At 44.4% G+C, this 68,163-nt stretch overlaps 1 pseudogene; it reads left to right on the top strand.

Moving 5' to 3' along the window:
* Positions 1–28,934: 28,934 nt before the first annotated feature.
* On the top strand, positions 28,935–31,737 carry LOC119299457 (annotated as a pseudogene).
* Positions 31,738–68,163: the final 36,426 nt, after the last annotated feature.

Here is a 68,163-nt window from a genome sequence, read left to right as displayed (position 1 = left end):
CTTAGGCGAGTACTGGACTGCAGCTAAGCCCCCGAGTGGGAGGATTGCTCTCCACTCGGTAGGATTTTTTTCAAACTTAGGCGAGTGCCGGACTGCAGCTAAGTCTCTAAGTGAGAGAACTTAGGCGAGTACTGGACTGCAGCTAAGCCTCCGAGTGGGAGGATTTCTCTCCACTCGGTAGGATTTTTTCAAACTTAGGCGAGTGCCGGACTGCAGCTAAGTCTCTAAGTGAGAGAACTTAGGCGAGTGCTGGACTGCAGTTAAGCCCCCGAGTGGGAGGATTGCTCTCCACTCGGTAGGATTTTTTCAAACTTAGGAGAAACGGTTCGCAGCAAAGCCCCCGAGTGGGAGGCTGGCTCGCCGCTTAGGCGAAACGGATTCGCAGCTAAGCCCCCGAGTGGGAGGCTAGCTCGCCACCCGATAGGAAACTGTTTTTACAAACTTAGGCGAAGCGGATTCGCAGCTAAGCCACCCACTGGGGGATTTCTTACGCAAACAAAAAACAATAATAATCACTGGGAAAATTATAACGCTCTTGTCTTTGATAAATAAACTACAGGAGTTTTTCTTATTACATCTCATCCGAGTGAGAATTTAAGTATAAAAGGGGCGGAGTAGCTCCGCATTCCAGGCTCGTGTCTCATCAATCTGGCGATCGACATTGTAGAGGTGGTATGCTCCATTGTGGACGACTCTGGTGACTATGAAGGGGCCTTCCCAAGTAGGAGCGAGCTTGTGTGGTTTCTGCTGATCCACTCTGAGGACTAAGTCTCCTTCTTGGAAGGCTCGGCTCTTCACGTTTCTGGCATGGAATCGACGCAAGTCTTGCTGATAGATGGTCGATCGAATCAAGGCCATTTCTCTTTCTTCTTCTAGGAGGTCGACTGCGTCCTGCCGGGCTTGTTCTGCTTCATCTTCTGAGTAGAGCTCGACACTGGGAGCGTTGTGAAGCAGGTCACTCGGTAAGACCGCCTCGGCTCCATAGACCAGAAAGAATGGGGTTCTTCCGGTCGATCGATTCGGGGTTGTCCTCAATCCCCAAAGGACTGATGGAAGCTCATCGACCCATGCACCTGCTGCGTGCTTGAGATCGCGCATCAATCGGGGTTTCAGTCCTTTGAGAATTAGGCTGTTTGCCCTTTATGCTTGCCCATTCGACTAAGGGTGAGCGACCGAAGCATAGTCGACCCGAGTGCCCTGAGAGGCGCAAAAGGCTCTGAATTTGTCAGAATCGAAGTTTGACCCGTTGTCGGTGATGATGCTATGCGGAACTCCATATCTGAATATCAACTCTCTGACGAAACTGATAGCGGTGCAAGCATCAAGATTCTTGATAGGCTTGGCCTCAATCCATTTGGTGAACTTGTCGACTGCTACCAGCACATGAGTGAAGCCGCTCCTACCTGTTCTCAGTGGTCCAACCATGTCCAACCCCCAAACAGCGAAGGGCCAAACGAGTGGAATGGTTTTTAGGGCCAACGTGGGCTTGTGTGGCATGTTGGAGTAATACTGACATCCTTCACATTTGTTGACTATCTCTTTGGCCATCTCATTGGCTCTTGGCCAGTAGAACCCCGCTCGGTATGCTTTAGCCACAATGGTCCGAGAGGACGCATGATGGCCACAGGTCCCCAAGTGGATATCGTTAAGGATCATCTGACCTTCTTCTGGTGTAATACACTTCTGGCCGACCCCAGTCACGCTTTCTCTATATAACTGTCCCTTTATGACTGTAAAGGCCTTGGATCGACGGACGATTTGTCGAGCTTCTTCTTCATCTTCTTGGAGTTCTTTCCTTAGGATGTACGCGATGTACGGTTCTGTCCAGACGGGAGTGATAACCAGGACTTCCATGATCAAGTCGACCACAGCTGGCACTTCGACTTCAGTCGGGTCCGTGGCACTTTTTGGCTGCGGGGCCTCTTCAGTGAAGGGATCCTCCTGGACTGATGGTGTGTGGATGTGTTCCAGAAACACATTGCTGGGAATGGCTTCTCTTTTGGAACCTATTTTTGCCAGATCATCAGCTGCTTGATTTTTCAGTCGGGGTATGTGATGAAGCTCTAACCCCTCGAATTTCTTCTCCAGTTTTCTCACTGCATTGCAATAACCAGTCATGGCTGGACTTCTGACATCCCATTCCTTCATCACTTGATTGATCACCAAATCTGAGTCGCCATAGACCATGAGGCGATGGACGCCGAGTGAAATGGCCATGCGCAACCCATATAAAAGTGCTTTGTATTCTGCCTCATTGTTAGAGGAATCAAAGTGGATTTGAAGAACATATCTGAGTTTATCTCCTCTGGGAGAGACCAACACCACTCCGGCTCCGAAACCATTTATCATCTTGGAACCGTCAAAGAACATGGTCCAATGCTCCGAGTGGAACTGAGTCGGCAGTTGCTGTTCAATCCACTCAGCGACGAAATCCGCGATTGCCTGGGACTTGATAGCTTTCTTTGCCTCAAACTTGATATCTAGAGGAAGGAGTTCAATCGCCCATTTTGCCACTCGACCAGTTGCGTCCCTGTTATGCAAGATCTCTGACAACGGAGCATCGCTGACGACTGTAATGGAATGATCAGAGAAGTAGTGGGAAACTTTCTTTGTGGTCATATAGATCCCATATACGAGCTTCTAATAATGAGGATATCTTTGCTTCGATGGGGTCAAGACTTCAGAAATATAATACACTGGGCGCTGAATTTTGAAGGTTTTCCCTTCTTCTTCCCGCTCGACCGTGAGTACCATACTGACGACTTGTCCTGTGGCTGCAATGTAAAGCAGCAAAGGCTCCTTGCTGATTGGGGCAGCAAGCACCGGCTGGGTGGAGAGCAGAGCTTTGAGTTCTGCGAATGTTGCGTCAGCTTCAGGAGTCCACTCGAACTTGTCAGACTTCTTCATCAATCGGTAAAGAGGTAATGCCTTTTCACCGAGACGAGATATGAATCGACTTAGGGCGGCCAAGCAACCAGTAAGCTTCTGAACATCGTGCACTCGCAAAGGACTTTTCATTCGGAGTATAGTACCAACTTTTTCTGGATTGGCATCGATTCCCTGTTCGGAAACGAGAAAACCGAGTAACTTTCCGCCAGGAACCCCGAATGTGCATTTTGATGGATTAAGCTTGATATCAAACCTTCTGAGGTTGGCAAAGGTTTCAGCAAGGTCAGTCAGCAGGTCGGAACCCTTCCGTGACTTGACCACAATATCATCCATGTACGCCTCCACATTCCGACTGATTTGGGTGAGCAAACACTTCTGAATCATCCTCATGAATGTGGCTCCGGCATTCTTGAGGCCGAATGGCATGGTAACATAACAGAAACACCCGAATGGAGTGATGAAAGCTGTTTTGATATCGTCAGGTCCATACAGACGGATCTGATGGTACCCGGAATAGGCGTCTAAAAAAGACAGTCGCTCACATCCCGCAGTCGAGTCAACTATCTGGTCGATGCGGGGGAGAGGAAAATGGTCTTTCGGGCAGGCCCGATTGATATGTTTAAAGTCAATGCACATGCGAAGTGACTTGTCCTTCTTGGGAACCATGACAACATTGGCGAGCCACTCGGAGTGGTAGATTTCTCGGATGAACTCTGCCGCTAAGAGCCGAGCTACCTCTTCGACAATGGCCTTTCTCTTCTGGACGATGGACCGTCGGAGATGTTCCTTGACAGGTTTTATTTTTGATTCGACTCTCAGGCGATGCTCAGCCAGCTCCCTGGGAACACCTGGCATGTCAAAAGGCTTCCATGCGAAAATGTCCCAGTTCTCACGGAGGAACTGGATGAGCGCTTCTTCCTATTTGGGGTCGAGTGTTGTCGAGATATGAGTCGGAGCAGCGCCAGGATCGGTCGGGTGGATGTGAGCTGTCTTCATATCGCCAGTCGACTGAAAAGCCGATTCTGTGGCGGGCTTCTTGGCTCGCAACAAATCACTCGAGTCTGCAGTCTTCTGGTATTCCTGCAACTCCACCACTGCCATCTGAGCATCAGCGATCTTCGAACCTTTCTGAAAACATTCTTCCGCTTTTTTCAGATTGCCTGTAATGGTGATCACACCTTTGGGGCCAGGCATCTTCAATTTGAGATACACATAACATGGCCGGGCCATGAAGCGTGCATAAGCCGGCCTGCCCAAAATAGCGTGGTAGGCACTCTGGAAGTCTACAACTTCAAATGTCAACTTTTCTTTGTGGTAATTCTTGGAATCACCGAAAACCACATCAAGAGCAATATGGTCGAGTGATTCAGCCTTCTTCCCAGGAATGACTCCACGGAAACTCATGTTGCTGGCACTGAGTCTGGACATCGGAATGCCCATCCCTTTCAACGTCTCAGCATATAATATGTTCAAACCACTGCCACCATCCATCAAGACTTTGGTCAGTCGAGTGCCTTCAACCACTGGGTCGACCACCAGAGCTTGCCTCCTAGGGGTGGCAATATGCGTTGGGTGATCGGACTGGTCGAACGTGATGGCAGTCTGAGACCATTTCAAATAACTTGGTGTTGCCGGAGCAACCATATTCACCTCTCGGTTGATGACTTTCAGTCGACTTTTGCTCTCAACATCAGCAAAAATCATCAGGGTGGAATTGACTTGGGGGTATCCATCGTCGCTATCTTCTTTGTCCTCAATTTTGTTTGACTCCTTTTCTTTATCTTTGGGCTGCTTGCCCTGGAACTGCTGGATCGAGAGTCGACACTGTCGAGTGGTATGTTTCGGGTAAATGAAATTACCCTCTTCATCTTTCTTTGTGTGGACGAGGCATGGCAGGTCCAACACATCATTTCTGTCCTGGTATTTAACCTTTTTAGGGTTCCAAAGCCCTTTAGGTTTCCCTTTAAACTTTCCTTGGGTTAAAGCCAAGGCTTCCCCGGGGGCCGCTGGCTCGGCTTTCCGCTTCTGTTTCCGATTGGAATTGCCCCCGGGTTCTTGGGCGACTGACTTGAGTTTGCCACTCCTGAGCCGATCTTCATCTTCGCCATTAGCGTACTTGGTGGTAATCTCCATCATCCGATTCAAGGACATATCCCCAGTTCGACCAAATTTCAAATTCAGTCCTCTGTACTTGACGCCTTCCTTGAAGGCACAAACTGCTTGGTGGTCAGGCTGTTGGGTTTCGCAGTAATTTCAAAAAATTTCCTACGCGCACACAGGATCATGTGATGCATAGCAACGAGAGGAGAGTGTTGTCTACGTACCCAACGCAGACCGACTGCGGAAGCGATGACACGACGTAGAGAAAGTAGTCGTACGTCTTCACGATCCAACAGATCAAGCACCGAAACTACGGCACCTCCGAGTTCGAGCACACGTTCAGCTCGATGACGATCCCCGGACTCCGATCCAGCAAAGTGTCGGGGAAGAGTTTCGTCAGCACGACGGCGTGGTGACGATCTTGATGAATTACAGCAGCAGGGCTTCGCCTAAACTCCGCTACAGTATTATCGAGGAATATGGTGGCAGGGGGCACCGCACACGGCTAAGGAATCGATCACGTGGATCAACTTGTGTCAACTTGTGTGTTTAGAGGTGCCCCTGCCTCCGTATATAAAGGAGCCAAGGGGGGAGGGTGCGCCGGCCAAGAGGGAGAGGCGCAGGAGGAGTCCTACTCCTACCGGGAGTAGGACTCCCCCCCCCCAATCCTATTCCAACTAGGATTCCCAAGGGGGAAAGAGGGAGAAGGGTGGCCGGCCACCTCTCCTAGTCCTAATAGGACTAGGGGAAGGGGGGAGGCGCGCAGCCCTGGTGGGCAGCCCTTTCACCTTTCCACTAAGGCCCATGAAGGCCCATATGGTTCCCGGGGGGTTCCGGTAACCTCCCGGTAACCCGGTAAAATCCCGATTTCACCCGGAACACTTCCGATGTCCAAACATAGGCTTCCAATATATCAATCTTTACGTCTCGACCATTTCGAGACTCCTCGTCATGTCCGTGATCACATCCGGGACTCCGAACAACCTTCGGTACATCAAAATGCATAAACTCATAATATAATTGTCATCGTAACCTTAAGCGTGCGGACCCTACGGGTTCGAGAACAATGTAGACATGACCGAGACATGTCTCTGGTCAATAACCAATAGCGGGACCTGGATGCCCATATTGGCTCCTACATATTCTACGAAGATCTTTATCGGTCAGACCGCATAACAACATACGTTGTTCCCTTTGTCATCGGTATGTTACTTGCCCGAGATTCGATCGTCGGTATCCAATACCTAGTTCAATCTCGTTACCGGTAAGTCTCTTTACTCGTTCCGTAATACATCATCTCACAACTAACATATTAGTTGTAATGCTTGCAAGGCTTATGTGATGTGTATTACCGAGAGGGCCCAGAGATACCTCTCCGACAATCGGAGTGACAAATCCTAATCTCGAAATACGCCAACCCAACATCGACCATTGGAGACACTTGTAGTACTCCTTTATAATCACCCATTTACGTTGTGACGTTTGGTAGTACCCAAAGTGTTCCTCCGGTAAACGGGAGTTGCATAATCTCATAGTCATAGGAACATGTATAAGTCATGAAGAAAGCAATAGCAACATACTAAACGATCAGGTGCTAAGCTAATGGAATGGGTCATGTCAATCAGATCATTCTACTAATGATGTGACCTCGTTAATCAAATAACAACTCATTGTTCATGGTTAGGAAACATAACCATCTTTGATTAACGAGCTAGTCAAGTAGAGGCATACTAGTGACACTCTGTTTGTCTATGTATTCACACATGTATTATGTTTCCGGAAAATACAATTCTAGCATGAATAATAAACATTTATCATGATTATAAGGAAATAAATAATAACTTTATTATTGCCTCTAGGGCATGTTTCCTTCAGTCTCCCACTTGCACTAGAGTCAATAATCTAGATTACACTGTAATGAATCTAACACCCATGGAGCTTTGGTGCTGATCATGTTTTGCTCGTGGAAGAGGCTTAGTCAACGGGTCTGCAACATTCAGATCCGTATGTATCTTGCAAATCTCTATGTCTCCCACCTGGACTAGATCCCGGATGGAGTTGAAGCGTCTATTGATGTGTTTGGTCCTTTTGTGAAATCTGGATTCTTTTGCCAAGGCAATTGCACCAGTATTGTCACAAAAGATTTTCATTGGACCCGATGCACTAGGTATGACACCTAGATCGGATATGAACTCCTTCATCCAGACTCCTTCATTTGCTGCTTCCGAAGCAGCTATGTATTCCGCTTCACATGTAGATCCCGCTACGACGCTTTGTTTAGAACTGCACCAACTGACAGCTCCACCGTTTAATGTAAACACGTATCCGGTTTGCGATTTTGAATCGTCCGGATCAGTGTCAAAGCTTGCATCAACGTAACCTTTTACGATGAGCTCTTTGTCACTTCCATATACGAGAAACATATCCTTAGTCCTTTTCAGGTATTTCAGGATGTTCTTGACCGCTGTCCAGTGATCCATTCCTGGATTACTTTGGTACCTCCCTGCTAAACTTATAGCAAGGCACACATCAGGTCTGGTACACAGCATTGCATACATGATAGAGCCTATAGCTGATGCATAGGGAACATCTTTCATATTCTCTCTATCTTCTGCAGTGGTCGGGCATTGAGTCTTACTCAATTTCACACCTTGTAACACAGGCAAGAACCCTTTCTTTGCTTGATCCATTTTGAATTTCTTCAAAATTTTGTCAAGGTATGTGCTTTGTGAAAGTCCAATTAAGCGTCTTGATCTGTCTCTATAGATCTTAATGCCTAATATGTAAGCAGCTTCACCGAGGTCTTTCATTGAAAAACTTTTATTCAAGTATCCCTTTATGCTATCCAGAAATTCTATATCATTTCCAATCAGTAATATGTCATCCACATATAATATCAGAAATGCTACAGAGCTCCCACTCACTTTCTTGTAAATACAGGCTTCTCCAAAAGTCTGTATAAAACCAAATGCTTTGATCACACTATCAAAACGTTTATTCCAACTCCAAGAGGCTTGCACCAGTCCATAAATGGATCGCTGGAGCTTGCACACTTTGTTAGCTCCCTTTGGATCGACAAAACCTTCTGGTTGCATCATATACAACTCTTCTTCCAGGAATCCATTCAGGAATGCAGTTTTGACATCCATTTGCCAAATTTCATAATCATAAAATGCGGCAATTGCTAACATGATTCGGACGGACTTAAGCATCGCTACGGGTGAGAAGGTCTCATCGTAGTCAATTCCTTGAACTTGCCGAAAACCTTTTGCGACAAGTCGAGCTTTGTAGACAGTAACATTACCATCAGCGTCAGTCTTCTTTTTAAAGATCCATTTATTCTCAATCGCTTGCCGATCATCGGGCAAGTCAACCAAAGTCCATACTTTGTTCTCATACATGGATCCCATCTCAGATTTCATGGCTTCTAGCCACTTTGCGGAATCTGGGCTCACCATCGCTTCTTCATAGTTCGTAGGTTCATCATGATCTAGTAGCATGACTTTCCAGAACAGGATTACCGTACCACTCTGGTGCGGATCTTACTCTGGTTGATCTACGAAGTTCAGTAGTATCTTGATCTGAAGTTTCATGATCATTATCATTGGCTTCCTCACTAACCGGTGTAGGTGTCACTGAAACAGTTTTCTGTGATGAACTACTCTCCAGTAAGGGAGCAGGTACAGTTACCTCGTCAAGTTCTACTTTCCCCCCACTCACTTCTTTCGAGAGAAACTCCTTCTCTAGAAATGATCCATTCTTAGCAACGAATGTTTTGCCTTCGGATCTGTGATAGAAGGTGTACCCAACAGTTTCCTTTGGGTATCCTATGAATACACATTTCTCCGATTTGGGTTCGAGCTTATCAGGTTGAAGCTTTTTCACATAAGCATCGCAGCCCCAAACTTTAAGAAACGACAACTTTGGTTTCTTGCCAAACCACAGTTCATAAGGCGTCGTCTCAACGGATTTTGATGGTGCCCTATTTAACGTGAATGCGGCCGTCTCTAAAGCATATCCCCAAAATGATAGCGGTAAATCAGTAAGAGACATCATAGATCGCACCATATCTAGTAAAGTACGATTACGACGTTCGGACACACCATTACGTTGTGGTGTTCCGGGTGGCGTGAGTTGCGAAACTATTCCACAATTTTTCAAATGTACACCAAACTCGTAACTCAAATATTCTCCTCCACGATCAGATCGTATAAACTTTATTTTCTTGTTACGATGATTTTCAACTTCACTCTGAAATTCTTTGAACTTTTCAAATGTTTCAGACTTATGCTTCATTAAGTAGATATATCCATATCTGCTCAAATCATCTGTGAAGGTGAGAAAATAACGATATCCGCCACGAGCCTCAATATTCATCGGGCCACATACATCGGTATGTATGATTTCCAACAAATCTGTTGCTCTCTCCATAGTACCGGAGAACGGTGTTTTAGTCATCTTGCCCATGAGGCACGGTTCGCAAGTACCAAGTGATTCATAATCAAGTGGTTCCAAAAGTCCATTAGTATGGAGTTTCTTCATGCGTTTTACACCGATATGACCTAAACGACAGTGCCACAAATAAGTTGCACTTTCATTATCAACTCTGCATCTTTTGGTTTCAACATTATGAATATGTGTATTACTACTATCGAGATTTAGTAAGAATAGACCACTCTTCAAGGGTGCATAACCATAAAAGATATTACTCATATAAATAGAACAACCATTATTCTCTGATTTAAATGAATAACCGTCTCGCATTAAACAAGATCCAGATATAATGTTCATGCTCAACGCTGGCACCAAATAACAATTATTTAGGTCTAATACTAATCCCGAAGGTAGATGTAGAGGTAGCGTGCCGACCGCGATCACATCAACTTTGGAACCGTTTCCCACGCGCATCGTCACCTCGTCCTTTGCCAGTGCCCGCTTATTCTGTAGTCCCTGTTTCGAGTTGCAAATATTAGCAACAGAACCAGTATCAAATACCCAGGTGCTACTGCGAGCATTGGTAAGGTACACATCAATAACATGTATATCACATATACCTTTGTTCACCTTGCCATCCTTCTTATCCGCCAAATACTTGGGGCAGTTCCGCTTCCAGTGACCAGTCTGCTTGCAGTAGAAGCACTCAGTTTCAGGCTTAGGTTTAGACTTGGGTTTCTTCTCTTGAGCAGCAACTTGCTTGCCGTTCTTTTTGAAGTTCCCCTTTTTCTTCCCTTTGCCCTTTTTCTTGAAACTAGTGGTCTTGTTAACCATCAACACTTGATGCTCCTTCTTGATTTCTACCTCCGCAGCTTTCAGCATTGCGAAGAGCTCGGGAATAGTCTTGTTCATCCCTTGCATATTATAGTTCATCACGAAGCTCTTGTAGCTTGGTGGCAGTGATTGGAGAATTCTGTCAATGACGCAATCATCCGGAAGATTAACTCCCAATTGAATCAAGTGATTATTATACCCAGACATTTTGAGTATATGCTCACTGACAGAACTGTTCTCTTCCATCTTGCAGCTATAGAACTTATTGAAGACTTCATATCTCTCAATCCGGGCATTTGCTTGAAATATTAACTTCAACTCCTGGAACATCTCATATGCTCCATGACGTTCAAAATGTCGTTGAAGTCCCGATTCTAAGCCGTAAAGCATGGTACACTGAACTATCGAGTAGTCATCAGCTTTGCTCTGCCAGACGTTCATAACATCTGGCGTTGCTCCAACAGCAGGCCTGGCACCCAGCGGTGCTTCCAGGACGTAATTCTTCTGTGCAGCAATGAGGATAATCCTCAAGTTACGGACCCAGTCCGTGTAATTGCTACCATCATCTTTCAACTTTGCTTTCTCAAGGAACGCATTAAAATTTAACGGAACAACAGCACGAGCCATCTATCTACAATCAACATAAACAAGCAAGATACTATCAGGGACTAAGTTCATGATAAATTTTAAGTTCAATTAATCATATTATTAAAGAACTCCCACTTAGATAGACATCCCTCTAATCCTCTAAGTGATCACGTGATCCAAATCAACTAAACCATATCCGATCATCACGTGAGATGGAGTAGTTTCATCGGTGAACATCATTATGTTGATCATATCTACTATATGATTCACGCTCGACCTTTCGGTCTCCGTGTTCCGAGGCCATATCTGCATATGCTAGGCTCGTCAAGTTTAACCTGAGTATTCTGCGTGTGCAACTGTTTTGCACCCGTTGTATTTGAACGTAGAGCCTATCACACCCGATCATCACGTGGTGTCTCAGCACGAAGAACTTTTGCAACGGTGCATACTCAGGGAGAACACTTCTTGATAATTTAGTGAGAGATCATCTTATAATGCTACCGTCAATCAAAGCAAGATAAGATGCATAAAAAGATAAACATCACATGCAATCAATATAAGTGATATGATATGGCCATCATCATCTTGTGCTTGTGATCTCCATCTCCGAAGCACCGTCATGATCACCATCGTCACCGGCGCGACACCTTGATCCCCATCGTAGCATCGTTGTCGTCTCGCCAATCTTATGCTTCCACGACTATCACTACCGTTTAGTAATAAAGTAAAGCATTACATCGCGATTGCATTGCATACAATAAAGCGACAACCATATGGCTCCTGCCAGTTGCCGATAACTTGGTTACAAAACATGATCATCTCATACAATAAAGTTCAGCATCATGCCTTGACCATATCACATCACAACATGCCCTGCAAAAACAAGTTAGACGTCCTCTACTTTGTTGTTGCATGTTTTACGTGGCTGCTACGGGCTTAAGTAAGAACCAATCTCACCTACGCATCAAAACCACAACGATAGTTTGTCAAATAGACTCCGTTTTAACCTTCGCAAGGACCGGGCGTAGCCATACTTGGTTCAACTAAAGTTGTAGAGGCAGTCGCCCGCAAGCCATCTCTGTGCAAAGCACGTCGAGGGAACCGGTCTCGCGTAAGCGTACGCGTAAGGTTGGTCCGGGTCGTCTCGTCCAACAATACCGCCGAACCAAAGTATGACATGCTGGTAGGCAGTATGACTTGTATCGTCCACAACTCACTTGTGTTCTACTCGTGCATATAACATCAACATAAATAACCTAGGCTCGGATGCCACTGTTGGGTTTCGCAGTAATTTCAAAAAATTTCCTACGCGCACACAGGATCATGTGATGCATAGCAACGAGAGGAGAGTGTTGTCTACGTACCCAACGCAGACCGACTGCGGAAGCGATGACACGACGTAGAGGAAGTAGTCGTACGTCTTCACGATCCAACCGATCAAGCACCGAAACTACGGCACCTCCGAGTTCGAGCACACGTTCAGCTCGATGACGATCCCCGGACTCCGATCCAGCAAAGTGTCGGGGAAGAGTTTCGTCAGCACGACGGCGTGGTGACGATCTTGATGAATTACAGCAGCAGGGCTTCGCCTAAACTCCGCTACAGTATTATCGAGGAATATGGTGGCAGGGGGCACCGCACACGGCTAAGGAATCGATCACGTGGATCAACTTGTGTCAACTTGTGTGTTTAGAGGTGCCCCTGCCTCCGTATATAAAGGAGCCAAGGGGGGAGGGTGCGCCGGCCAAGAGGGAGAGGCGCAGGAGGAGTCCTACTCCTACCGGGAGTAGGACTCCCCCCCCCCCCCAATCCTATTCCAACTAGGATTCCCAAGGGGGAAAGAGGGAGAAGGGTGGCCGGCCACCTCTCCTAGTCCTAATAGGACTAGGGGAAGGGGGGAGGCGCGCAGCCCTGGTGGGCAGCCCTTTCACCTTTCCACTAAGGCCCATGAAGGCCCATATGGTTCCCGGGGGGTTCCGGTAACCTCCCGGTAACCCGGTAAAATCCCGATTTCACCCGGAACACTTTCGATGTCCAAACATAGGCTTCCAATATATCAATCTTTACGTCTCGACCATTTCGAGACTCCTCGTCATGTCCGTGATCACATCCGGGACTCCGAACAACCTTCGGTACATCAAAATGCATAAACTCATAATATAACTGTCATCGTAACCTTAAGCGTGCGGACCCTACGGGTTCGAGAACAATGTAGACATGACCGAGACATGTCTCTGGTCAATAACCAATAGCGGGACCTGGATGCCCATATTGGCTCCTACATATTCTACGAAGATCTTTATCGGTCAGACCGCATAACAACATACGTTGTTCCCTTTGTCATCGGTATGTTACTTGCCCGAGATTCGATCGTCGGTATCCAATACCTAGTTCAATCTCGTTTAACGGCAAGTCTCTTTACTCGTTCCGTAATACATCATCTCACAACTAACATATTAGTTGTAATGCTTGCAAGGCTTATGTGATGTGTATTACCGAGAGGGCCCAGAGATACCTCTCCGACAATCGGAGTGACAAATCCTAATCTCGAAATACGCCAACCCAACATCGACCATTGGAGACACCTGTAGTACTCCTTTATAATCACCCATTTACATTGTGACGTTTGGTAGTACCCAAAGTGTTCCTCCGGTAAACGGGAGTTGCATAATCTCATAGTCATAGGAACATGTATAAGTCATGAAGAAAGCAATAGCAACATACTAAACGATCAGGTGCTAAGCTAATGGAATGGGTCATGTCAATCAGATCATTCTACTAATGATGTGACCTCGTTAATCAAATAACAACTCATTGTTCATGGTTAGGAAACATAACCATCTTTGATTAACGAGCTAGTCAAGTAGAGGCATACTAGTGACACTCTGTTTGTCTATGTATTCACACATGTATTATGTTTCCGGAAAATACAATTCTAGCATGAATAATAAACATTTATCATGATTATAAGGAAATAAATAATAACTTTATTATTGCCTCTAGGGCATATTTCCTTCACAGGCACATTCTCCACCGAGTGATGTAACGTGATCCACCTCTGGATGTAATCCCTCAAAGTTTCGTTTGGCTTCTGTACACAAGACCGCAGTTCCGTCAGTCCTGCCGGCCGCTTGCACGTACCTTCAAATGTGGTGACGAACACTCGGGAGAGATCCTCCCAAGTGTAAATGCTGCTAGGTGCTAACTGGTTCAGCCACGCTCTGGCCGAGCCCTCCAACATGAGAGGGAGGTGCTTCATGGCCACTTCATCATTCCCGCCGCCGATCTGGACGGCCACTCGGTAATCTTCAAGCCAAGTATCGGGCTTGGACTCGCCAGTGAACTTACTGACTCCAGTCGCCAACCTGAAGTTGGGAGGAATCACAGCGGCCCTGATGGCCCTATTAAAGCATTCTAGCCACGAAACATGCACTCTGCTGCTGGTAGGTGCATCTCTGTCATGACCTTCTCGGTGAGCCCTGTTCCTGTCGACCAAACCCTGGACGAGAATGGATCTCGCGTCAAAGCCAGGCCCTCTGGGGTCGACTGGAATCCTTCGCCCACCACTATGAGGGCACCTGTCATCCTGCTGGCGAGGCACATACGACCCGCTCCTCGGGGGAGGCGTGGGCACTCGACGTCGACCGTCACGATCGACTCGGTGATCATACTGCTCACAGTTCCCATACTGGTCACGCCGGTCTCCACGCCCCTCACGCCTCAGGGGCGATCTCGGGCTGTGAGCCGACTGGACTATGTCCGCGGCAACGGATCTGCTGTGAATCCTGTTCCGCGACTGAGAAACAGCGGAATTATGATCTCCTGCTGCCCGGAGTAACGCTCTGATCTGCAGCAAGCCTCTGCCAGCCTCTGACAGGGAAGGCTGAATCGACTCTGCTATGCGAGCTGCAGCTGCTAAATTCTGAATCGGAGTTCGATATACCTACGGGGGTGGGAAGAGCTGACGTCGACTGGATTTGGGAATCCGTTGTCGTGCATGCTCGTCGAGTGCTCGCTGGAGGTTCTCCAGTCGAGTGCGCTCGGCTAAGTTTGCCAGGCACGCGTCCTCCAAGGCGCGAGCCTTGGGGGTCTCTCCAATGATAGGAGTGTGCAGTGCATCCATGTTCCGGCGGCGAAGTTCTTCTCTCTGCAGCGATGTAAGAGGCTCGGGAAGATACTCCTCATGGAGACGCGACGGGTCACCTCCACCCGCGCCTCCGTCGGTACGAGGAAAACCGGGAGGACTGGGCGGTCCATCGACCATCAGAACCTCCGCTGTCGGATCGCTGCTGTCGCACTCGGGTGCGGTTTCTGCGAAGCCAGTCTACAGGTCGAATAGGCCGTAGAGGGATTCGTCGGGCTCGATCGCCGCGACCTGGGGGGTGGCCGACTGACGCGCCACCGCGTGCCTCACCCACCGCTGAAGTCTCGACCGACCGGAACGCTTGCGCCAGCGGGAAACGGGGAGTGAGGACAACACAGGAGCCGACCGATAGGGGGTCGACGGTTGCCGCAGGAGAACGCCGCGGACGCACGCGCTAAAGTGCGTTGCCCCGCGAGCAGGGAGTGCGTCCACGTCGAGCGGAGCCTCCTGGAGCCAAGCAGAGTTGTCGACGATGAACGTGAGCGCGCCGAGACGGATCTCGCGGCCCTCCACCGAAACTCCGCCGAAAACCATGATGATTTGGGTCGGAAAAAAGTCGCAACTTCTCCAACAAACATTAAAACACCTGCCCCACGGTGGGCGCCAACTGTCGTGGTTCTAAGTCTTACAGTAGTGTAGGGGGGTAAGTATGGAGAGGCAAGATCTTAGCTGTGGAGAAGTTGTAAGCACGCAAGGTTTACGAGTTCAGGCCCTTCTCGGAGGAAGTAATAGCCCCACGTCTCGGAGCCCGGAGGCGGTCGACTGGATTATATGAATATGGGTTACAGAGGTGTGAACCCTTGTCTCGGAGGAGGGGGGTGGCTTATATAGAGTGTGCCAGGACCCCGGCCAGCCCACGTTACAAAGGGTTCAATGTACATTAAGGCAGAGCGTTACTGGTAACGCTAGTAATAAAGTGCTATGATGACCATAAAGGCTACTTAATGACCGACCGTTAGCGTGTGGAGTGACTTCAGGTCTCCTGGCCGTCGAGTGGTTGGATCTTGGTCGAGTGATTGTTTCTTGGTCGAGCGTCTTCGAGTCTGTCGAGTGGAACACCTCCAAGTCTATTGAAAGGTGGTTTCTTCTAGAGATGTCCTTCGGTAGGGCAGTTAGGACAGGTCCATGACCCTACCCTAGGTACATAGCTTCATCAGGCGGCAATGAGGTCGGTGGAAGGTGGTGCAGCGGTGTGTTAGCGTTCGGCATCGGCGGGCCTCTTTGCATCTTTTGGACCCTGATTTTGTTGGCTCTCGTTGGTGACGACTCCTCAACACGCTCGTGGTTCATGAAACCAACGCAAGTAGTGACGCGGTGCCGGTGTGGCTTCTCTCTTGCGTGCTGGTCCTGCTCGGCCGATGATGGAGACTTCCCGTTGTCAATAATCCTTGCGCACAACCAAGGTTATCCTGGCTCCGAGAGGGAGCGGCGGCGGCGATGGCGCGCTCTCATCCCGTGCTGGTGTGGTTGTTGGATCGGTTCCCTATGGTTCTGTTTGTAATTCTCTACTTTTATGGGGGTGCGTTGTACCACTGCATAATTTCAACATGGTTTTGGGTCCTATTCGCAAGAAAAAAATAGACGAACATTACTCATTTAGGTATAGTGCATAATGCTCTACTGGTCATCACACCCATTCATTAGGGCCATTCCGGTCGTGGAGTATTAGTGGACGTGACTATTGGGAGATCATAAAGAAGGTGACTCGAGCATCGCTTCAATTCTGGGGTGAAAACACGTGCTCTGCCCCTTACTGGTCAAACTCAGCAGCGATGAATTTGCGTCGTTACCTTGATGAAGGTGATGTCTACTCGATGTTTTCAGCTTTCACTAGTTGGTCTGAACAATCAGGATGAAAGATCCTTGTCTTGGTCATCTTTGGCCGGACGTGGCGACAATGGGACAAGGGCATGTATCCCTTCTTGAAGACATTGTTGTGGAAGAAGTCGGACTTAGTCGTAGGTGTTAATTTCATATCTTGTAATGGCCCATTGTAGTTATCTAATTTATGTACTCTGTTTGTTGATGTGTTTGGCCTCATTGTATTGCATCAACTTTAAGAAAATTGTTTGTGTGCATCACAATGATGCAAAAAGGTCGGAGGTTTCAATCTCCTTTCTGAAAAAAATCATATATATATATACATGCATGTAGATAAGGATATAATAGATTATGTTAGTAGGAAACTTTTCATATCTCAAAATTCAGAATGTTTTATCTCTAAAACAAAAAGTGGGATTGCATGCATGTAATGAGGAGTATCAATTAATGTTATACATGTATTGCAATTTCGTTATATGGATTCATGATTGAATGTTCATACATCAATTTATCTATGTCATGTAATGTGATGAGATGTCATCTACAAAATGTTATCGTCACAGGAAAAAACACTGCCACGGCAACAAGTAATGCTAGAACAACAACAATTATTTTGGCATGGGCAAGGATACTAGTGCCGAGTAGGAATATATTTCCACCACTGGTAATATATACATGAATGGCTCGCAAGTGCATCGACTCACCACTCGCGTCCGCTACTTATAGTTGTTTTTCGTTCGCCACTAGTGGTGTGTTCTGCCTGTGGTGCACGACTCCATTTCATTGAAAGGAAACCAATTGGTCACATAATCATACATCCAAAAGGAACATCCCTTCAGGTACCGCTGGAAAAATAAAAGAACACTCAAAACAATTGTCTATATGTGGTACAAAACACAAAGTACAAACTAAAAGTCTACTCTACTAGTTGGGCAAAGTTTCAAGGCCCTAGTTCTGTCATATCAAGACATGGATTGAATCACCATCTATGGGGTGCTTCTCGAGATATTACAATGTGATCCTCCATTCATGAAGCGTACCTCCAACATTGGATTTTGATGAAAGCACATAGTTCACACTGTTCCACTTCTATAGTTTGGTTCCAATGGCAGGAACATCTTTAGGTTATAGAGTAGCAGGCCTATGAATTGCTCCACCAATTTTCCTCCCTCCAACTCAATGAGAAGGTACTTTATAGTTTCTCTAACATAATAACACCATGCTCCAGACATATTTCGTATTTAACCAACATTTCCTGTTAGAGACCAGGTCATTCTTAGAATTCCACAATCCACACAAACTTGTTGTAGAAACTAACTTAAATTGCTTAAAACATTCACTGCTTATCCGTTGAGATGCTATTTGGTACAGACTCCAAATTATGAACATTAGTGTAAAAAACTTCTCTAACATATGATCACATACTCAATATCAGTATAATGTGAGGCATTCAAGTGGGTTAGAAATCCATATTCTCCTTAAGTTATTTCTAGTCATAAGCTTGTTTTGAGGCAGCTACTACAAAAAAAACCTTAATCATAATGTCCAAAGTTAAAATGAACACAAACACCCAAATCTTGGGAGGCATCTTAAGGGACTATACTGCAGGAAAAAAAGGTGGAACACCTCTTAGACTTAACTATCTTTATCAACTGGGAGCAACTACCAGTGAAGGTCCTCCTAAAAGCGCAATTCAACTCGCTACTGTCCCACAACTCACCTAAAGTTTTAGATTGTTCATTCGCTATGAAGTAGATGTACCAACATCGAGTGGCTAAAGTCGAGTAGCCAAACCATGTATCTTCCTACATGTCATTTGAACCCCATCTTAACTGCATTAGATGCCAATTACGTCGCACCTTTCCAGAATTGGGAGGGGTGTACATCATGAAAACACGAGATGTTAGGGTTTCTGGTAATGTATTTATCCTCAATAGTTTATTTCCATAGTGGTCCCTCCCCACCAATGTACCATTTAACCCAAGATCCAATAGGGCAAAATTCAGGTTTTGCAAGTTTGGTACACATAAACCTTCCTATTCTTTCTTATGCACATATATGGCCAATTTGACAAGTGGATTTTGTGGTTTCTTCAACATCATTCCACATGCAGTTAGCCATGTGTACATAACCTAGTTGAATGGCCCATTGTGGAAATTTTAAAAAGGACAACATGTAAATGATAATGTTGGCCAAGTAGGATCTTATCAACATTAACTTCCCTTCATATGAATGGAGTTTTCCTCTCCACCTAGTAGTTCTAGCTAGCATCTTATCTACCATTGCCCGAAGATCTCTTTTCAGTTTGTCATGGTGCAACGGCAGTCCTAGATATGAAAGTGTCCTTCTGCTCCTGAGCTCAAATGAGCCCGGTGAACAATAAAATCAAAAACAAATCAGAAAAAATTGAATATTTTTTGTGACAAACATTGACAAAAGTTAAAGTGCTTGCAAAAATTCGCCATGGAATCACATTCCTAGAAGGCGTGAAAAAAAACTGGTTAGGTTTTTGATTTTTTTTTAAATTTACTGTTCATCCGAGCTCATTTGAGTCTGGGCTCGGAAATTCTGGGTCCTACTTGATAATATTATCTCTGTAACAAAATATAAGACTTTTTTGGTGTAGCTTAGAGAGGAAGTATCTAGAAAGCTAAACACTCATTAGCCTCCATATTTTCAGGCACCAAACTCACTTTTATGGTATGGAAGAAACCTGTTCAAAACAGGTGAGAATCCACCTAAAAGTGAGTGCAGTCCTTGGGCTTTAGGAATGCACGAAAAGAGGAAACGAACATTGCTTGAAGAAGAAAGGCTCAATCTATGCACGCAACAAATAATGTAGGGCCAATTCCAGTTCTGCCCCTAACTCGAACCCACTACTCAGTTTTGCCCCTAATTTTTAGGTATGCTCAGTTTTGCCCCTCCACCGTTAGTGTCACTTATAGAAATACCCTTTTACGCCGTTACCGTCCGGTCAAAGGACTTTGACCACCCAGAAAAAAATAGCAAAAAAAATCAAAAAAATCTGAAATTTTGTGGGATCGAAGATAGTCATGTCCGCAAGGCGCGTGCAAATTTGTGTGCCGTTCGGACACCCTGAGAGCTCGTGGCAAAGGAAATCATAAATTTTGTACGCATGTGAACAGTAAATTCGAAAAAATAGAAAAAAAATTCAAAAAAATATGAAATTTTGGGGAACTGAAGATACTTAGGTGCACAAGATATGTGCACATTTTTGTTGTGTTTGGACATCGTATGAGCCCGTACGAGCTCGTAGGAGCTAAACTTTATTTTTTTCTCCGAGAGCTCCTACGATGTCCAAACACAACAAAAATGTGCACACATCTTGTGCACCTAAGTATCTTCAGTTCTCCAAAATTTCATATTTTTTTGAATTTTTTTCTATTTTTTTGAATTTACTGTTCACATGCGTACAAAATTTATGATTTCCTTTGCCACGAGCTCTCAGGGTGTCCGAACGGCACAGAAATTTGCACACGCCTTGCGGACATGACTATCTTCGATCCCACAAAAATTCAGATTTTTTGATTTTTTTTGCTATTTTTTCTGGGTGGTCAAAGTTCTTTGACCAGACGGTAATGTCGCAAAAGGGCATTTCTATAAGTGACACTAACGGCGGAGGGGCAAAACTGAGCATACCTAAAAATTAGGGGCAAAACTGAGTAATGGGTTCGAGTTAAGGGCATAGATGTAAATGTCCCAATAATGTACCTCTGGTTATCCTGATCATCAATGATCAATCGGTAGCCGACCGGAGGAGGCGGGCGGCCTCGTCCGCGGCCAGGAAGCAGACGGAGATCCAGCCGTCGAGCAGCACCCACACGTTGCCCGCTATGCACACCACCATCTCCCAAGGCATTGCCATTGGCAAGGTCGGAGCTTCTACTCTCCCTCGCGCGCAGGCGCAGATAAACCAGCTCACGAACACACCAAGTGCATGTATGTATTCATTGCTTGCTCGCGGCTGCTAATTGAAGAAGGTGACGAGAAGGTAGGCAAGGAGAGTTGTCGTGGACAGATGGCTTGTGGAGGCGTACAATGATTCACACAACTAACTCATATGGTACCAGCTCAGGTCGGCGACCCACGAGCAAATAATTGACCTGTTTAGTTGGGAGGAAGAGATAATTTTGCGCATCAATGGCCGCAGCGGCTGCGGCAGGTCGGAACGATCTGTGAGGTGGAGGATCGATCTCGATTATGACAACGTGGGGTGGTGGTAACGTGGAATACATTCCATTTCTTGGGGATAAGTATTACGGATGCATGATAGGACGCCTGCTACAAATCAACCGACTTATTTCCTTCAGAAATAAGTCGGGTCCGTAGCCATCCGATTCATCCCTGTGTAGCCGTAGATGGGGTCAACGCATCAGCATGCTCCCGGCTTTCTCCTCCTGAGTCAGCAAACGCAATGTTCGCAGCGGACCTCTCCGTCGCCGCCGCTCCAGCGCTGCTGCAGAGTAGGAGAACCACCCCATGGCCGGCGACGACATGGCTTCATTGCAGCACCGATGGCCGGCGACGAGGCTTCATTGCAGCACTGGCAGCCGCCGACGAGGGCTTCATTGCAGCACCGGCGGTGACGACGAGAGCTTCATTGTAGCACTGGTGGCCGTGACAAGGCCTTCATTGCATCACCGGCGCCGGCGGCTTCATCGCAGCACCGGTGACCGGCGACGAGGGCTGCATCGCAGCACCGGTGACCTGACGACATCGCGCCCCATACAACATGCAGCACCGTCGAGTGGGTTGCAGGCTCGCAACACGGGTCGAAGTTGCAACGCGCCCCCCTCGACGGCGCCGGCGACGCTCTGCAGCACCGGCCGGCAGCGCCCCTGCTGCATTGAAGTGGCTGGTCCTTCACAGCCCCGACGGAGCTCCATTGCAGCCCTGGTGGCGTCAACGACCCCCGAACGGTGCTCCATTGCAGCCCCGCCAGCCTCCATCTTCTTCTGCAGCTCCGGCGGCCACCACTGCAGCCCCGGTGGCGTGTCTCTGCAGCTACGGTGGCCCGGCGTGTCTGGCTGTGTGCTTCACATCGCGGGATAAGGGAGGGAGCCAGCTAAGCGGCGCGTGGAGCCCACCTGACGCGTGTCGATCGCTCAAGACGGCTTACAAGCGCGATTCATCAACCGGATGATTTTAAACGTTTTCCTATGTCCTATCCCATGTGACACCAATTATTTTGCGGAGTATTTTAGTGTACATAACTAATCTTTCAACTATTTCTTTTTAACATAGTACAAACTCAGTCACTAATACATACGCACACACCCATCCAAAACATTAACGTGTGCATCATGGGCGCTCACTGGTTGCATCCACATCGGACTAGCTAAAGACAAAAAAGAAACAGTCGAAGGAAAAAAAGCGGAGGGTTCTCTCAGCCTCAGGCCCTCAGCCCCCGACCCTCATCCCTCGATTCATCTCCCTCTCCCTCGTCTGCAGCCGCCGCCGCCGCCACCAGCGTCCTCCCCCGCAGCTGGCGCCCCCCCCACCCCACCCCTTCTCTCCTTCCCTCACCCGCGCCCTCGTCCACCTGGGCCTCGTGGTCGGCCATGGAGGTCTGATCCGACCCATGGATGGATGGGGGCGAAACCCTAGACCCACACGCACCCATGGATGGATGGGGATGGGGATAGGGCGACGGCGGCGGCGGCCTTCTCTTGGTGCTTACTGATGTGGTGGTCCTCGACGCCGGCGATGGGTTGCAGCACGTAGACGCCAAAGGTACTTACGCCTTCCATCCTCCTCCACTCCCCTCACCTCATCTTCTTCTTGTTCTGGATTTGTCGATTTGATTTGTGCGTTTGGTTTGTGCAGGCTGCGGGTGTGACGGAGGAGCACCATGGCGGGCGTGCAGGCCATCTTTCCCTACCAAGTGAGCCCAATCCCTTTCTTTCTCTTGGACAGCTCTGAAAAATTGACATTTGTCAAGAACCTGCAACAGAACCAAAAGAATGATATAAGTATATAACTACTTTGGTGATTCCTTTTAAGATGGCAACGGGACATGAGAGAAAGATAACTTGTCATTTGAGATGCCCCTAATTCAATTTTATATCGTGTTGAACTTTCTCAAAGTATTATGTATATCATCTTAGTAATTGAGCTAAACAAACTGCCATGGTATTATTTGTTGGTTGCAAAATGAAAAAAGCAACACATGCATGAAGAATAGTAGTGAATATTACACATATTAGCTCTCATATTTGTTGATCTGACCCTTGGCACCACCCAACGGAGGATGAAGGAAGAGGCTAGCTGCAGCAAAACCATGCTCCACATTCCCTTGCAAAGGAAAAATTCAGAACTGAAGGTGTCCATGCCGGACTGTATGCAGCATGCGCCTGCGGCACGGTGAGCTCGCCTTTGTACTTAGCCGAAGATGTTTAAACTAATCTGTAGTAGAACAAAATTGAATTTCATCATCCTAGACAGAACTAAAATTAACAAGATATTGTTGTTTAAAATTTATTAAAAGATCTATTGTTAGGAACCATCCTTCGGAATCAGAATATTTAGACTAATAACACCAAGATGTAGAGAGCAACTTAGCAAAATTATTGTTAGCAAAGAATAATTTTATACAATGGAAACTCATGAGGGTCTAGATCCTCTTTTATCGGGCGACCATTAGAAAAGGTAGATCCTCTTTTAGTTGACAACTATTAACAAAGGTATTGTTAGGCCACAAACATGAGCAAATTGTTTAAACAATTAAGCTGATTTAATAATTGTATAACTCAGTCCGAACGCATGCCCCACCTGTAAAAGAAAGATACAGTTGCTGCAGCTAACTGTTGCAACTGCGTCTATAGAAATCAGAGAAAGCTTATTTAATCAGCCAATTGACAGGTTCAAATTATTGTCAGTGCTAGCCTACTAGGACCAAATTGTGACGCCTCGAGACTGTCGTGCCAGGTGTCTTCCAGTGATTCGCTGTTGTTGCCTTGTCTTTTGCTTGCGTGTCGCATCTTGTCATGTCATCATGTGCATTGCATCATCATGTTTTCAAAACGTGCATTCGCCTGGGTTCTCCCAGTTCCTTCCGTTGTCCGTTCTGAGCCCAGACACACTTGCACGCGCCCGTGGCATGTCCGAAATAATATTTTATAAGTGGCCGGAAAATGTTCTCGGAATGGGTTGAAAGTTGGCATGCGGTGTTGTTTTGTTGTCAGTAGGCCGCCTGCCAAGTTTCATCACGTTCGGAGTCCGTTTGATGCCCAACGGATAACTATAGCGGCAGTATAGCCGGTCTAACGTCGGACGTTTTCGGTCTCCGAAAACAGTCGCCGGGCCTCTCTCTCTTCTCTTCTCTCAGCTCGAGACCATCTATTCAGTCCACTACTCATCACCAGTCCCTACCTAACCTCTCTCGTTAGCCCGCGACCCTCCTCGCGCGCGCGCCCGAAAGCTGTCCCGGACCCGACTCGGGCTGTCGCTACCGTTGTGTCCGGATCATCCCCAAACATCTACAAAATGTCTCCGTTTTCTCATTTGGGCTTCCTAGCATATTTTTCTCGACCGCTCGATTTTATTTGGAGGGACGGATTAGCCCCTAAACTTCCCCTCTTTTCCTTATATAAAAACTCCCTAATCTAAATATGGACAAAACCCTAACTTCTAGGGAGATGTCCCATCGATCCCTCTCGGCCGCCGCCACCTTCCAATCCACCTCGAGCTCTTCACCCAACCAACCACCAAACCGATCCAAAATTCCATCCCCGCCAATCCTGCCTGAGCCCCGAGCCAACCCCCACAGCGCGCCGTCTCCCAGCGCTCGATCCGGATGGGATCGAGGCAGTCGCCGCCTTGCCTCCACTCCGGCAGCTCACACCATTGGAGACCAGAGCCACTTCATGTCGCGGCTTCCTCCTTTTCTCCTCGAGCCCGCAGCAACAGCAACCCCGAGCACCCCAGCGCCAGTAGCAGTCGACCCCGCGCCCAAGTCCCTCGTGCCCGGGCGTCTCCGTCGACCCTGCCGTCAGCCGGCGACCTCGTCAGCCGGAGCTCGCCTTCGCCGGCAGTAGCAGCAACAGGTCACCGCGCATGCTTCCCTTCCCTCTCTCTCTCGCTCTACATCTGATGCTCCTGAACCCGCCGTCTCTTGCCCTAGGAGATCGATCCCAGAGCCTGTCCTTGAGGCCGTCGCCCCAGCTGATGACCAGGTGCCTCCTTCCGAGCCTCTTCACGCCGCGCCGGTGACCCTCTCCTCCCCTGCCTGTCCTTTTTCTTTCCTTTTCCATTTCTTCTCTGAACCTCACCTCTCTCTGTCTCTTTCCTCCCGCTGACAGGAACCCCATGGTCGTCCCCGACCTCCTCTTCACCGGGCCCCCGCCCGAACCTGGCCTAGATCCATCACCGTGGTCATTTTCCCCACCATCTCCATCCCATCGCCGTCTTCCCGGAGCCCAAGTTCCCTCGCCGTCCCCTGCATCGCGCCAGACGCCGCCCTCAACTGCTGCAGAGCTGCCTCGTCCCGCCGCGCTGAACCGTTGTTGTCTGCCTCGTCAGATCGTGCGAGAGGAGCACGGTCCAGCCGCGCGTTGACTGCATTGGCCAGCTGCGTGGGCCGGCCTTCTCTCCCGCCGCGGCCCAGCATCGCTTCCAGCAATGCCCAGCTCTGTGAGGCCCAATGTGAGGAAGCCCATCTTCGGATTGCTCCTATAGAGCCCAGTTCGGGCCAGTTTCGGCCTGACTCATGTTTTTTTCCGCGGAGTGATTTATCTAATTATATCCAGGAGTTTGCAGATTTACAGAAAACCCCTTGCACAACATGCATATAATAACTCACAATTCGTGCATCGGATTAAAATGAATTATATATGAAATATGTTTAGTTTTTCATCTAGTTCATAATATGTCATTTTCACCCATGTTTAAAATGTTTAAAATGTTGTTTGTTTAAATTTGCTTAAATGCCATGCTAAAATGATTTGTTTCATAAATAATTAACCGTAGCTCGGTTTTAATTAATCTTTATATGTAAATGGGGTAGAAAAATGCCTAGTTTATCATGGTGGCATCTCTTTGCATGTTTAACAACTCTAAAATTGTGTTAGGGCAGAACAGTACCAAACCTAATAAATGGATATGAGGATTATCCGGAAGTGTTGTTCGTTGTTTCCGGCCTCATTTAAACTTGCCTAGATAGGTAGTTTTGTTGTGTTTCGCCCCTTGCCACGTTAACCAACATTTAATATTGTTGGGTACATAAACAAGATCGAACTAAATAAGTCACGTGGTGTTTCGTCAATATGCAACGGAGTTGCATATTGAGCTCCACTAATTTGTAGGGTTGCTTGTGCATTTTGCCATGCCATGCTCCATTAAACCGGACATGCATCATACTTGTTGTGCATCATGCCATGTTGTTGTAGTGGTTGTTTACTATGTTGTTTGCTTTCTTTCCGGTGCACTTCTTCTCGGTAATCCGGTAACGTCGTGTTGTGAGGATCCGTTCGACTACGTCCATTTGTCTTTTTCATGGACTCGTTCTTCTTCCTTGCGGGATCTCAGGCAAGATGATCATACCCTCGAAATCACTTCTATCTTTGCTTGCTAGATGCTCGCTCTATTGCTATGCCTATGCTGCGATACCTACCACTTGCTTATCATGCCTCCCATATTGTTGAAGCCAAGCTTCTAACCCACCTTGTCCTAGCAAACCGTTGTTTGGCTATGTTACCACTTTGCTCAACCCCTCTTATAGCGTTGTTAGTTGCAGGTGAAGATTGGAGTTTGGTTCCATGTTGGAACATGGATATTTTGTTGGGATATCACAATATCTCTTATTTAATTAATGCATCTATATACTTGGTAAAGGGTGGAAGGCTCGGCCTTATGCCTGGTGTTCTGTTCCACTCGTGCCGCCCTAGTTTCCGTCATATCGGTGTTATGTTCCCGGATTTTGCGTTCCTTACGCGGTTGGGTTATAATGGGAACCCCTTGACAGTTCGCCTTGAATAAAACTCCTACAGCAATGCCCAACATTGGTTTTACCATTTGCCACCTAGCCTTTTCTTTCCCTTGGGTTCTGCAGACTCGAGGGTCATCATTATTTCAACCCCCCCGGGCCAGTGCTCCTCTGAGTGTTGGTCCAACCTGTCAGCCGCTGGTGGCCACCAGGGGCAACTCTGGGCTGGCCTACCGGAAGTTTGGACAATCTGAGTGTGCCTTGAGAACGAGATATGTGCAGCTCCTATCGGGATTTGTCGGCACATTCGGGCGGTGTTGCTGGACTTGTTTTACCATTGTCGAGGATGTCTTGTAACCTGGATGCCGAGCCTGATCGGATTGTCTTGGGAGAAGGAATATCCTTCGCTGACCGTGAGAGCTTGTGATGGGCTAAGTTGGGACACCCCTGCAGGGATTTGAACTTTCGAAAGCCGTGCCCGCGGTTATGGGAAGATGGGAATTTGTTAATGTCCGGTTGTAGAAAACCTGAAGTTGATCTTAATTAAAATACATCAACTGCGTGTGTAACCGTGATGGTCTCTTCTTGGAGGAGTCCGGGAAGTGAACACGGTGTTGGAGTTATGCTTGACGTAGGTTGTTCTAGGATCACTTCTTGATCATAGTTGTTCGATGTGCTTTTGCCTTCTCTTCTCGCTCTCATTTGCGTATGTTAGCCACCATATATGCTAGTCGCTTGCTGCAGCTCCACCTCATACCTTTTACCCTACCTTTAAGCTTAAATAGTCTTGATCGCGAGGGTGTGAGATTGCTGAGTCCCCGTGACTCACAGATACTTCCAAAACCAGCTTGCAGGTACCAATGATACCGAGCAGGTGGCGCAACCAAGCTCAAGGAGGAGCTCGATGAAGATCGTGTCCTTTGTGTTGTTTTGTTCTAGTTGATCAGTAGTGGAGCCCAGTTGGGGTCGATTGGGGATCTGTGTCGCTTTTGGGGTAGTCTTCTTTTATTTTGGTTCCACAGTCGGACCTTGAGTGTATTTGGATGAATGTAATGCTTTATTCATGTATTGTGTGAAGTGGCGATTGTAAGCCAACTATGCAACTCTTTCCCTTATGTATTACATGGGTTGTGTGAAGATTACCTCACTTGCGATGTTGCTTTCAATGCGGTTATGCCTCTAAGTCGTGCTTCGACACGTGGGAGATATAGCCGCATCGAGGGTGTTACACAAATGCACGTGCCAATTCATGCCAATAGCTGTAAATCAAAAGAAATAAAAAATAGACTCATCGGCTGCAAATACTCCAGGAATAAAGGCGCAAGCATGGCACTGGGCATGATTTATGTAGTACAGTGATTCGGTGAGAGGGTTTAATTTTCATATTTCTTTCAGACAAACAGATGGAGATTACATGGTAATGTACATATATGACAAACCCTTATTTTCTGTAAAGTGGTAGTGCAGATGACCAATGTGGTGTGAATTCCACTTCTTCAGATATCTTGTTGATGGCACTATTTTCTGTCACTATAAAAACATGGATTATTGTCACACTGGTTCCTATCGGCGCAATAGCGCCTATTGCTCCGAAGTATGAAGTCGGACCTTTACATTTAAGTAACTCCTTAGTTTGCTTCTCCGACAAAATAATAGTAATCAGTATCATTATCGTACAATAATGGGACTGCTATCTTTAGGTCCTTCATGACATATGCCACACTGAACATCTTAAGGGCGATGTGTTGTTGTAATATTATGATTGCAAGAACAAATTGTTTTCGGGGTATTTGAATGGAACATTTGACATTTTGAAGGCACAAATAGAAACAATAACACCATATATGCTCTATAAGGTTTTCTCTGAGTTTTGTGAGTCTCTGAAGATAGGCTTTAAAAGTACTTCATGTGTCCCAACAAATTGTTTTTGATGATGTGCATGACACTTTTAGCAGAAAAGGTAAAGCAAAATATAGGCACAAATTGACTCTTCCCATTCGTGTACAGAGAAAATGTCTAATCTGAAGTAAGGCGTGGATGGGGAATTTGTTTGGCACAAAGTACACTGTGATATGTTTATGTCTCACTTGATCTATCGAGCATGGATGTATGCCAAGTTCACTTGTATGTTGCACCCTCTATTAGATCTAGAGTATGACTAGCTAGCTGAATCTTCTATTCATGTCCAGTACTGAAGCAGAAAATAGAAGGGTGCAGATGAGGAGGCAAGGGCTGACGGTAGCCACGGGAGGAGGTCGGGGTGGTTGAAGAATAAGGCATGGGCGACTCCTGCAAGATGTGTCTCGAGCAGATGTTGACGATGAGGCAATGAGAAGACCCTCCTTGTGAGCCCTATCCCTCTCATTTGGCCTCTCGATTTATGGTTCTCAGGCTCCATATTCCTCTGTTCTTTGTCTGTGGTGATCAGTCTGTTGAAAACACCCACTGCTAATGTTCTTTAGACGGTTATAAGAATGAATCCATACTTCCATAAGAAAAGCTTGCACTTACCAAATAGTTGTCTCAGACTTGAGAGTGCGAGGAAGATTTGATCACTTGCTGGATGTGGGTTGTTTTAGTATGAACTTAATTAGCACCTCCTAGAAACATGATGTATGTGATATATTTGAAGCAACACGTGGTGTGATTTATGAATGAAAAAATGCTGAGATATACCGCTTCACCTTATGAATGAAAAAAATACTGAGATATATATATGAACAATGCATAGGTAAATAGTGCTACCGCATCATCTTTTAATTGCATCATAAATTATTAAATTTAGTTGTTTTGATAAAATGATGTACAGTGATAACATTGTTGAGTAGGAACGGTTTCACAGAATGATAGAAATATGTCATAGTAGGTATCTCGATTCTCTTAGATGCCACTTTTGGTCATGTATGTTTCAACATGCATTTAGTGCCAGTAGAATTATATGATGCAAATAATATTAAGATGTTACTAGACAGTGCACTTTACTGCTGAAAAGAGTGAATATGCTAGGAAATGTTACTTATACCATCCTCATTTCTAGCATTACAGTTGTGTTGTTTACACTTTATAGGTGTTAATAACATTTAGTTAGTCTGCTTTATGATTTTTTTTCACCGCCAAATATAATAGTAGCTAAAGTGGCACTGAGAACTTTATGATGACATAAAGTTCCATTGAACCGATTTAATATTGTGAGCTTGCATATTTGGATATTTTAAATACACTTTCTAGCTTGTTTTGCTTTCCGTTCTAATTTTTTTTCTTTTGGGAACGCTTGTAGGTTGAAAGTCCCCTTGACAGTTTTCTGAAATCACTTGGACTTGAGAAGTATTCTATTACCTTCCAGTAAGAGGAGGTTTGACTATTTACCTAAATCTTTGCATTGTTTTTTCTTCTTTGGTTGACAATTGTTGTGTTACAGGTTGACATGGCGGCCCTACGTCACATGACTGAAAGTGATCTAAAGGCCTTGAGCATCCTGATGGTAAGTGCATTACATATCATGCTAGATCATGAATTTTGCAAGAATAGGCATTTCTTGGCTTCTCACATCCTTCATCCGAAGAGTAATTTCAGTATGGTCTGGCCGTACTTTGCATAAACTGTAGACTCAACTGTTAAACAAGTACACAGAAGTACTTAGAATGCATCATTTGCTGAGGAACTGGACTGAACCTACTTTACAGAAGGATTGCATGCACTTATATATTTTATCCAATGATATGGCATATATTAATGCCAAGTTCAGTGTAAGTAATTCTTTTGTAAGTCAGCATTCCTATTTGTGCATATGTATATTTTTATTCGAGGCGCAAAGGTCAATCTTACGGTGCATGTTCTTTTAGGGTACTGGGAAAAAGAGTACCTTTGCCTTGGAATCGAGAGCGTAGGGAAATGCCCATGGGGTACAATGTAGAAAAGTAGGGAGACGTGGTAGGTTTTTTGCTCATCTGAAGTTAGGCATATATTGTACAGTACATGTACAACAATGTGGGGTCTCTTTTATTGGCATGTTTCTATCTTGGTAAGCATCCATCAAACGGGTTTAGGTTGGTTAGAACAAGGTGTGGCGGTCAAGAGATGATGTAAGATTATTAGACTGTTGTTATTTATCTGGTCTGCATGCATTGACCAGCTGGTTAACTGATACGGCACTGTGTCGGTGAAACTGGGGCAATATTTTCATCGTTGTATACTATTGTTACACATGATTTCATAGTTTGCCAAGTATCACAGAATTTGTGGTTGAGTACTTATATCCAAAATCATCGTGTTAGTACTGAAGTTAATTTATGCATTGTTATTGAAGTTGCCTTAATGTTTCCCTTGCTATCAAGATCTACCTATGCTCTGTTTTTAACCATCTAAAATCATGAATAACCTGAGCCATTATCGTCTATCGAATCGCTTATGTAACCTCTAATACTGCAGCTTGTTGCATCACATGCGCCTGTTAATATCTACAATCTATGATGTCATTGCTTTTCTCTTAGAGCTGATCTGTTGTCTGAATGTGTTACATTTGTATTGCTTTGTCTTATAGTTCCAGTCAGGAACTTGCACATACACATATTCTTGTCCTTTCAGCTTGATTTATAAGAATGCACGGTATAATGTGACTGTTTTATCTAGATGTGTTGCATTTGACCATAGATACTGATGTGATAAATAACTATTAAAGATGTAACTTTTAGGTGTGTGGCTTCCTTGGCCAACAACAACTTGAGGTGGCACTTACGGGAATGGATCTTGTCATCATCCTTGGTGGACTCCCAATAAAACCAGGAATTACAAGGGATGATCTGTTCAACAAAAATGCTAGGATTGTTTGCTCAATCTGTGAAGGCGTTGCCAAGAGTGTCCTAATGCAATTGTGAGTTTGATCAGCAACCCTGTGAACTCAACCGCCCCCATAGTTGCGGAGGTTTTCAAGAGAGCTGGAACTTATTATCCCAAGTGTCTCCTTGGAGTGACAACATTTGATGTGGCGAGGCCTAACACCTTTGTGGTATGCAGCCTGAGGAAACTATCTTGAATATCTTATCTTAAAAAGCTTTTACATGCTCAAGCTCAACATCATGTGCTTAGATACTCTACTTGCAATGCTTATGGCTCTTTCTCATTTACTGTTCCTCTTGTTGCTTTTTTGCAGGCGGAAGTGCTTGGAGTTGATCCAAGAGAATTCAATATTCCAATTATTGGGACATGTAGGGCCCACTATATTACCCCACATGTCACATGTATCTTATGGTGTTGTCATCATATTGGGGATGTAATATTTCTTATTAAGAAAAAATCTCTAGCTTCTATGAATATCAACACTTGGAGGATGTAAATTTGCTTTAACTTTGCATTTCGGGAACTTGTACTAGACTTCTACATAACCAGTCAGCAAAGAAAGCCAACGTAGATAATTTTCAGGTATTTATTATTATTGTTACTTCAGCAAGATATTTTATAGATATTTTGGAACTTACATTCTGATAGTTATGTTGATATCTTGTGTATGTTCAGTTTTCTCGTAGAATTATTTGTTTGGCTTAACAAATCATGTGGCCTTAAAAAGGAAAGACACATTTGGTAGTCTTTTTTTCTGTTCGACAAAGAGAGATGTGCAACCCACAAGCCTTCAGTTATCTATGAACAGAAAAAAGGATTGTGGAACTACTAAACTATTTTACTTTCTGCCATTTTTCCTTTTTCTTTATAGTTTATACAATCAAGAATTAAGTATGACGGTGGTAATGTGGCACCCATGAAACCAGTTAGTGTATGTTCATATATTTATGCTATATTTGTTGTTCAAGAAAAGCTAAGAACTACTCATATTGTTATGATTGTCGATTCCATTCAACATAAATCCTTACTAGGGAATTCAAATCTCAGCGGATGTGTATTTTACTCCACATGCACTTATCTCCTTCCAAGTTTATATGAATTCGATTAGACCACCAGAAAATATTTTACTTGCAGTTCCCATTGTTGCAGATATTGGTTTTTCCTGGTTCTTTCTAAATTTATTCATTAGGTAGTCAATGCTTTTCTTATTACTACATTTTGGTCATAACCACATTCTTTAATAGCCACCATCGTAGTACTTCTTAAGTTATTTTTTCTATTTCAGGCAATAGGAGCATACCTTATCTGTTGATTGTTCAAACCAGAATTAGGCATGATTTTGGGTCATCGAGTTACCCCTTCTGCTTTATGAGTGAATACTCTCGTGCTGCATTCTATTACGTGTATTCTTTTTTAACTGACGCTCATTTGGACTGCATATGCACGTTAACAAATATACAAGCAGGATTAGTACGCACAGTTACTCAGATTGGGTGTTAATACAAAACATTCATTATTTACACAGCTATAAGTTTACATTATGCAAATGACAGTAACAAAAATAGTATGACACAAAAGTGATGACCAATCAAGGGAGGTTGTTGATGAGATCAATGACACCAGAGGGACGGACAGGCAGCTGCGAAGCATCTGACGGAGCAGCCGGTGAACAGGAGGAGCAAAGATAGCATCTCTTGCGTCACTGTAAACATCTACTGCTAGCAGAGCTTCAGCCGGTGAACAGGAGGAGCTTCAACTCTGTCGTCATAAACTTTCAACTGTTGGCCGAGCATCAACCTCATGCCCCTCAAGTGTACAATTGGTTCTATGACAGTTTGGTTTTACAATTTTTTGTTGTTATTCATAATATAGTGTTTAATCTGGTTGGGAATAATCCACCACCCAAAGGCATCAAGGCCTAAAATACTGTTGTTTGTTCAAAGGTTGTTTGATTTGTTATTAGTTGTAAATTCTATTGCAAATTTCTTGCTTATATGTGCATGTTCACCAGCAATTCGAGAAAAAAGGGGTGGAAAGGTCGCTTGTCAAGCTGGGACCGCACAAACTTCCTCCCAGGAGGCGCCACTGGGTGGCGCCCCAACCCCTAGTCTCTACGAATGTGTGCACGCACGCACATCTAACCCTTATGAGTATCTTCGAAAGACTGAATCGACACATCATCCTGAGATTGACGAAGGCAACACAGTTTCCTTCATAGTTGAAGGGAATGTCTCCTCCACGGAATGAGAAAACCTAAAATGAATTAAAAAAGTTGCGAGCACCAATGCCAAGTTTAGGACTTAAACCCTGATGGGCTGGTTCCACCACAAAAAATATAACCATCTGAGCTAGGCTCCACATATAACATGCATGAAAAATGACTCGTATCAACATACATCCATGTATAGGAAAATGCCCACTTTAACATGCATGGGAATTTTTATTCTATTATTGCTATTGGTATTTAAAAATATTTTACAACTATACAATAGTTAAACATAATAAATATTTGGTATTTGTATGAATGTATTTTTAGTTCTACTTATCATATTATACTCCAAATATTCACATTCATACAATCAAATATTATTGAAATATTTTACAAAATATTTGTGCAACAACATGCAGGGTATCACCTTGTCTTCATGGACAATGAGTACGCGCTACCCCGAAACTTTTATTGGTAGCCAGGTGATAGGGGCACAAATCTGGTGGAGGAGTTCACGTCTAAGGGTGGCTCGATCATCACATCGTAGGATCAAATTAGGGAGGGTAAGATCATCCAACTGTAGCCCCCCATATCTGTCCAAACGTCTGGGCGGCCTTCCCGGCCACTGCCCGGCACCCAATCAGACCTGGCAAACTCAGCCCAAGCATTGCTTAAAACTTCCGCCTCTTTTGTTTTTTTAAATCCACGAGCTCAAAATAATAGCATGTCAAATTATAGATGATTGAAAATATTCAAATGCGACAATAGTTCTAATTTAAATATTACAATCCAACTAAGTTTTTTTAATAGTTCAAACTTGAATTCAACTAGCACATATGTTCTAGTTGTCCCCTTTAACCGCTCATGGATACTCAATAAAATCTTTCTTGAGCTGCTAATGAGTTGCCTGATGCTGAATTTGTTGATGCATTTGAACAAACTTGTTAAACATGGCCGAATTTTGATCTGAAAGTTGGATATGATCACCCACGTTTTCAAATTCTAGACCCACGGCAACATCTTCACCCTCATCCTCCACTATCATGTTATGTATGATCACACAACATGTCAGCACCTCCCACAAGGTCTCTGGATCCCATTGTTTAGTAGGTCTACGAACAACTGCAATGGGACTCGAGCACTCTAAATGCCCTCTCCACATATTTTCTAGCTCATTCTTGTCTTTGGGTAAAGTGAAATATTTTCTGACCAACTAGCTCAGAGATGGTCTTGATGAAGGTAGCCCACAGAGAATAGATACCATCAAGAAGATAGTAGCCCATGTTGTATTGATGCTCATTGATAGTACAGTTGCAAAGAGGAGCTTGCCCTTAATTAAGTTAGCCTAGCAAACAATGGAGACCGGCACATTAATGTCATTGTGAGATCCGGGCATGCCAAATTCAGAGGTTCTCTGACGCAACTATTTTCAAGAATGATGGTGGGCTTGTTAACATGGTATTGCCCTTATAGAGCTTTTGGATAGTTCTTCCATATCTGATGCATCCAATCAAGAGATCTGAACAAACCTGACCACCTTCATGCTTTGGACATTGCCAAGAACCTCTCGGTGTCTGCAACATTTGGTTCTCTCAAGTACGGAGGGACAAACATCTCGACCAGCGCAGTAGCAAATCTAACCATGACGTCTCCGCATGTGCTCCCATACATCCGAAGGTACTCGTCCTATGAATCCGCGGCCATGTTATATGCAAGCATCCACAATGCAACCATGTACTTCTGGTAATAGAGAATGCAATCATTCCTGTGGCATCCTTCTTCAAGATGAAATAGACATCGTAGGATCAGTCACCATTGTATAGGTGATCGAATATATTTTTTTCGCATCCAAAAGCACCGACAAAAATTGTCCGCGAATAGGGCATCGAGGGAGAAGTAGTCATCCATCAATGTCAAATGCCCCGTGCACTGCTCCGATTCAACACTCGATGGCCCTTGATTTGATATATTGAATTTGAGAACAAGCTCTTCCGTATGCTCCGTGTCTACAAGGACCGCCTGCATCATCGCTGTTTCATCCGCCTAGTCCTCCTTGTCAGACGACTCAAGTGTTGGGGAACATAGCATGCAATTTCAAAAAAAAAAATCCTGTGATCACGCAAGATCTATCTAGGAGTTGCATAGCAACGAGAGGGGGAGAGTGTGTCCACGTACCCTCGTAGACCGAAAGCGGAAGCGTTAGCTTAATTCGGTTGATGTAGTCGAATGTCTTGGCGATCCAACCGATCAAGCACCGAACGTACGACACCATCGAGTTCTGCACACGTTCAGCTCGATGACGTCCCTCGAACTCTTGATCCAGCAAAGTGTCGAGGGAGAGTTTCTTCAGCACGACGGCGTGGTGACGGTGATGGTGATGTGATCCGCGCAGGGCTTCGCCTAAGCACTACGCCAATATGACCGGAGGAGTAAACTGTGGAGGGGGACACCGCACACGGCTAAGAAACAATTGATGTGCTTTGGGGTGCCCCCTGCCCCCGTATATAAAGGAGGAGAGGGAAGGAGGCCGGCCCTAGGGGCGCGCCAAGTGGGGGAGGGGGGAACCGACTAGGACGCCTAGTCCTAGTCAGCCCCCTTCCTTCTTTCGGAAGGGGAAAGGGGAAGGAAAGGGGGGCCGCGCCCCCTCCCCTTGTCCAATTCGGACTCCCATGGGGGGGGGGGTTCCACCCCTTGTGGGCTGCCCTATCTCTCCCCTATGGCCCATGTTGGCCCATTACTTTCCCCGGGGGGTTCCAGTTGAAGGAAATATGCCCTAGAGGCAATAATAAAGTTATTATTTATTTCCTTATATCATGATAAATGTTTATCATTCATGCTAGAATTGTATTAACCGGAAACATAATACATGTGTGAATACATAGACAAACAGAGTGTCACTAGTATGCCTCTACTTGACTAGCTCGTTAATCGAAGATGGTTATGTTTCCTAACCATAAACAAAAGAGTTGTTATTTGATTAACGGGATCACATCATTAGGTGAATGATCTGATTGACATGACCCATTCCATTAGCTTAGCACCCAATCGTTTAGTATGTTGCTATTGCTTTCTTCATGACTTATACATGTTCCTATGACTATGAGATTATGCAACTCCCGTTTGCCGGAGGAACACTTTGTGTGCTACCAAATGTCAGAACGTAACTGGGTGATTATAAAGGTGCTCTACAGGTGTCTCCAAAGGTACATGTTGGGTTGACGTATTTCGAGATTAGGATTTGTCACTCCGATTGTCGGAGAGGTATCTCTGGGCCCTCTCGGTAATGCACATCACATAAGCCTTGCAAGCATTGCAACTAATGAGTTAGTTGTGAGATGATGTATTACGGAACGAGTAAAGAGACTTGCCGGTAACGAGATTGAACTAGGTATTGAGATACCGACGATCGAATCTCGGGCAAGTAACATACCGATGACAAAGGGAACAACGTATGTTGTTATGCGGTCTGACCGATAAAGATCTTCGTAGAATATGTAGGAGCCAATATGGGCATCCAGGTCCCGCTATTGGTTACTGACCGGAGACGTGTCTCGTTCATGTCTACATTGTTCTCGAACCGTAGGGTCCGCACGCTTAAGGTTTCGATGATAGTTATATAATGAGTTTATGAGTTTTGATGTACCGAAGGAGTTCGGAGTCCCGGATGAGATCGGGGACATGACGAGGAGTCTCGAAATGGTCGGGACATAAAGATCGATATATTGGACGACTATATTCGGACATCGGAAAGGTTCCGAGTGGTTCGGGTATTTTTCGGAGTACCGGGGAGTTACGGGAATATGGGGGAGAAGTATTGGGCCTTATTGGGCCATACGGGAAAGAGAGAGGGGCTGCCTAGGGTAGGCCTTGCGCCCCCCCAAGGCCTAGTCCGAATTGGACTAGGGGGAGGGGCTGCGCCCCCTCCTTCCTTCCCTTCTCCCTTCCCCTTCCTTGTCTCCTACTCCTACTACATGGAAGGACTCCTAGTTGGACTAGGAAAGGGGGAATCCTACTCCCGGTGGGAGTAGGACTCCCCTAGGGCGCGCCATAGAGAGGGCCGGCCCTCCCCTCCTCCACTCCTTTATATACGGGGGTAGGGGCACCCCATAGACACACAAGTTGATCTTCGTGATCGTTCCTTAGCCGTGTGTGGTGCCCCCCTCCACGATATTACACCTCGGTCATATTGTAGCGGTGCTTAGGCGAAGCCCTGCGACGGTTGAACATCATGATCGTCACCACGCCGTCGTGCTGACGGAACTCTTCCCCGAAGCTTTGCTGGATCGGAGCCCGGAGAGCGTCATCGAGCTGAACGTGTGCCAAGAACTCGGAGGTGCCGGAGTAACGGTGCTTGGATCGGTTGAACCGGGAAGACGTACGACTACTTCCTCTATGTTGCGTCAACGCTTCCGCTTCGGTCTACGAGGGTACGTAGACAACACTCTCCCCTCTCATTGCTATGCATCACCATGATCTTGCATGTGCGTAGGAATTTTTTTGAAATTACTACGTTCCCCAACAGTGGCATCCGAGCCTAGGTTTTATATGTTTATGTTATATGCACGAGTAGAACACAAGTGAGTTGTGGGCGATATAAGTCATACTTCTTACCAGCATGTCATACTTTGGTTTGGCGGTATTGTTGGACGAAGCGGCCCGGACCGACATTACGCGTACGCTTACGCGAGACCGGTTCTCCCGACGTGCTTTGCACAAAGGTGGCTAGTGGGTGAGAGTTTCTCCAACTTTAGTTGAACCGAGTGTGGCTATGCCTGGTCCTTGCGAAGGTTAAAACAGCACCAACTTGACAAACTATCGTTGTGGTTTTGATGCGTAGGTAAGATTGGTTCTTGCTTAAGCCCGTAGCAGCCACGTAAAACTTGCAACAACAAAGTAGAGGACGTCTAACTTGTTTTTGCAGGGCATGTTGTGATGTGATATGGTCAAGACATGATGCTAAATTTTATTTTATGAGATGATCATGTTTTGTAACCAAGTTATCGGCAACTGGCAGGAGCCATATGGTTGTCGCTTTATTGTATGCAATGCAATCGCGCTGTAATGCTTTACTTTATCACTAAGCGGTAGCGATAGTCGTGGAAGCATAAGATTGGCGAGACGACAACGATGCTACGATGGAGATCAAGGTGTCGCGCCGGTAACGATGGTGATCACGATGGTGCTTCGGAGATGGAGATCACAAGCACAAGATGATGATGGCCATATCATATCACTTATATTGATTGCATGTGATGTTTATCTTTTATGCATCTTATCTTGCTTTGATTGACGGTAGCATTATAAGATGATCTCTCACTAATTATCAAGAAGTGTTCTCCCTGAGTATGCACCGTTGCGAAAGTTCTTCGTGCTGAGACACCACGTGATGATCGGGTGTGATAGGCTCTACGTTCAAATACAACGGGTGCAAAACAGTTGCACACGCGGAATACTCAGGTTATACTTGACGAGCCAAGCATATACAGATATGGCCTCGGAACACGAAGACCGAAAGGCCGAGCGTGAATCATATAGTAGATATGATCAACATAGTGATGTTCACCAATGAAACTACTCCATCTCACGTGATGATCGGACATGGTTTAGTTGATTTGGATCACGTAATCACTTAGAGGATTAGAGGGATGTCTATCTAAGCGGGAGTTCTTAAGTAATATGATTAATTGAACTTAAATTTATCATGAACTTAGTCCTGGTAGTATTTTGCAAATTATGTTGTAGATCAATAGCTCGCGTTGTTGCTTCCATGTGTTTATTTTGATATGTTCCTAGAGAAAATTGTGTTGAAAGATGTTAGTAGCAATGATGCGGATTGGATCCGTGATCTGAGGTTTATCCTCGTTGCTGCACAGAAGAATTATTTCCTTGATGCACCGCTAGGTGACGGACCTATTGCAGGAGCAGATGCAGACGTTTTGAACGTTTGGCTAGCTCAATATGATGACTACTTGATAGTTTAGTGCATCATGCTTAATGGCTTAGAATCGGGACTTCAAAGACGTTTTTGAATGTCATGGAGCATATGAGATGTTCCAGGAGTTGAAGTTAATATTTCAAGCAAATACCCGAGTTGAGAGATATGAAGTCTCCAACAAGTTCTATAGCTAAAAGATGGAGGAGAATCACTCAACTAGTGAGCATGTGCCCAGATTGTCTGAGTACTACAATCGCTTGAATCAAGTGGGAGTTAATCTTCCAGATAAGATAGTGATTGACAGAATTCTCTAGTCACCATCGCCAAGTTAGTAGAACTTCGTGATGAACTATGATATGCAAGGGATAACGGAAACGATTCCCAAGCTCTTCGTAATGCGGAAATTGACGAAGGTAGAAATCAAGAAAAACATCAAGTGTTGATGGTAGACAAGACCACTAGTTTCAAAAAAAGGGCAGAGGGAAGAAGGGGAACTTCAAGAAGAACAGCAAGCAAGTTGCTGCTCAAGTGAAGAAGCCCAAGTCTGGTCCTAAGCCTGAGACTAAGTGTTTCTACTGCAAAGGGACTGGTCACTGGAAGCGGAACTACCCCAAGTGATTGGCAGATAAGAAGGATGGCAATGTGAACATAAGTATATTTGATATACATGTTATTGATGTGTACTTTACTAGTGTTTATAGCAACCCCTCAGTATTTGATACTAGTTCAGTTGCTAAGATTAGTAACTCGAAACGGGAGTTGCAGAATAAACAGAGACTAGTTAAGGGTGAAGTGACGATGTGTGTTGGAAGTGGTTCCAAGATTGATATGATCATCATCGCACACTCCCTATACTTTCGGGATTAGTGTTGAACCTGAATAAGTGTTATTTGGTGTTTGCGTTAAGCATGAATATGATTTGATCATGTTTATTGTAATACGGTTATTCATTTAAGTAAGAGAATAAATTGTTGTTCTGTTTACATGAATAAAACCTTATATGGTTACACACCCAATGAAAATAGTTCGTTGGATCTCGATCGTAGTGATACACATAATCATAATATTGAAACCAAAAGATGCAAAGTTAATAATGATAGTGCAACTTATTTGTAGCACTGCCGTTTAGGTCATATTGGTGTAAAGCGCATGAAGAAACTCCATGCTGATGGGATTTTGGAATCACTTGATTATGAATCACTTGATGCTTGCAAACCATGCCTCATGGGCAAGATGACTAAGACTCCGTTCTCCGGAGCGAGCAACTGACTTATTGGAAATAATACATACTGATGTATGCGGTCCGATGAGTGTTAAGGCTCACGACAAGTATCGTTATTTTCTGAACTTCACAGATGATTTGAGCAGATATGGGTATATCTACTTGATGAAACATAAGTCTGAAACATTTGAAAAGTTCAAAGAATTTCAGAGTGAAGTGGAAAATCATCATGACAAGAAAATAAAGTTTCTACGATCTGATCGCGGAGACAAATATTTGAGTTACGAGTTTGGTCTTCAATTAAAACAATGTGGAATAGTTTCACAAACTCATGCCACATGGAACACCAGAGCATAATGGTGTGTCCGAACGTCATAACCGTACTTTATTGGATATAGTGCAATCTATGATGTCTCTTACCGATCTACCACTATCATTTTGGGGTTATGCATTAAAGACAGCTGCATTCACGTTAAAAGGGCACCATCTAAATCTGTTGAGACGACACCGTATGAACTGTGGTTTGGCAAGAAACCAAAGTTGTCGTTTCTTAAAGTTTGGGGTTGCAATGCTTATGTGAAAAAGTTCCATCCTGATAAACTCAAACCCAAATCAGAATAGTGTGTCTTCATAGGATACCCAAAAAGTTACTGTTGGGTACACCTTCTATCACAGATCCAAAGGCAAGACATTCGTTGCTAAGAATGGATCATTTCTAGAGAAGGAGGTTGTCTCGAAAGAAGTGAGTGGGAGGAAAGTAGAACTTGATAAGGTAATTGTACCTTCTTCCTTATTGGAAAGTAGTTCATCACAGAAATCTGTTCCTGTGACTACTACACCAATTAGTGAGGAAGCTAATGATGATGATCATGTAACTTCAGATCAAGTTACTACCGAATCTCGTAGGTAAACCAGAGTGAGATCCGCACCAGAGTGGTACGGTAATCCTATTCTGGAGGTCATGCTACTTGACCATGACGAACCTACGAACTATGAAGAAGTGATGGTGAGCCTAGATTCTGCAAAATGGCTTGAGGCCATGAAATCTGAGATGGGATCCATGTATGAGAACAAAGTATGGACTTTGGTTGACTTGCCCGATGATCGGCAAGCAATTGAGAATAAATGGATCTTCAAGAGGAAGACGGATGCTGATAGTAGTGTTACTATCTACAAAGCTAGAATTGTCACAAAAGGTTTTCGACAAGTTCAAGGTGTTGACTATGATGAGAGTTTCTCACTCGTATCTATGCTTAAATCTGTCCGAATCATGTTAGCAATTGCCGCACTTTATGAAATCTGGCAAATGGATAAACAAAACTGCATTCCTTAATAGATTTATTAAAGAAGAGTTGTATATGATACAACCAGAAGGTTTTCTCGATCCTAATGGTGCTAACAAAATATGCAAGCTCCAGCGATCCATCTATGGACTGGTGCAAGCATCTCGGAGTTGGAATATACGCTTTGATAAGTTGATCAAAGCATATAGTTATATACAGACTTGCGATGAAGCCTGTATTTACAAGAAAGTGAGTGGGAGCACTACAACATTTCTGATAAGTATATGTGAATGACATATTGTTGATCGGAAATAATGTAGAATTATTCTGCAAAGCATAAAGGAGTGTTTGAAAGGAATTTTCCAAAGAAAGACCTCGGTGAAGCTGCTGACATATTGAACATCAAGATCTATAGAGATAGATCAAGATGCTTGATAAGTTTTTTTCAATGAGTACATACCTTGACAAGATTTTGAAGTAGTTCAAAATAGAACAGTCAAAGAAAGAGTTCTTGTCTGTGTTACAAGGTGTGAAATTGAGTAAGACTCAAAACCCGACCACGACAGAAGATATAAAGAGAATGAAAGTCATTCCCTATGCCTCAGCCATAGGTTCTATAAAGTATGCCATGCTATGTACCAGATCTGTTGTATACCCTACACTGATTTTGGCAAGGTAGTACAATAGTGATCTAGGAGTAGATCACTTGACAGCGGTCAAAATTATCCTTAGTGGAATAAGGATATGTTTCTCGATTATGGAGGTGACAAAAGGTTCGTCGTAAAGGGTTACGTCGATGCAAGTTTTGACACTAATCCAGATGACTCTAAGTCTCAATCTGGATACATATTGAAAGTGGGAGCAATTAGCTAGAGTAGCTCTGTACAGAGCATTGTTGACATAGAAAATTGCAAAATACATACGGATCTGAATGTGGCAGACCCGTTGACTAAACTTCTCTCACAAGCAAAACATGATCACACCTTAGTACTCTTTGGGTGTTAATCACATAGCGATGTGAACTAGATTACTGAATCTAGTAAACCCTTTGGGTGTTGGTATCATGAAGATGTGAACTAATCACATAAAGATGTGAACTATTAGTGTTAAATCACATGATGATGTGAACTAGATTATTGACTCTAGTGCAAGTGGGAGACTGAAGGAAATATGCCCTTGAGGCAATAATAAAGTTATTATTTATTTCCTTATATCATGATAAATGTTTATTATTCATGCTAGAATTGTATTAACCGGAAACATAATACATGTGTGAATACATAGACAAACAGAGTGTCACTAGTATGCCTCTACTTGACTAGCTCGTTAATCGAAGATGGTTATGTTTCCTAACCATAAACAAAAGAGTTGTTATTTGATTAACGGGATCACATCATTAGGTGAATGATCTGATTGACATGACCCATTCCATTAGCTTAGCACCCGATCATCTAGTATGTTGCTATTGCTTTCTTCATGACTTATACATGTTCCTATGACTATGAGATTATGCAACTCCCGTTTGCCGGAGGAACACTTTGTGTGCTACCAAACGTCACAACGTAACTGGGTGATTATAAAGGTGCTCTACAGGTGTCTCCAAAGGTACATGTTGGGTTGGCGTATTTCGAGATTAGGATTTGTCACTCCAATTGTCGGAGAGGTATTTCTGGGCCCTCTCGGTAATGCACATCACATAAGCCTTGCAAGCATTGCAACTAATGAGTTAGTTGTGAGATGATGTATTACAGAACAAGTAAAGAGACTTGCCGGTAACGAGATTGAACTAGGTATTGAGATACCGACGATCGAATCTCGGGCAAGTAACATACCGATGAAAAAGGGAACAACATATGTTGTTATGCGGTCTGACCGATAAAGATCTTCGTAGAATATGTAGGAGCCAATATGGGCATCCAGGTCCCGCTATTGGTTATTGACCGGAGACGTGTCTCGGTCATGTCTACATTGTTCTCGAACCGTAGGGTCCGCACGCTTAAGGTTTCGATGACAGTTATATAATGAGTTTATGAGTTTTGATGTACCGAAGGAGTTCGGAGTCCCGGATGAGATCGGGGACATGACGAGGAGTCTCGAAATGGTCAAGACGTAAAGATCGATATATTGGACGACTATATTCGGACATTGGAAAGGTTCCGAGTGGTTCGGGTATTTTTCGGAGTACCGGGGAGTTACGGGAATACGGGGGGAAGTATTGGGCCTTATTGGGCCATACGGGAAAGAGAGAGGGGCTGCCTAGGGCAGGCCGTGCCCCCCCCCAAGGCCTAGTCCGAATTGGACTAGGGGGAGGGGCTACGCCCCCTCCTTCCTTCCCTTCTCCCTTCCCCTTCCTTGTCTCCTACTCCTACTACATGGAAGGACTCCTAGTTGGACTAGGAAAGGGGGAATCCTACTCCCGGTGGGAGTAGGACTCCCCTAGGGCGCGCCATAGAGAGGGACGGCCCTCCCCTCCTTCACTCCTTTATATACGGGGGCAGGGGGCACCCCATAGACACACAAGTTGATCTTGGCGATCGTTCCTTAGCCGTGTGTGGTGCCCCCCTCCACGATATGACACCTTGGTCATATTGTAGCGGTGCTTAGGCGAAGCCCTGCGACGGTTGAACATCAAGATCGTCACCACGCCGTCGTGTTGACAGAACTCTTCCCCGAAGCTTTGCTGGATCGGAGCCCGGGGAGCGTCATCGAGCTGAACGTGTGCCAAGAACTCAGAGGTGCCGGAGTAACGGTGCTTGGATCGGTTGAACCGGGAAGACATACGACTACTTCCTCTACGTTGCGTCAACGCTTCCGCTTCGGTCTACGAGGGTACATAGACAACACTCTCCCCTCTCGTTGCTATGCATCACCATGATCTTGCGTGTGCGTAGGAAATTTTTTGAAATTACTACGTTCCCCAACACCAGTAACCCCCCGGTACTCCGATAAATATCTGAAACACTCTGAAACCATTCCGGTGTCCGAATACCATCGTACAATATATCGATCTTTACCTCTCGACCATTTCGAGACTCCTTGTCATGTCCATGATCTTATCCGGGACTCTGAACAATCTTCGGTCATCAAAACACATAACTCACAATACAAATCGTCATCGAATGTTAAGCGTGTGGACCCTACGAGTTCGAGAACTATGTAGACATGACCGAGACACATCTCCGATCAATAACCAACAGTGGAACCTGGATGCTCATATTGGTTCCTACATATTCTACAAAGATCTTTATCGGTCAAACTGCAATGACAACATACAGCATTCTCTTTGTCATCGGTATGTTACTTGCCCGAGATTCGATCGTCGGTATCCTCATACCTAGTTCAATCTCGTTACCAGCAAGTCTCTTTACTCGTTCTGTAATGTATCATCCCATAACTAACTCATTAGTCACATTGCTTGCAAGGCTTATCATGATGTGCATTGATACGTCTTCAACGTATCTACTTTTCCAAACACTTTTTCCCTTGTTTTGGACTCTAACTTGCATGCTTTGAATGGAACTAACCCGGACTGACGCTGTTTTCAGCAGAACGGCTTGGTGTTATTTTTGTGCAGAAATAAAAGTTCTCAGAATGACCTAAAAATCCACGGAGACACGTTTTGGAATTAATGAAAAATACTGGTGAAAGAATCAGCATCATGGGGCCCACACCTTGTCCACGAGGGTGCAGGGCGCGCCCCCTGCCTCATGGGCCCCCTGGGACTCCACCAACCTCAACCCCAGCTCCATATATTCACTTTCGGGGAGAAAAAATCAGGGAGAAGGATTCATTGCGTTTCACGATACGGAGCCGCCGCCAAGCCCTAATCTTCCTCGGGAGGGCTGATCTGGAGTCCGTTAGGGGCCTGGAGAGGGGAATCCGTCGCCATCGTCATCATCAACCATCCTCCATCACCAATTTCACGATGCTCGCCGCCGTGCGTGAGTAATCTCATAGTAGGCTTGCTGGACGGTGATGGGTTGGATGATATTTACCATGTAATCGAGTTAGTTTTGTTAGGGTTTGATCCCTAGTATCCATTATGATCTAAGATTGATGTTGTTATGACTTTGCTATGCTTAATGCTTGTCACTAGGGACTGAGTGCCATGATTTCAGATCTGAACATATTATGTTTTCATGAATATATGTGAGTTCTTGATCCTATCTTGCAAGTCAATAGTCACCTACTATGTGTTATGATCCGGCAACCCCAAAGTGACAATAATCAGGACCACTTCCGGTGATGACCGTAGTTTGAGGAGTTCATGTATTCACTAAGTGTTAATGCTTTGGTCCGGTACTCTATTAAAAGGAGGCCTTAATATCCCTTAGTTTCCAATAGGACCCCGCTACCACGGGAGGGTAGGACAAAAGATGTCATGCAAGTTCTTTTCCATAAGCACGTATGACTATATTCGGAATACATGCCTACATTACATTGATGAACGGGAGCTAGTTATGTGTCACCCTATGTTATAATTGTTTCATGAGGAATCGCATCCGACATGATTATCCATCATTGATCCATTGCCTACGAGCTTTTCACATATTGATCTTTGCTTAGTCAGTTTTCCATTGCCACTGTTACAATTGCTACAAAAACTACTACTGTTACTTTTGCCACCGTTACCGATACTTCCATGCTACTTTTCTACTAAATACTTTGCTGCAGATATTAAGTCTTTCAGGTGTGGTTGAACTGACAACTCAACTGCTAATACTTGAGAATATTCTTTGGCTCCCCTTGTGTCGAATCGATAAATTTGGGTTGAATACTCTACCCTTGAAAATTGTTGCGATCCCCCATACTTGTGGGTTATCAAGACTATTTCCTGGTGCCGTTGTCGGGGAGCATAGCTCTATTCTTTGAGTCACTTGGGATTTATATATGTTGATCACTATGAGGAACTTGAAAGATGAAAGAACCAAGATTTTTCCCTCAACTACGAGGGGATGTAAGGAACTGCCATCTAGCTCTGCACTTGATTCACCTTCTGTTATGAGTAAATTTGCGACACCTACATCTGTTATTGATTGTGATATGTCGTGTGTTATTGATGATGCCACTTATGCTATGCATGATGCTTATGATGAAACTACTTTTATGCTTGATAATACTGTGTCGTTAGGTGAATTTCTTGATGAACAACTTGCTAGGGTTAGAGAGAATGAGATTATTGAAACAGATAATATTGAAAGTGATGATGAAGATTATGAATTGCCTGATGTGCCTGAGGGTTATGTTATGGATGAAGAAACTGCTAGAGACCTTTTTGCTTGCAAAGATAGATATGATCTTAAGAAACTGTTAGCTACGCTGAAAGAGAAGTCTTTGAATGCTATAATGAAATATGACCCTGCTTTTACTACTTCACCGATCTGTATTTCTGATAAGGATTATGATTTCTCTGTTGATCCTGAGTTAATTACTTTGGTTGAATCTGATCCTTTTTATGGCTATGAATCTGAAACTGTTGTGGCACACCTTACTAAATTGAATGATATAGACACCCAATTCACTCATGAGGAAAAAATTCGTTACTACTATATCCTTAAGTTATTTCCGTTCTCATTAAAGGGTGATGCTAAAACATGGTTTAATTCTCTTGATCATGGTTGTGTGCGTAGTCCCCAGGATATGATTTATTACTTCTCTACTAAATATTTCCCCGCTCATAAGAAACAAGCTGCATTAAGGGAAATATATAATTTTTTGCAAATTGAAGAAGAGAGTCTCCCACAAGCTTGGGGGAGGCTTCTCCGATTACTTAATGTTTTGCCTGATCATCCTCTCAAGAAAAATGAAATACTTGATATCTTTTATAATGGACTAAATGATGCTTCCAGAGACCACGTGGAGAGTTGTGCAGGTTATGTTTTCAGGGAAAGAATTGTTGAGCAAGTTGAATTGCTATTAAATAATATATTGAGTAATGATAATGATTGGACACTTCCTAAACCAACTCCTAAGCCAACTCCGAAAAAAAGGAGTATTCTATTTCTCAGTCCTGAAGATATGCAAGAGGCAAAGAAATCTATGAAAGAAAAGGGTATTAAAGATGAAGATGTTAAGAATTTCCCACCTATTGAAGAAATACATGGTCTTAATAACCCGACACAGGTAGTAAAGGTAAATTCTCTCTATAGATTTGATGAAGGTGATACTCCTCGTAATAAGTCTGCTAGCCAATGCTTGGATGAATTTGATAATTTTATTGTTAAACAAGAAAACTTCAATGCTTATGTTGGTAGACAATTGAAACATAATGCTTATATGGTTGAACACTTGAGTGATTATATGTCTAGAGTTAAAGGTGACCTTAAACTTATTAGTAAACATGCTTCTATGGTTACCACTCGGGTAGAACAAGTGCTTAAAGCACAAGATGATTTGCTTAATGAATTAAATAATAAGAAAAATGATAATGCAGTTAGAGTTATGACTAGAGGGGGTAAAATGACTCAGGAACCTTTGTATCCCGAGGGACACCCTAAGAGAGTTGAGCAAGATTCTCAGAGAACTAATATTGATACACCTAGCCCTTTTAAGAAGAAGAAAAAGAAAAATGATAGGACTTTGCATGCTTCTAGTGAACCTGTTGTTGACACACCTGAGAATCCCAATGATATTTATATTTCTGATGCTGAAACACAACCTGGTAATGAACATGAACCTAGTGATAATGATGATGTTAATGTTGATGCTCAACCTAGCAATAACAATGATGTAGAGATTGAACCTGCTGTTGATCTTGATAATCCACAATCAAAGAATCAACATTATGATAAGAGAGACTTCGTTGCTAGGAAGCACGGTAAAGAAAGAGAGCCATGGGTTCAGAAACCCACGCCTTTTCCTCCTAACCCATCCAAGAAAAAGGATGATGAATATTTTGAGCGCTTTGCTGAAATGATTAGACCTATCTTTCTGCGTATGCGTTTGATTGATATGCTTAAAATGAATCCTTATGCTAAGTATATGAAAGATATTGTTACAAATAAAAGAAAGATACCAGAAGCTGAAATTTCCACCATGCTTGCCAATTATACTTTTAAAGGTGGAATACCTAAGAAACTAGGAGATCCCAGAGTACCAACTATACCATGCTCAATTAAAAGAAACTATGTTAAAACTGCTTTATGTGATCTTGGAGCTGGTGTTAGTGTTATGCCTCTCTCTTTATATCGTAGACTTGATTTGAATAAGTTGACACCTATTGAAATATATTTGCAAATGGCCGATAAATCAACTGCTATACCTATCGGTATCTGTGAAGATGTGCCTGTTGTGATTGCAAACGTTACTATTTTAACGGACTTTGTTATTCTTGATATTCCTGAGGACGATAGTATGTCGATTATCCTTGGTAGACCCTTTTTGAATACTGCAGGGGCTGTTATTGATTGCAACAAAGGCAATGTCACTTTTCATGTTAATGGTAATGAGCATACAGTACACTTTCCGAGGAAACAACCTCAAGTCCACAGTATCAATTCTATTGGAAAATTTTCAACGATTACTATTGGAGGTTTTGAATTTCCTCTTCCTACTGTCAAGAAGAATATGATATTCTTATTGTTGGGGACATGCATATCCTCGTTGAGGTAACCTAGTGTTATTCGAAAATTCTCCGGTTTCATGCGATTCGAAAAGAGTTTGTTAACAAGACTTGATCAACCTTGTTAGTGGATTCCTTTTGATGAGCACGAGATGGATGAAGTTAGAAAGCACAACTCTTTGTACCCTCCTTTTACTTTATGTTATTTAGATTAAATAAAGCAAAAATAGTATTTTATGTCTATTTTCTGAATTATCCTTGCAATAAAAATACCCCTAAAATAAAACTTCTCAAAACGTCCTGAAAATGAAATATGATTTTTTTGTAGAATATTTAAAAAAATTTGGCACCGAGAACACGCCAGGGGGCCCCACCATTTGTCCACGAGGGCACAGGGTATGCCCCCTGCCTCGTGGGCCCCACGTGGACCCCCTCCACTTATTCCAGCACCCACTCACTTCGTCTTTCTCTAGAAAAAATCCTCCCATACCTCAAACCCGTGTTCTAGCTCATCTTGCTGCCATTTTCCATTTTTTTGCTCAAAGCTCCATTCACAAAACTGTTTGGAGAGATTGTTCTTCGGTATGTGACTCCTCCAATGGTCCAATTAGTTTTTGTCCTAGTGCTTTATTTATTGCAATTTTTTGCTGCTAAGGTGACCCTATTCTTGAGCTTGCATGTCAAATTTATATGGTCCAAAGTAGTTTTAATGCATGATATAGCCTCTAGGCACTTGTGGGAGTAGTTGCTATCAATCTTGTTGAGTTTGGTTCACTTTTATTTTGAGTCACTAAAATTTCAGAGAAAGAAAAATGCATAGGAAAATGTACCAAGGTGGTTCCTCAAGGAAGCAAGGACCAAGGCTCACGTAAGCCAGACGATGAACCACCGAGGGAAGCTCAAGTGCGGCCTTGTGAATAGCCGTCAGAGGAGTTTATGGTCCAGGCAGGCATCAAGGATGAATTTGACGCGTATGTGCGTAATGCTGATCTTGAGGACTTCATGTCAGATAAGTGCCTACTGTACCACTACCTAACTGATTCCTTTGTGAGGAGGTTTAAATTTACATCCTCGCACAATTCTCACACTGTTTTATTTGATCTTTATGATAAATCATATACCATGGACCTAAAAGATTTTAATACTGCTTGTAAACTCCCGGAGTGGGGCAATGTTAGTGAACCTCGCAAAGCTGAATTTAAAGACTTTCTTGCTAGTATCACTATGGGGGAATCTAGGGAAATCACACAAGCTACCATAGGGAGCATTTCATTTCCCTTCCATACATTATTTTGCTCTCTGTATAGGTAGATGCATTAACGGTAAAGATGAGGCTTGTCACATGTGCGTTCCAGATCTTAGTGTCCTCAAGAGTGCGGTATTAGGTGATAAACAATATAACTTAGGGGCCATTGTTGCACGAAGGTTGCATCTTAATGGTACAAGTGGAGATTTGTTTGGTGGAATTTATGCAACTCGTGTAGCTAATTATCTTGGTGTACCCATACATGGAAATGATATGGAGTTGCCTCCTGCTTATCTAGATTATAATGCCATGGTTCGCCATCAGTTTCTTGAGAGGAACGAACAGTTCCTCCAGTACCGACTAATCTTTGACAGACAACGCACTGTCCATGTTGCCCTCCCTACTCCTACTTTCTTTAACTTTCAGGAAAAAAGGATATATGTTATAACCAGGGAGGAGGCGAACGAGTATGAGAGGAGGACGGAGGTAGCTCGCCTCCAAGCTGCAGCTCTTCAGGCAGTAGCTGCTGCATCTCGGTACAAACTCAGGTACGACTTTGGATATCCGCCAGGCCAGTAGTGGCCATAGACCAACTTATGCCAAAAGCCTAAGCTTGGGGGAGTACGTATTTCTCACCAACATTACATTCATGTTCCCACACTCATGCCAGTTGTCGGTGCTCATACTTTTTCATCGTATATCCATGCTAGTTTATTTTCCTTTTTAAGCCTACTTCTTGTGTGTTTGAAAAACCTTAAGAAAAACAAAAAAATTAGTTGTAGCTTTTAGCTAGTTTACTTTCCATACTTGTAGTAGTAGTAATTAAAAGAAAACACAAAAAGATTTCTTGTTCTTCTTTTGCTTGTTGGGAGCTTTCTCGTGTAAATAGTTTTATTTCTTTTCTTATTCTTTGGGGGTCGAGAGGAGAAGACCATGATGAAAATGTTGAGTGGCTCTCATATGCATTATTGTTGATTTAACCAAGAGCCCATATTACCTTGTCTTCTCCCTTGTATTAAATGTTTGTAGATTCCAGCTTAGTCCAATGCACGTGCACTACTGCAGGATGGTCCAAACGTGACAGTCGAATCAGAGACCCTTCAACGAAACTATGTGCGATGCCATAATCGCAAACAGTGGTGTAAAAAACCCGTCAAAAAAGGTGCAAAGCGTTTGCGATGACAGATGCATCAAACACGGTTCAGAATTTAGTTTCGTGTGCGATGCAGGGCATACGGTTCAGCTCAATGAACTATTTGTGATGAGGAGGCACAAAAGAAACGGGCAGCCAGATGAAGGCGTGTGCGATATATAGCATACGGTTCACTGGGATGAACTGTGTGTGATTAGGCAACACAATGGAAATGATTCAACTAAACAAGATGTGTGTGATACGCGGTAAACAGGTCTGTAATCTGAAATGTGTGCGAAGACCAATAATAAAACAGACGATTGCTGCTAATAAGCCGTGTGAATTGCTATGTCTACAGTAGAATAACATGTGTGTGTGTGCGTGTATATATAACTGAAATAAACATCCAATTACATAAGTGACTATACAAATCATTCACACACACCTCAATAAACAATTGCATGCATTCTAAAGTAGGAGAAACGATCGTCTAGTCATCTACTTCTTGTGACGCTCCCGCCACTGCTATGTGGCTCGATCCCTCGTCTGGGTCAGGAAGAAGACAGTTCCTCATGTCAATGATCCATTTGTACATCTTGTAGCTTGTGTACGCGTGGCCGCGTACTTGACATGTTGTTCATCCAGTCTCTTATGCCACACACTGTGCCAGGCGTTCTTGTCTTTATTGCTCTCTTGCTTCATCTTCGCGTAGTAGGGGTCGATGATCGCCGAGGTGAGGTCAACCAGGGAGTTCAGTTAGCTTTTGTCGGTGCCCCAGACCTTATGGCGGTGCTGGATGTTGACTAGATTCGGGCATTTCAAGTCTGGAACCTTGAGCGCTTTTAGATCGTTGGTGGTGTCCACCGTAGCGAAACTGTAGTCGGAGCTCTTGATAAAACTGGAGAAACGCTCGCAAGGCCTTGTGGCAAGGTGGAAGTGGTAGACGAGGACGTCATGTCGCATGCACAACTGGGCGATGGCAACCTTCTGATCGTGCCCGGCACGACCGATGGTGTACTCGAGGTCGAAGCTGACCACTCGGTACTTGTCCTCGACAAGGAACTGCTTCATAGTTTGGATGGAGCTCTCCACCGAGACCGGATCGTTCATGTAAAGCACCGAGAGGGCCTTCCCTCTCACATGGGTGTCCACTACGTGATGCGTGGTGAACTGCCCGCCGTTGTCATCATCGGTCGCTGGGAGCGCCATTGGAGTCGTGGGGAGCGCCATTGGAACCGCTGGATGTCCTCTCTGTATGTGTCCTCGTGGGTGTGCTTATTGTGACGTGTGAGACGAGAGATGTAGGTAAATGGCCGCATGAATAAAAGGGGGCCGGGCGGCGTGGATTCTTGGCGTGTCCGCATGGCAGTTTTTGCAGCGGGTAACTGCATCATCGCGCCGCGCCCGGTGCACCCGCTTGCACACGAACATGCATGATCGTGCGTCAGCCCAAAACACTGGCAGGGCACGTGGAGGGACGAGGACAGAGCACCTAGAGGGATGCGAAAGCAGAGCGCGCGGCGGCGGGACATGAGCAGAGCGCACGGCGGCGGGACGCGAGTAGAGCGCGCCGCGGCCGCCTGAACCACAAGCAACCACACGCATGGAGCAGTTGAACACGCAACAAATGGTCGCCTACAAGCCAGTCGACAGTTGCGTCGCTGCGTAGAGAGCAGCCGTGTGGTACCACCTCCGTCTAGTCTATAGTATCCTTTATATTCCGTGCCATACTTTGCCCTCAAATTTAACCAACAAAATGATAATGCATGTTTTAAAAATTATATAATTGGAAACTATGTTCAAATACAAATACAACTATATAATCTTTGGCGACATGCATTCGTATTTTATTAGTTAAATCATACTTATAAACCAGGACAGTGGTATAGTAGGTAATTAAATTGCAAACGTTTTTTTATTAACCGTATGTGTACGTGTCCTTTCGTCCTCCTCCCGCACGTCTTGTCACCATGCTGCCGCAGACAACTTACGACGCAAGCTTGCGCAGCGCGCGGGGGCGTTCTTTTTGCCAAATGGTGGCGCCAATGAATCGTCGGTGAGCCCGTTCCCGCGCAACCTCGCAGGTTCCCGCGCAAGCTTCCCGCCCGACTCGGTGAAATCCCCCAAAATCCCAATGCTTACCGGCTAGCTATAAAAACCCTCATGGCCGGCGAGTCCTGCGTCACATTTTCCCCTCCATCCCTGTAGCTTATCTCGTTTGCTTCTCCCACATTCTCCAATGGCACCGGTCCGTGGTCGCCGCTCAGCCACTCCGTCGTCATTAGAGGACAGCTCCAGCTAGGAGGCTACACCGCGGCGGCGGTGCAGTCCCCGGCGTAGTGTAGTGCGCGTGGCGTCCCTGTTGGGTGTGCGCGGAACACCCACCACACGCTCCGCCGCCGGTGCCCGTCGGCAGCTGTTGTCGGCCGCCATTGCCGCCACACCACCATCGAAAGCCAGGGCCATCGCCCGCTCCGCCGCGGCCCGAAGGCGGGAGATGGTCGTCGTGGCCGCCACCCCACTGCCGGCCACTATGGCCATCACCCGCTCCGCCACCGCGGCCCGAAGGTGGGAGGTGGTGGTCGTGGCCGCCACCCCGTCATCGGCCGCCGTGGCCGCCAGCCTATCGTCGACCGTCGGGGTTATCACCCGCTCCGCCATCGCCGCCCGAAGGCGGGAGGCGGAGGTGGATGCCCGCACGTGCGATAGCGACCTTGCGCGCTACACCGAGTTCCTACAGGAGGAGGAGCGCCTCATTAAGCACACAAAGAGACTTACCGCCGCAGTGGCAGTGGCACACACCGTCTCAGAGGCGAGGAATCAGGAGATCTATGCGGAGAACCACTGCTTTGAGAGGGTTCGTCTGGAGCGGCAGAGGGCGTTCGAGGCGAGCGTTGCTGAAGCTGCATTAGCGATAGGCACCGCATTGCGGTTGCCTAGCTCGTCGGTAGGCTCCTCCTCCTCCTCCGCCTCTTGCTGAGCGTGCTCGGCAGAGGAGAGGCAGCCGAAAGTAGTACAAAGCCCCTCCGCAATAGTAGTAGTAGTATTTAGGGGCCATTTTGTTCAGTTCATTTGATTATACATGTGGTGGAACTGTACAACGTACTTAAAATTAGCTAGTATATATAGTTGAACTAGCTATTTCAGTACGTGGTTGGCAACAATTGGGGGAAAAGTTTGGTTGGTTCAGCTGTTGAGTTGAACTGTTTGTATAAATTAAGAACGATTGTTTAATCTATGAATGAAATCTATGCTTAATTACTGAATTTTAGTTGCAAAAATTAGATAATGCTAGTGATTTTTAGCTTCATATTTTGACAAATCACAGTGTTACAAGGATTGACAAATCTTACCGAATTTTCTGTACGTGGTTTCACATGGGTCATCCAAAACAACTATTTACGTTGAAGGGATGCACAAATTTTGCGCTGCTCTCACTTTGCATACATGTGTTCTATCTAAAACGTTTGCGATCAAGAGCTGCAGAAATCCTACTCGGCACATTTTTCTCTTGGCTTCCTGAGGAAGCTGTCAGTTTGCATACGGGTGTTCTAACTAAAACGTTTGTGATGAGTGTTTTATATTTAAAAAGTGAATTAAACTGCGGCCTCGGTCAGCCCGCATACTGGACGACGCTCGCACGCCTCCCGTTCAGTCATGGTCAAGCAGCTGTCCGCGCGGCACCTCCTACAACCATTAAAACCAAGACACTGCTACCTCTTGAGCACTGCGTTGGTTTTCCTCTAAGAGGAAGGGGTGATGCAGCAAAGTAGTGTAAGTATTTCCCTCCGTTTTTGAGAATCAAGGTATCAATCCAGTAGGAGGCTACGCGCGAGTCCCTCGTACCTGCACAAAACAAATAAATCCTCGCAACCAACGCAAATAGGGGCTGTCAATCCCTATAAGGCCACTTATGAGAGTGAGATCTGATAAATATGATAAGATAATAGTTTTGGTATTTTTATGATAAAGATGCAAAGTAAAATAAAGGCAAAGTAAATAGCAAAGGAAATAACTAAGTAGTAGGAGATTAATATGATAAAGATAGACCCGGGGGGCCATAGGTTTCACTAGTGGCTTCTCTCAAGAGCATAAGTATTCTACGGTGGGTGAACAAATTACTATTGAGCAATTGACAGAATTGAGCATATTATGAGAATATCTCGGTATGATCATGTATATAGGCATCACGTCCGAGACAAGTAGACCGACTCCTGCCTGCATCTACTACTATTACTCCACTTATCGACCGCTATCCAGCATGCATCTAGAGTATTAAGTTAAAAACAGAGTAATGCCTTAAGCAAGACGACATGATGTAGAGGGATAGACTCATGCAATATGAAGAAAACCCCATCTTGTTATCCTCGATGGCAACAATACAATACGTGCCTTGCTGCCCTTACTGTCACCGGGGGAAGGACACCGCAAGATTGAACCCAAAACTAAGCACTTCTCCCATTGCAAGAAAGATCAATCTAGTAGGCCAAAGAAAACTGATAATTCGAAGAGACTTGGAAAGATAACCAATCATACATAAAAGAATTCAGAGAATATTCAAATATTATTCATAGATAGACTTAATCATAAACCCACAATTCATCGGTCGCAACAAACACACCACAAAAAGAAGATTACATCGAATAGTTCTCCACAAGAGAGGGGGAGAACATTGTATTGAGATCCAAAAAGAGAGAAGAAGCCATCTAGCTACTAACTATGGACCCGTAGGTCTGAGGTAAACTACACACACTTCATCGGAGGGGCTATGGTGTTGATGTAGAAGCCCTCCGTGATCGATGCCCCCTCCGGCGGAGCTCCGGAACAAGCCCCAAGATGGGATCTCGTGGATACAGAAAGTTGCGGCGGTGGAATTAGGGTTTTGGCCCTGTATCTGATTGTTTGGGGGTACGTGGATATATATAGGAGGAAGGAGTACGTCGGTGGAGCAACAGGGGGCCCATGAGGGTGGAGGGCGCGCCTAGGGTAGGCAGGCGCGCCCCCCTACCTCGTGGCCTCCTGTTTCTTTTCTTGACGTAGGGTCCAAGTCTCTCTGGTCTTATTCATTGAGAAAATCACGTTTCCGAAGGTTTCATTCCGTTTGGACTCCGTTTGATATTCCTTTTCTTCAAAACCCTAAAACAGGCAAACAACAGCAATTTTGGGTTGGGCCTCCGGTTAATAGGTTAGTCCCAAAAATAATATAAAAGTGGATAATAAAGCCCAATAATGTCCAAAACAGTAGATAATATAGCATGGAGCAATAAAAAATTATAGATATGTTGGAGACGTATCAAGCATCCCCAAGCTTAATTCCTGCTTGTCCTCGAGTAGGTAAATGATAAAAACAGAATTTTTGATGCGGAGTGCTACTTGGCATAATTTTAATGTAATTCTTCTTAATTGTGGTATGAATATTCAGATCCGAAAGATTCAAGACAAAAGTTCATATTGACATAAAAATAATAATACTTCAAGCATACTAACAAAGCAATTATGTCTTCTCAAAATAACATGGCTAAAGAAAGTTATCCCTACAAAATCATATAGTCTGGCTATGCTCTATCTTCACCACACAAAATATTTAAATCATGCACAACCCTGATGACAAGCCAATCAATTGTTTCATACTTTTGACATTCTCAAAACTTTTTCAATTTTCACGCAGTACGTGAGCGTGAGCCATGGATATAGCACTATAGGTGGAATAGAGTGGTGGTTGTGGAGAAGACAAAAAGGGAGAAGATAGTCTCACATCAACTAGGCGTATCAACGGGCTATGGAGATGCCCATCAATAGATATCAATATGAGTGAGTAGGGATTGCCATGCAACGAATGCACTAGAGCTATAAGTATATGAAAGCTCAAAAAGAAACTAAGTGGGTGTGCATCCAACTTGCTTGCTCATGAAGACCTAGGGCAATTTGAGGAAGCCCATCATTGGAATATACAAGCCAAGTTCCATAATGAAAGATTCCCACTAGTATATGAAAGTGATAACATGAGAGACTCTGTACTATGAAGATCATGGTGCTACTTTGTAGCACAAGTGTGGTAAAAGGATAGTAACATTGTCCCTTCTCTCTTTTTCTCTCATTTTTTTATTTGGGCCTTTTCTCTTTTTTATGGCCTCTTTTCTTTCTCTTCTTTTTTATTTGGGCTTCTTTGGCCTCTTTTATTTATTTTTCGTCCGGAGTCTCATCCCGACTTGTGGGGGAATCATAGTCTCCATCATCCTTTCCTCACTGGGACAATGCTCTAATAATGATGATCATCACACTTTTATTTTTCTTACAACTCAACAATTACAACTCAATACTTAGAACAAAATATGACTCTATATGAATGCCTCCGGCGGTGTACTGGGATATGCAATGATGCATGAGTGACACGTATGAAAGAATTATGAACGGTGGCTTTGCCACAAATACGATGTCAACTACATGATCATGCTAAGCAATATGACAATGATGGAGTGTGTCATAATAAACGGAACGGTAGAAAGTTGCATGGCAATATATCTCGGAATGGCTATGGAAATGCCATAATAGGTAGGTATGGTGGCTGTTTTGAGGAAGGTATATGGTGGGTGTATGATACCGGCGAAAGGTGCGCGGTATTAGAGAGGCTAGCAAAGGTTGAAGGGTGAGAGTGCGTATAATCCATGGACTCAACATTAGTCATAAAGAACTCATATACTTATTGCAAAAATCTACAAGTTATCAAAGCAAAGTATTACGCGCATGCTCCTAGGGGGATAGATTGGTAGGAAAAGACCATCGCTCGTCCCCGACCGCCACTCATAAGGAAGGCAATCAAAAAATAAATCATGCTCCGACTTCATCACATAACGGTTCACCATACGTGCATGCTACGGGAATCACAAACTTCAACACAAGTATTTCTCAAATTCACAACTACTCAACTAGCACAACTATAATATCACCATCTTTATATCTCAAAACAATTATCAAGTATCAAACTTGTCATAGTATTCAACACACTCATAAGAAAGTTTTATTATTAATATTGTATACCAAGCATATTAGGATTTTAAGCAAATTACCATGCTATAAAGACTCTCAAAATAATCTAAGTGAAGCATGAGAGATCAATAGTTTCTATAAAACAAATCCACCACTGTGCTCTAAAAGATATAAGTCAAGTAGTAGAGCAAAATTATATAACTCAAAAGATATAAGCGAAGCACATAGAGTATTATAACAAATTCCAAATCATATATGGCTCTCTCAAAAGGTGTGTACAGCAAGGATTATTGTGTTAAACTAACAAGCAAAGACTCAAATAATGCAAGACGCTCCAAGCAAAACACATATCATGTGGCGAATAAAAATGTAGCTCCAAGTAAAGTTACCGATAGAAGTAGACGAAAGAGGGGATGCCTTCCGGGGCATCCCCAAGCTTTGGCTCTTAGGTGTCCTTAGATTATCTTGGGGGTGTCATGGACCACCCCAAGCTTAGGCTCTTGCCACTCCTTGTTCCATAATCCATCAAATCTTTACCCAAAACTTGAAAACTCCACAACACAAAACTTAAAGTAGAAAATCTCGTCAGCTCCATTAGCGAAAGAAAATAAAAGACCACTTCAAGGTACTGTAATGAACTCATTATTTAGTTATATTGGTGTTATACCTACTGTATTCCTACTTCTATATGGTTTATAAACTATTTTACTAGCCATAGATTCATCAAAATAAGCAAACAACACATGAAAAACAGAATCTGTTAAAAACAGAACAGTCTGTAGTAATCTGTAGCTAGCGCAAGATCTGGAACCCAAAAAATTCTAAAATAAATTGCTGGACGTGAGGAATATATCTATTAATCATCTTAAAAAATAATTAACTAAATATCACTTTCCAAATAAAAATGGCAGTAGTTCTTGTGAGCGCTAAAGTTTCTGTTTTTTACAGCAAGTTCAACAAGACTTTCCCCAAGTCTTCCCAACGGTTCTACTTGGCACAAACACTAATTAAACACAAAAAACACAACCAAAACAGAGGCTAGAGAAATTATTTATTACTAAACAGGAGCAAATAGCAAGGAATAAAAATAAAATTGGGTTGCCTCCCAACAAGCGCTATCGTTTAACGCCCCTAGCTAGGCATAACAAGCAAGAATAGATCTAGGTATTGCCATCTTTAGTAGGAAATTTTTCAATGAGGCATCTACCATCTTTAGAATTTCTTTCTTTTTATTAATTATCAAACTTTTAGGCACAAGATCGAAAAATTCATTTGTAACAAATGGTTAGCAAAAAGATTGGGATGAATACTTATAGATTTGAGATCCGCATTTTCCTTACTAGATGATTCACCCTTATTTTTAGGAACGTACATAAGCTTGGCAACTTTAGTGGAAGGACTTGGAGTATTCTTTATGGAAGAAAAAGCGGTTCCCAAGTTGGTAATAATATTCTCAAGTTTATCGATCCTAACGGAATCGTGATTTATTTTCTCATTAACTATGGGTTCCTTTTCTTTAATATCTTTCAAAGTAACTCCTACTTTAGATCCATATTGAGATATTCGGCTGTGGATCTTTTTATCCAAATTTTCAATTAATTCTATGGTAGCAACCTTATTTTCAATAATTTCAAGCCTTTGTGTTACATGCTCCAAAGTTAATATAGTTCCATTAACCAAGAGAGGGGGTGAGCCAAATAAATCTAACATAGCATTATAAGAATCAAAAGTATGGCTACCTAAAAAGTTCCCTCCGGTAATAGTATCAAGAACATAATGGTGCCAAGGAGTAATGCCTACATAAAAATTGCGAAGGAGAACGGAAGTAGATTGCTTCCTAGTAGATCTATTTTGAGCATTACAAATTCTATACCAAGCATCTTTTAGATTTTCTCCCTCCCTTTGCTTAAAATTTAGAATTTCATTTTCGGGAGACAACGGAGAAGATAAGGGGCTAGCCATAACGACAAGCAAACAAACTAACACACAAGCAAACAAAAAGCAAGCGGACAACAAAGGCAAATAGAGAGGGAGGATAGAGAGAGAGGGCGAATAAAATGGCAAGGGTGAAGTGCGGGGAGAGGAAAACGAGAGGCAAATGGCAAATAATGTAATGCGGGAGATAAGGGTATGTGATGGGTACTTGGTATGTTGACTTTTGCATAGACCTCCCCGGCAACGGTGCCAGAAATCCTTCTTGCTACCTCTTGAGCACTGCGTTGGCTTTCCCCGCAGAGGAAGGGATGATCATCAAAGTAGCATAAGTATTTCCCTCAGTTTTTGAGAACCAAGGTATCAATCCAGTAGGAGGCTACGCGCGAGTACCTCGTACCTGCACAAAACAAATAAATCCTCGCAACCAACGCAAATAGGGGTTGTCAATCCCTATAAGGCCACTTACGAGAGTGAGATCTGATAGATATGATAAGATAATATTTTTGGTATTTTTATGATAAAGATGCAAAGTAAAATAAAGGCAAAGTAAATAACTAAGTAGTAGGAGATTAATATGATAAAGATAGACCCGGGGGCCATAGGTTTCACTAGTGGCTTCTCTCAAGAGCATAAGTATTCTACGGTGGGTGAACAAATTACTGTTGAGAAATTGACAGAATTGAGCATAGTTATGAGAATATCTAGGTATGATCATGTATATAGGCATCACGTCCGAGACAAGTAGAGCGACTCCTGCCTGCATCTACTACTAGTACTCCACTCATAGACCGCTATCCAGCATGCATCTAGAGTATTAAGTTAAAAACAGAATAACGCCTTAAGCAAGATGACATGATGTAGAGGGATAGACTCAAGCAATATGAAGAAAACCCCATCTTGTTATCCTCGATGGCAACAATACAATACATGCCTTGCTGCCCTTACTGACACCAGGAAAGGACACCGCAAGATTGAACCCAAAACTAAGCACTTCTCCCATTGCAAGAAAGATCAATCTAGTAGGCCAAAGCAAACTGATAATTCGAAGAGACTTGCAAAGATAACCAATCATACATAAAAGAATTCAAAGAAGATTCAAATATTATTCATAGATAGACTTGATCATAAACCCACAATTCATCGCTCTCAACAAACACGCCGCAAAAAGAAGATTACATCGAATAGTTCTCCACAAGAGAGGGGGAGAACATTGTATTGAGATCAAAAAAGAGAGAAGAAGCCATCTAGCTACTAACTATGGACCCGTAGGTCCGAGGTAAACTACTCACACTTCATCGGAGGGGCTATGGTGTTGATGTAGAAGCCCTCCGTGATCGATGCCTCCTCCGACGGAGCTCCGGAACAGACCCCAAGATGGGATCTTGTAGATACAGAAAGTTGCGGCGGTGGAATTAGGGTTTTGGCTCCGTATCTGATCGTTTGGGGGTACGTGGATATATATAGGAGGAAGGAGTACGTCGGTGGAGCAACAGGGGGCCCACGAGGGTGGAGGGCGTGCCTAGGGTAGGCAGGCGTGCCCCCCTACCTCGTGGCCTCCTGTTTCTTTTCTTGACGTAGGGTCCAAGTCTCTCTGGTCTTATTCGTTGAGAAAATCACGTTCCCGAAGGTTTCATTCCGTTTGGACTCCGTTTGATATTCCTTTCTTCGAAACCCTAAAACAGGCAAAAAAACAGCAATTCTGGGATGGGCCTCCGGTTAATAGGTTAGTCCCAAAAATAATATAAAAGTATAGATTAGTCCCAATAATGTCCAAAATAGTAGATAATATAGCATGGAGCAATAAAAATTATAGATACGTTGGAGACGTATCAGACACGTGGCGTCACGTGAATGGTTAACAGAATTTTGGATTTACTGGAATTTAAAAATCATGCATCTCAATGTTTTGCCGGCAATCAACGGTGCCCTGGTGTTTGAAATTCATTCCCATTTCTTGCATGGGACCTAAGCATGCACCCAAGGACACATATTTGATTTTTCAACCAATTTATATGCACTGGAGCATGTGATAGTTCAAATTTGAATTATGCACATAAATGCATTGAAAACTCGGTTAATGAATAAAAATGTCCAAACGAACCCCGAGAAATCACAAAAATTCACACAACACTCCTGTTGTTCTATGTTCACACCAAAAATTGAAAGCAATAAGAGGCAATGGATAGTTTCGTCCACAAAGGTGGGTCGTTCCCTACCGAAAACCATCATGCTTGTTGTGAGAAGCTCTGGTTTGTGAGAAGCATATACCCAAACCTGCCCCAAATGGGACAAAAATTGTACCACGGCATGTTGATGCCGGTCCATGATAGCATGCCAAGTTTCATGAATTTCAGACGATTTTTGGATTTACTAGAATTTAAAAACCATGCATCTCAATGTTTTGCTGGCAATCAACGGTGCCCCGGTGTTTGAAATTCATTCCCATTTCTTGCATGGGACCTAAGCATGCACCCAAGGACACATATTTGATTTTTCAACCAATTTATATGCACTGGAGTATGTGCATGTAGTTCAAATTTCAATTATGCACATAAATGCATTGAAAACTCAGTTAATGCATAAAAATGTTCAAACGAACCCCGAAAAATCACAAAAATTCACACAACACTCCTGTTGTTCTATGTTGACACGAGAAATTGAAAGCAATAAGAGGCAATGGATATCGTTTCGTCCACAAAGGTGGGACGTTCCCTACCGAAAACCATCATGCTTGTTGTGAGAAGCTCTGGTTTGTGAGAAGCATATACCCAAACCTGCCCCAAATGGGACAAAATTTGTACCACGGCATGTTGATGCCGTTCCATGATAGCATGCCAAGTTTCATGAATTTCAGACGAGTTTTGGATTTACTAGAATTTAAAAACTAGGCATCTCAATGTTTTGCCAGCAATCAACGGTGCCCCGGTGTTTGAAATTCATTCCCATTTCTTGCATGGGACCTAAGCATGCACCCAAGGACACATATTTGATTTTTCAACCAATTTATATGCACTGGAGCATGTGCATGTAGTACTAATTTGAATTATGCACATAAAATGCATTGAAAACTCAGTTAATGCATAAAAATGTCCAAACGAACCCCGAAAAATCACAAAAAATCACACAACACTTTTGTTGTTCTATGTTGACATCAGAAAGAAATTTGAAAGCAATAAGAGGCAATGGATATCATTTCGTCCCCAAAGGTGGGACGTTCCCTACCGAAAACCATCATGCTTGTTGTGAGAAGCTCCGGTTTGTGAGAAGCATATACCCAAACCTGCCCCAAATAGGAAAAAATTTGTACCACGACATGTTGATGCCGCTCCATGATAGCATGCCAGGTTTCATGAATTTCAGACGAGTTTTGGATTTGCTAGAATTTAAAAACTAGGCATCTCAATGTTTTGCCGGCAATCAACGGTGCCCTGGTGTTTGAAGTTCATTCTCATTTCTTGCATGGGACCTAAGCATGCACCCAAGGACACATATTTGATTTTTCAACCAATTTATATGCACTGGAGCATGTGCATGTAGTACAAATTTGAATTATGCACATAAAATGCATTGAAAACTCAGTTAATGCATAAAAATGTCCAAACGAACCCCGAAAAATCACAAAAAATCACACAACACTTTTGTTGTTCTATGTTGACACCGGAAAGAAATTTGAAAGCAATAAGAGGCAATGGATATCATTTCGTCCCCAAAGGTGGGACGTTCCCTACCGAAAACCATCATGCTTGTTGTGAGAAGCTCCGGTTTGTGAGAAGCATATACCCAAACCTGCCCCAAATAGGAAAAAATTTGTACCACGACATGTTGATGCCGCTCCATGATAGCATGCCAGGTTTCATGAATTTCAGACGAGTTTTGGATTTGCTAGAATTTAAAAACTAGGCATCTCAATGTTTTGCCGGCAATCAACGGTGCCCTGGTGTTTGAAGTTCATTCTCATTTCTTGCATGGGACCTAAGCATGCACCCAAGGACACAGATTTGATTTTCAACCAATTTATATGCACTGGAGCATGTGCATGTAGTTCAAATTTGAATTGTTCACCTGAAATGGCTAGAAAACCAATTTAATGTATAAAATATTCAAACGAACCCTCAATAATTCCAATTCTTTTACGACACATATATAGTTGTATGTTCACTCCAGATAAAAGGTCTAGCAATTCAAACACCGTCCATTGCCGTTGTGACCCAATTATGTAATTCAAATCAAGATGAAAAATCAAGTAGATCGCACACAGTTTATTATCAGCAACCGTGTGAGATGTAGTACAAAATATCTTAGAGCACCATCGGTGTATAGTACGCCTATGGCTTACGTGAGAAGGTGTGTCGGCTACAGTCCACAACCGGCGTCTCAAGGACACTAGCTCGCTCCCCAAATATCATTTCATTGTTCAATCATCGTCGGTGAAAGATGGGCACGTGGACCCGCGTCATGAGGGCAACTTCGGTGGCCCACTCCGGCGAGAGCGCGGCTGCAACCGCCATGCGCGTGCTAACAAGGTGCATGAGCGCGGCCGCAATTTGTGAACGGGCCGCAAAGACAGCCCAAATGGCCGCTGTTGCTTCTCAGGTGGCGACAGCAACATCTGCCTCGGGGATAGCAACTGGCGAGAGCGGCACACCAGCTGTCCGTTCCGCAGCGGCGGCCTTAGCCCTGATGGAGGCTGATATGTCTACAATGTATCTATAATTTTTGATTGTTCTGTGCTATTATATTATCTGTTTTGGATGTTTATGGGCTTTATTATACACTTTTATATCATTTTTGGGACTAACCTATTAACTGGAGGCCCGGTCCAAATTGTTGTTTTCTTGCCTATTTCAGTGTTTCGAAGAAAAGGAATATCAAATGGAGTCCAAACGGAATGAAACCTTCGGGAGAGTTATTTTTGGAACGGAAGCAATCCAGGAGACTTGGAGTAGACGTCAGGGAAGCTTCGAGGTGGTCACGAGGCAGGGAGGCGCGCTTGCCCCCTGGGCGCGCCTCCCACCCTCGTGGGCCCCTCGTGGCTCCCCTAACCGACTTCTTTTGCCTATATATGTCCATATACCCTAAAAACATGGAGGAACACAATAGATCGGGAGTTCCGCCGCCAGAAGCCTCCGTAGCCACCGAAAACCAATCTAGACCCGTTCCGGCACCCTGTCGGAGGGGGGAATCCCTCTCCGGTGGCCATCTTCATCATCCCGGTGCTCTCCATGATGAGGAGGGAGTAGTTCACCCTCTGGGCTGAGGGTATGTACCAGTAGCTATGTGTTTGATCTCTCTCTCTCGTGTTCTTGAGTCGACACGATCTTGATGTATCGCGAGCTTTGCTATTATATTTGGATCTTATGATGTTTCTCCCCCTCTACTCTCTTGTGATGAATTTAGTTTTCCCTTTGAAGTTATCTTATCGGATTGAGTCTTTAAGGATTGGAGAACACTTGATGTATGTCTTGCATGTGCTTATCTGTGGTGACAATGGGATATCACGTGATCCACTTGATGTATGTTTTGGTGATGAACTTGCGAGTTCCGTGACCTCGTGAACTTATGCATAGGGGTTGGCACACGTTTTCGTCTTGACTCTCCGGTAGAAACTTTGGGGCACTCTTTGAAGTTCTTTGTGTTGGTTGAATAGATGAATATGAGATTGTGTTATGCATATCGTATAATCATACCCGCGGATACTGTTGGGGATCATAGCAGAAATTTAAAATTTTCTACGCATCACCAAGATCAATCTATGGAGTAATCTAGCAACGAGGGGAAGGAGAGTGCATCTACATACCCTTGTAGATCGCTAAGTGGAAGCGTTCAAGTGAACGGGGTTGATGGAGTCGTACTCGTCGTGATTCAAATCACCGATGATCCTAGTGCCGAATGGACGGCACCTCCGTGTTCAACACACAGACAGCCCGGTGACGTCTCCTACGCCTTGATCCAGCAAGGGGAGAAGGAGAGGTTGGGGAAGACTCCGTCCAGCAGCAGCACAATGGCATGGTGGTGGTGGAGGAGCGCGGGACTCCAGCAGGGCTTCGCCAAGCACTACGAGAGACGAGGAGGGAGAGGGGTCGGGCTGCGCCAACAGGGGAGGAACTTCATGTGTTGGGCTGCCCCTTTGCCTCCACTATATATAGGGGGAGAGGGAGGGCTGTGCCCCCACCTAGGGTTTCCTCCCTAGGGGTGGCGGCAGCCCTAGATCCCATCTAGGGTGGCGGCCACAAGGGGGAGAGGGGGAGGCGCACCTGAGGTGGGCCTTAGGGCCCATCTGCCCTAGGGTTTGCCCCCCTCCCCTCTTGGAGGTGCCTTGGGCCTTGGTGGGAGGCGCCCCAGCCCACCTAGGGGCTGGTACCTTCCCACTATTGGCCCATGTAGGCCTCCGGGGATGGTGGCCCCACCTAGTGGACCCCCGGACCCCTCCGGTGGTCCCGGTACACTACTGGTGATGCCCGGAACACTTCCGGTGGCCAAAACCATACTTACTATATATTAATCTTTACCTCCAAACCATTCCGGAACTTCTCTTGACGTCCGGGATCTCATCCGGGACTCCGAACAACATTCGGTAACCGCGTACATACTTTCCCTATAACCCTAGCGTCATCGAACCTTAAGTGTGTAGACCCTACGGGTTCGGGAGTCATGCAGACATGGCCGAGACAACTCTCCGGTCAATAACCAACAGCGGGATCTGGATACCCATGTTGGCTCCCACATGCTCCACGATGATCTCATCGGATGAACCACGATGTCAAGGATTTAATCAATCCCGTATACAATTCCCTTTGTCTAGCGGTATGATACTTGCCTGAGATTCGATCGTCGGTATCCCGATACCTTGTTCAATCTCGTTACCGGCAAGTCTCTTTACTCGTTCCGTAACACATCATCCCGTGATCAATTCCTTGGTCACATTGTGCACATTATGATGATGTCCTACCGAGTGGGCCCAGAGATACCTCTCCGTTTACACGGAGTGATAAATCCCAGTCTCGATTTGTGCCAACCCAACAGACACTTTCGGAGATACCTGTAGTGTACCTTTATAGCCACCC

This window comes from Triticum dicoccoides, chromosome 5A (assembly GCF_002162155.2).
Source record: "Triticum dicoccoides isolate Atlit2015 ecotype Zavitan chromosome 5A, WEW_v2.0, whole genome shotgun sequence".
NCBI classification, from domain to species: Eukaryota; Viridiplantae; Streptophyta; class Magnoliopsida; order Poales; family Poaceae; genus Triticum; species Triticum dicoccoides.
Note: the sequence above shows the minus strand (reverse complement) of the source record. Positions and strands in the feature narration are given on the sequence as shown.